This window comes from Anas acuta, chromosome 3, assembly GCF_963932015.1.
Source record: "Anas acuta chromosome 3, bAnaAcu1.1, whole genome shotgun sequence".
NCBI classification, from domain to species: domain Eukaryota; kingdom Metazoa; phylum Chordata; class Aves; order Anseriformes; family Anatidae; genus Anas; species Anas acuta.
In genome coordinates this window covers 32565504-32634450 of record NC_088981.1, presented here as the reverse complement: position 1 = coordinate 32634450, position 68947 = coordinate 32565504, and the positions used below count along the sequence as shown (strand labels likewise).

General features: G+C 44.6%; 4 protein-coding genes and 1 long non-coding RNA gene across 17 annotated transcripts in view; 3 read left to right on the top strand and 2 right to left on the bottom strand.

The window, feature by feature from the left end:
* The window catches only part of DLK2 (delta like non-canonical Notch ligand 2), a 6192-nt gene extending 5824 nt beyond the window's left edge, over positions 1–368 (top strand). For all 4 annotated transcript variants that reach the window (XM_068676500.1, XM_068676502.1, XM_068676499.1 and 1 more), the window contains one exon: positions 1–368. This exon is cut by the window's left edge and continues 1613 nt beyond it. The gene's annotated coding sequence lies outside the window, so the exon portion shown is untranslated.
* A 791-nt stretch (positions 369–1159) lies between these two features.
* ABCC10 (ATP binding cassette subfamily C member 10) lies at positions 1160–14877 on the bottom strand. 6 transcript variants are annotated; one of them, XM_068676480.1, is made up of 22 exons: positions 14499–14877; positions 13167–13343; positions 10850–12218; positions 9676–9903; positions 9313–9469; positions 8704–8843; positions 8419–8498; positions 8096–8267; positions 7289–7387; positions 6883–7072; positions 6435–6512; positions 5852–6043; positions 5311–5446; positions 4905–5100; positions 4411–4754; positions 4085–4254; positions 3655–3815; positions 3114–3367; positions 2660–2805; positions 2409–2506; positions 2165–2277; positions 1160–1581 (listed from the first exon to the last, which is right to left on the bottom strand). In XM_068676480.1, the coding sequence occupies exons 1-22, from the start codon at positions 14621–14623 to the stop codon at positions 1446–1448; spliced, it is 4761 nt and encodes a 1586-aa protein (XP_068532581.1). In that variant the 5' UTR covers positions 14624–14877; the 3' UTR covers positions 1160–1445. The 6 variants fall into 6 exon arrangements, 5 of the variants coding, with proteins under 5 accessions (XP_068532581.1, XP_068532580.1, XP_068532582.1 ...); XM_068676479.1 differs by lacking the exon at positions 14499–14877 and adding an exon at positions 13870–14432; XM_068676481.1 differs by lacking the exon at positions 14499–14877 and adding an exon at positions 13702–13858.
* Positions 14878–18951: 4074 nt separating this feature from the next.
* ZNF318 (zinc finger protein 318) lies at positions 18952–45015 on the top strand. 3 transcript variants are annotated; one of them, XR_011094691.1, is made up of 11 exons: positions 18952–19571; positions 24400–24545; positions 29281–29911; positions 31030–32448; positions 33946–34045; positions 34784–35070; positions 38077–38280; positions 38756–38855; positions 39978–40096; positions 40537–44651; positions 44772–45015. XR_011094691.1 is itself a non-coding variant. In XM_068676478.1 (10 exons), the coding sequence occupies exons 1-10, from the start codon at positions 19182–19184 to the stop codon at positions 43963–43965; spliced, it is 6825 nt and encodes a 2274-aa protein (XP_068532579.1). In that variant the 5' UTR covers positions 18952–19181; the 3' UTR covers positions 43966–45015. The 3 variants fall into 3 exon arrangements, 1 of the variants encoding a protein (XP_068532579.1); XR_011094690.1 differs by having other exon boundaries at positions 44769–45015; XM_068676478.1 differs by having other exon boundaries at positions 40537–45015.
* A 3518-nt stretch (positions 45016–48533) lies between these two features.
* On the bottom strand, positions 48534–51148 carry LOC137853754 (uncharacterized). The gene is made up of 2 exons (XR_011094695.1): positions 50930–51148; positions 48534–48773 (listed from the first exon to the last, which is right to left on the bottom strand). It is a non-coding gene; the product is annotated as an uncharacterized lncRNA (long non-coding RNA).
* A 1392-nt stretch (positions 51149–52540) lies between these two features.
* FAM98A (family with sequence similarity 98 member A) lies at positions 52541–68676 on the top strand. 3 transcript variants are annotated; one of them, XM_068676495.1, is made up of 9 exons: positions 52541–52847; positions 53041–53120; positions 55322–55470; positions 57013–57147; positions 59503–59687; positions 61040–61120; positions 62479–62595; positions 65201–65368; positions 66807–68676. In XM_068676495.1, exons 1-9 carry the CDS (start codon positions 52806–52808, stop codon positions 67551–67553), a joined length of 1704 nt encoding a protein of 567 aa, XP_068532596.1. In that variant the 5' UTR covers positions 52541–52805; the 3' UTR covers positions 67554–68676. The 3 variants fall into 3 exon arrangements, with proteins under 3 accessions (XP_068532596.1, XP_068532598.1, XP_068532597.1); XM_068676497.1 differs by lacking the exon at positions 55322–55470 and having other exon boundaries at positions 52744–52847; XM_068676496.1 differs by lacking the exons at positions 52541–52847; positions 55322–55470.
* The last annotated feature ends 271 nt before the right edge of the window (positions 68677–68947 follow it).

Below are 68947 nucleotides of genomic sequence, written 5' to 3'. Positions count from 1 at the left end.
CCGGGGCACTTCGTCCGTGTACCAGCCCTGCTCTGCCTTTTCTGGTTCGCTGCGCAGCAGCCAGCGCCTCCCTGCCAGGATTTGCTGTGCCTCCTCGTGGGAATGGGGCATTAAGCAGTGGATTTCTTGCAAACAAAGCAAAACAGAACAAAAAAAAACCCTACTACTGGGCCTGTAGGGCTGCAGAGCGGAGTTGAAGGTGATGCGCAGAGAGCAGAGAGAGGAGTGAGCGCTCAGCCAGGAGGGAGACCTGGGAGAAGGGACTGGGGCTGCATCAGAAAGATTATTTTTTTAATACATGGATGGATGATGTACCTTTATCAAATAAAACAAATACAAGCCCAGAAGCGGTGTACCGGAGAATCGTGAAGTAATTTAGGTTGAAGGAACCTCTGGGCATCATTTCCGATCAGATCAGGTTGCTTTTGAGTACCCCCATCCCTGCCTTCAGAAGCACGAACCCAGATCGTGGGGCAGGGCTTGTTCTGCCCCATGCTCTGGCCCAAGCCCCCACAACATTTTCGCTGCCTGCAAGCCCTTGGCTTTGCTGCCCTGGCTCTGTGCTCCTCCAGGGACCTTCCCAGGGTCTCTTTGACCTCAATGCCTCCAAAAATCGGAGGCTGCTTGGCTCGGGAAGCCAAGGTTATCAGGGGCACTGAGCAAAGAGGGGACCTGGGCCTCAGGAGGTGGGGATGGCTCCTGCGGGATGCCTGAGAGGAAGGAGAGGGATCCTGCCTCAGGACGGCACAGCAGAAGTGTGTACATGCTATGTGTTGCCTCAGAGCACTCTGGAGAAGGGGAAAATGCAAAAGTGAGTCCAAGAATGCTGATGGGAAGAGCAAATCGATCCTAAAACTGAAAGTAGCCATGTGTTTGTGCAGCTGGGAGCAGGGCAGGAGTCACAGGGAGTTCCCCTAGGAAAAATGGTTTGCAATAAGCTAGCCTTAGGGGCCTTTGGTGTAATCATGTTCTGGGGAAGGTTTTCTCCTCTGTAAGCTGGAGAAAGGGACGCAAGGCTCCTAGGTGCAGCCTTATGGGGTATTTGGAGCACTCAGGGAGCAGGCAGGGTTGTTTCTGGGGAAAGAGGGCACCACTCCTGTAGCTCACAAGGAACTCTGTGTCTGGGGCGCACAGGGGACAGGGACCCAAACACCAGAGCTTCACAAGGACGTTTCCACTTTATTTTAAACACGTGTGAGACTCAGTCTCAGCCTAGGAGTCACTGATTCTTCAGCGAACAGAAAAGCCCTCTGAAATCTCAAAGGGAAGCCCTGGAGGTGAACAGTGCCCCACCAGCCAGGCTTGCACGGCCCTCAGCACCCGTTCCTACTAAAGGCAGGACGGTGCCACGTCGCCGTGCCACGCTCCTGTCCCTGAGGACACACGATGGCTCTCACCTCAGCGGCTCCCGGCCCTGCAGGGAGCCGGAGGGGCCGCCGGGGAGGTCACAGCTGCCCGCTGCGCAGGAGGCGCTGGAACAAGGAGCCCTCCTGCTGCCTCAGGCTGCTGGGCGAGCCCAGCTCCGCCACTCTCCCGGCCTGCATCACCAGCACGCGGTCCGAGTCCAAGACGGTGTTGAGCCTGCGGAGAGGCCGGGCCACACGTTAGGGAAGCGGAGGAGAAACCCCCCCACGCTGCCTTCTGTGCCACAGGACACAAGTCCTGTGCCTGTCTGACTTTTATTTCCGTGCTAACCTTTGCGCTGGGAAGCAGTTCCCTTTCTAACACCCTACACACAATTGCACACCCCTCCGAATTCTTCCCCGCTTGGCATCTGTGAGAATACTCTGAGCAGAGACTGCCTAAAACTCACCCATCCCGTCTCAGTATCCACAGTGTTTGTGTTTTGTCCTGCCTGTACCCATCTTCTGCCCCTACTCCTACTTTAAATCTCTCCGTGGAGCAAGCACTGCTGCCCTCTCCTGCCTGGGCATCGCCTAGCCGGCCAGCATCGGCATCAGGGTTTTTGGCAGGCAGAATTAGGGCGTTCTGCCTCCTCTGGCTAGAAGCTGGCTGCAGCCCTTCGCCGCTGGCTGTCCTGCAGTGCCCTCTACTGAGCCACAGACACCTGCTCCAGCCGTGCTGCTCCTTCCTGCGGGACATTTCTCCCTGCTCCTCGCCCCGGCAGGCAGAACCACGCCACACCACGCCGGTCCCTCTCTACCTGTGAGCAATCGTCAGCACGGTTTTGTCAGCGAAGCGCTGGCGGATGGTTTGCTGCAGCAGCTGCTCCGTCTGCTGATCCACGCTGGCCGTGGCCTCGTCAATGCACAACACCTGCCCGGGACAGAGAGCGAAGGGGAGCTGCCACGCGCCCTCTGCAAGACCCCAAATCCCCACCCGGGGCCAGCCTGAGAGGGCAGCAGAGCCCACCCCATCCCCTCCACGCCCCGCCAGCAGGCACTCACCTTGGCCTGCGTGAGGAGAGCTCTTGCCAGGCACACCAGCTGCCTCTGTCCCACAGACAGGCTCTTTCCTCTCTCTCCCAGCTCGCTGTCCAATCCACCTGCAGGAGGCAAGCAGGATGGCCCCAAACAATTCCCTGCCGCACTCCCAGCCTCTTCTCCCTCTTCTCCTCAGCTCCCTGCCCAAGCTGAGGCCTCCTCCCCTCTCCCAGGAGCAGGGCTCAGCGACCTTGCCACGCCACGCTCAGACTCACCCATGCGGGTGACCGTGTCCCGCAAGTGGCACTGCTCCAGCACCTCGTGGAGCTCGGCATCCGTCCTCTTTCCCTGAGGGTCCAGGTTCTCCCGGATGGAGCCACTGAACAAAAACGGATCCTGGGGGATGATGGCCAGCCTAGACCTGCAAGCAGAGGAGAGCCGAGAGCTCGTGGGGTGGGTTCTGCACAAAATCAAAGTCCTATTTATTGTTTTTTTCCTGGGTTAGTCTCTCTGCATAGTTTAGAGAAAGATACAGGGCACGGATCACACACTCAGCCTGATTTCTTTAGCACAACTCTTCAGTAACAACAGAGCAGCTCATAAGAAGCTGCCAAGACAAGAGACAGAAAGCCCTTTCCTCCTCGTTCTTCCTTTTGGCATCTGACCACCGACAGCTCTTGGCTTCCTGCCCCCCCTGGGCTGCCCCCTGCTCTGCTCAGACCCCCATACCTCAGCTCCTCCAAGCCCACCAGCCGGCTGTCAACACCATCCAGGAGAATCCGGCCTGCTTTCAGCTCCAGCATACGGAAAAGTGCCAAGAAAAGAGTGGATTTTCCAGATCCTGTGCGCCCCACGACCCCCACCTTCTCTCCGGGGTACACGGTGAAGCTCACTCCATCCAGTGCATTGGGCAGGCCCGCCCGGTAGGCCAGGACCACGTGCTGGAACTCCACAAGCCCCCTGCTTGGCCAGTCAGCAGCAACCTAAGGGGGACAGAGTTCCCCCTTAGTCTCAGTTCTGTTTCCAGCCCCCTTCTATGCCTGTTTTTCTCTCACTGCTTAGCCCTACCACCCCTTTCTGCTCTTCCTGTCATTCTAGTCTTCCACACCTCCTGCCTGAGGTTCCCCTTGGGATGCACCGGTAAAAGACAAATGGTCAAAACAGATTCTGTAGGTGAGGGCCCTCCCTGCACACTGGAACCTTCTTATTTCCACCTGGAGGCAAGTGCAGGGCACAGGGCCAGGCCCTGAGGACATCTTTAAGCTTTTACCTGGACCACTTTATCCTGGGGCTCCACAGGGATGTCTGTAGTGTATTCCTCTGTCCGCTCCACACTCACCATCATGGTTTCTGTCATAGTGAAGCTGGAAATGAGGCCCGAGAGAAGGTTTGTGACTGACAGGGCATATGAAAGCGCCAGGCCCACAAGTCCTGAGAGGACAAAAACATGAACAAGAGGGTTAACGTCAGGGAAAGAGCTGGGATCTCGGTGGCAGGACAAAGAAACAGGGGAGAAGTCAGCACTCTGGGATCCAGCTCTAGGAGGGGGACATGCAAGAGGAGGAACAGGAGCTGAAGGCAACAGGCAGCATGACAGGGAGTGGGAGCTCAGGATCTCTGATAAAGGGAGAGGACTGGGAGAAGAGGAACCCCTGGGCCACAGCCCAAGGGTGAGGATGGAACAATTTCTGGCAGCCCACCTGGATTTCCCAGCTCCTTCTGGTGCTGGATGATGGCGATTCCTGCGATAGCAGTAATCACGGCGACCCCGATCATCTGCAAGCGGATGTCCAGCCACTGCACCGCCGTGTTGCTGGCAAAGAGGCAGCGCTGGTTCTGCTCCAGGTGCAGCTGATTCTCCAACTCAAACCTGGCAGGAGCACAACAGAGGCTCACACCAAACTGCACCCCACTCAACCCCACACCAGGGGCATTCCCACCACCCCGTAACCTGCCCCACGTCAGGACGGCGCTGGTTTAAAGAGCCCAGATTTTGGCTCTCCGGGTGCTGTTCCCTTCCACGCACCTCTCTGCTGCCCGCATGGCTCTGATGCTGCTCAGTCCCGAGAGGGTCTCTGAGAAGTGGGTGTAGATGGGGGACAGGGTGAGATTGTAAAGGCGCTTGAGCTCCCGCGAGGTGCGCCGGTAGTAGCGCTGGATGGAGAAGTAGAGGGCAGCCAGAGGGAGTAAGACCAGGCCGATCCAGGGGAGGCCGTAGGTGATGATGACCAGCATGCCCAGCAGCCCGTACATGTTGGCCAGGAAGATGTTGAGGATAAAAGGCAAGGTGTCATCCACGCAGTACAGGTCTGAGGAGAAGCGGTTCAGGATGCGGCCCGTTGGCGTGGTGTCAAAGAAGGTGACGGTGGCCTGGCGACAAGGGGACAAAAAAACAAGAGCTCATCAGCTCCTGCCAGCAGAAAGCCATCTCTCACACCTTCACTCCTGGACTATGAGAAGAACAGCAGGGCAGAAGGACTTGCAGGAACCCCAGCCTGCCCTGGACTTTCTGACCATTACCTTTACAACCCTCTGAAGCAGCCGGTTGTGGATGACAACGGCAGCACGGATGGTGCCATACGCAAAGAGGAAGGCCCGAAAAATGGTGAAGAGGGAGTTGGCTCCTGCAATGCTCCCGTAAACCATCAGGTAGAAATTCACATCCGCTGAAGCGTTGGAAGGGACTGGGGCTGTGTCCAGAGCTTGAATGGGGGAGCTAAAACAGGGAAGGAGGAAGATTATCAATCTGCCAAGGTCCCTGTGGCAGTAAACTCAGACAGGGCATCAGGAGCAGTTCATCTTCCTCTAAGCAGCCATGCGGATCCCCTGCAGTAGAGTGGTCTCCAGAAGGATATTCGAATGCACAAGGGTAAAATGGGAGTGGTGTTTTTTTTTTTTTGGCATTGCCCGCCCAGTCTTCACTTACACAAGTCCCACAGTGGAGAAGAGAAGCAGCTCCACAGATGGCAGGGACGCTGTGCAGACCGTCACAGAGGTATTTGGTGTCTGGGATATGCTGGAGATCCAATGTGAGAGCCACCAATCCGAGATGTTTCTGGATGCTATGGAGAGAGACAGACTATGAAGAGGGATTCAACCTTCAAGTCAGCAAATACAAAGCAGAAAAGCTGGAAGGCAAGTAGGTGGGCAGCTTTTGGTTTTGTCTCACTGCCCAGTCTTCCCTTGTGTTCACTCTGCACTGTTCCTAGCAGAGCAGGAGCAAGGGAACTGCCAGGAGCTCACTCACTGCTAAAGGAGCAGACATGCAACTGCAGCAGCAAATGAGAGGCAAGAGCCAGTTCCCACGTATTCCCCCCTCCTGTCCCCACCATGCTACTTTAGTTTGTCTTCCTGGTGCAGAGAGAGCAATGAAATCCCCAGTCTCTTTCCTTCCCTGGACTCCACACGGGCAGGAAACGAGGAGAGGAACATCTAAAGAGAGATGTGCTCCTGGCTCATTGCCTCACCTTGCATCAGGAGCAGTGAGAAGAGGATGGATAATGCCAAGCAGCTGCCCACTGCCAACCAATAAGCCTTGTAGACCTGGAAAGCCACTGCCCCTTCTTTCTTCTCCTCCTCCTTGCGGAGGAGATGATTGTCCTGGGATGATTCCTCTGCCTCTGTCTCTATGTCCTCTTCTTGGCTTTGCTCATCAGGGGCTGTGGGGATAGAAGCAAAAGCAAAGGTCAGTGTAATGTAAATACCTGCTGGAGCTGCTCCTTGCTGCACATGGAACAAATCTAGGCTATGAGGAAGATTTTTCCTCCCTCCTCTCTCCCCTTTCAAGGTAGGTGCACCAATTCTGGCAGACTCATCCAGATCTGGACCACAAACGAAAAAACAGATTCAAACACTGCTCCAGACCAACACCTGATCACACCTAGGCCTCCTCTCCCCCTGTGAACAGACGGCCCACAGATTAGCGCTGCCACAGCACAGCAGGGAGCTGGGAGCTCTGCTTCAGGCCAGCAGCCAGCAGGTAGAGGTTCTGCCGGGGTGCTCAGCTGAGCTCTGCTGTCCCAGCCCCCCCCAAGCTTGCCAGGTACAGACCTTTGTCTTTCTGCCTCTTGTCCACATCCTTGAATTTGGGGATAGTTTCCACAAGTGGCAGGATATCAGCTGGTGGGCCTGCAAAGAGAGACACGCAAATGCTTCAGAGACTGAGAGGAACAGGCTCCAGCTACAAAACGGCCCTTTGCTCTGGTTTTGCTCTGTCCTGACATCCCATATTTCCTCTCAAAGCACCTGCATCCTTGAAGGTTCTGCTCATTGTATCCTGCCACAGCCTTCTGCCTTATCAGCTCCCCGTGTCTCTACCTGTGCATCTGCACGCTCCATTCCACACTGCCTCCTTTGCTCACGTGCAGTGTCCTCAAGCTCTTTATCCCTCTTTGGGTTTCCCACTAGTTACTCCTATTCCTTCATGGCCATCTTTGCTCAAGCCATTCAAAACTAGCCCGCAGGCACAAACGGATGCCTGCAACGACAGCCACTGTACCTGTCTTGACGATCCTGCCATTGTCCATCAACACCAAGGCATCGGCCTTCTCCAAAAACTCAGTCCTGTGGGTGCAGAGGATCCTGGTTTTGTGTCGGAGAACTCCAAGAATGCATTTCCGCATGAGATGATTGGCTACATCTGCATCAACGGCAGCCAGGGGATCGTCCAGGAGGTAAAGCTCTTTCTCCTGAGAGAAGCAAAAGACAGGGATACAGCCCCTGGCCCTGCCTGAGCAGGCAGTGCTGCAGAGTGCAAGCGCCTCGGCACGGCACACTGCCAGCACCTCTAGGCCAGCCCCGTGTGGTTTAAGACGTGCTGCCAGAGCGCACGGCACAGCTGCGTGCTTCCAGCTTCTCTGCATCTGCCTTGGCAGGGGGCACGGCATAGCTGCTTTGCTCTTTACCTGGTAAACAGCTCTGGCAAGGGCTATCCGAGCCTTCTGTCCCCCACTGAGCGTCACGCCGTTTTCGCCCACCTCTGTCTGGTCACCCGCTGGTAAAATCTGAAACATTTGAGAAAATCCATTTAAAAGGGACACAAAGCTACTGGGGACTCGAGATCAGAACGCTGGGATCCCTCTCCTGACTCGGGCAGTAACTACTTAGGGTGGCTTCTTACCAGAAACGAAACAATACAACAGCACACACCCTGCTTCTGCAGACAACTGGCAACCTCTGTGTCAACACAGTCCCTTAGACTCCAGCAGGTGGCCACATCTGAACCACCCATTGAGCAACTTCTGGTCTAAGACAACTCTAAAACTATGCCTAGGATTTTTCTGGGAGAGCAGGAGCTGTGCCTTCAACAAAATAACTCCAGGGCCCATCCAAACAGTAAAAGCAGTTGAGTTTCAACAGTCAGAAACAAATTCCATGGGCAACGCCTACAAGTTCTCAATTAAATACTTTATATTACACAGTATTCACAACTTCTGCTGAAGTAAACAGGAACTTCTGGTGCTTGGCACTTCAGAAAACTGGGCTCCGGTTTATAAACCCAGAGGAAGAGGCAAGTTTCCTACCAGGTGTAACAGAAAGTTCAGTGGCTAACGCAGCCACAGGCTTCAAACCCAGAATACTCCTGGTGGGAGGACCACACGGTTGCAAGAACATCTTTCCCCAGGATGAAGAACTCAGCACAGAGTGAGGCTCTGGCTGGATGCAAAAGCCGGCCAAGGAGGCCCAGGAAGGTTCAGAGTTCAGGCACTCACGTTCAGGTCCTCAGAGAGGGCGCAGGCCTCCAGCACCTCCTCGTACAGCCTGGCATCGTAGTCCCGCCCGAACAGGATGTTCTCCCGCACCGTGGCAAACTGGATCCAAGGCTCCTGCGTGGCCAGACCGAATCCTTGCTCCAGGTCACACACATACACACGCCCGCCCTGTCTGCAAGCACACCGGAGGTGGGTGGATGGAAAGGCAACACAGGGGAGCTATCAGCAGATCAAAATGACCCGTAAATGTGGGCAGCTCGGGACGGTCCTTGCCTGCCGTGGCGTGGAGGGAGCAGGCAGGGAGAAGGCTTTGGGTTACTTACTTAACGAGCTCTCCGGTGATGGCTGCAAGCAGAGAGCTCTTGCCAGAGCCGACCTTGCCAACGACTCCCAGGAGCATCCCCTGTCAAAGGAAACGAAAAGGAGCAACCTGGTGAGCTGAGTGCTGGCTGGGCCAGGTTTCCTGAGCCTATAAGAAAGCTGACAGCTTTCTTTCTGAGAATTTTTTCCAAGAGATCTTGATATATGGCTCACAAGACCAAAAAAGCACACATCACCCCAGCTCCTCTAGTGCCATTTCCTCTGTTTCTTCCCGCATTCCTGCTCACCTTTCTCACCGAGAGGTTCTCAATGTGCAGCTGCAGAGTGCCTGTGGGAAAGGGCTGGCTGCTGCTTTCTTCTTTGACTGGTGCCCATGAAAAATCTGCCCCTCGCATCTCTATGGCAGAAGCTGTACCTGAAGGGCTACCTGCAAGGGAAAAGCAACACCACGGTGAGAAGGACAGAGAATGACAGGGACCTGATATAACAAACGCTATCCGTTTCGTTCCCAAATGGAAGAGGCAGGGAAAGGGCACAGCCAGGATGCTCTGGCCCAACCCCGGAATGAGACACTCTGAGGGAGGCACTGTAAGGGTAACCTGATTCTCTTATTGCTGAAGGTGAAAGGGAGCTGGTAAACGGCAAGGAAGGAGAGAAAGGGAGCAGCAATGGTTTAGGAAAGGGCGCGCACCCAAACCTTTCTGCCAGGCCAAGCTGAGGTTGTTGAAGGCTTCATTGGCAGACCTTTGGATGGGGGAGGGAGCAGCTTGTTCCAGAGGCACGCTATGGGGCTCTTTAGGGACAAGCAATGGCCTACGTTTGGTGAAGAGGAATGTTCTCTGCTCCAAACACCTCCTGCCCAGAGCCCCAAGCCCAGCAGCATCCTGCCCCATTACCTAGGGCATAATAAGCTTCCAGGTCCTGGTCCTCAAGTTCAAGGAAACGCTGGATTCGATCCAGGGAAACTTTGGCTTCCAAGGTCCCATTCAGCACCCACGGGAAGCTGTTGAGGGGAAGGATGAGCATCCCTACAAGGGCCAACGCCGTGAAGACCTGCACAAGCAAGGGAAGAAACATAAACTGGAGGCTGTACTTCCCTGGCATCTTGTGCTCTTCAAACAGCTTCACCAATGAGAGCCTGAAGAGCTGGAGGGAGATCCAGGATGTGTTCATTTCCCAGAGAAGATGTCTCAGGGCTCTGCCTAGTCTCCTAGTTAGAGCTCTGAGGTATCTGACTCGGGATCTCCTCCTTCACTCACCTTTGTGGCAGTGAGCTGGTGACCCAACAGGACGTACGTGATGAAGATGACGATGGAGACAACAACAGGCAGCGCTGCCCACAGGTACACGCACACGGCATCCAGGTACTTGATGGCTCGCAACTTCTGCAGCTCCTGAGCCCGGCAGGCATTTATCCTGCTGCTGAAGTGCTTCTCCCAGGCATAAAACTTGATCACACGAATGCCTCTGAGGAACTCGGTCATTAGCTGCAGGCACAGGGGAAAATCACATCCAGTCTGCCCAACACGCCAAACGCCAGTGAGGCATCTGGGCTGGGCCCAGGTTTGCAGCTGCCTCCTGCTAAGGGCCAGGCTAGAGCTACCAGGAGCCATTTATTATTGCTAATAGAGGCAGGAACTCAAGTGGCAGCTACTGAGAACTTTGCCCCTTCTTGTGCCAGCAGCTTGCTCAGCTCCCTGTGCTGTGTAAGGTTCAGGAAAAGGCACAACACTACCCAAATTCACAGCTAGCCTGTGTCCAGAGCCCAGCTGGCTCACATCCAGCAGCTCAGGTAGCCCTGTAGCATGTTCCCCTCTCGCTCCTGCTCTCAGGTCAGCGTGTGCAGAGCCAGCTGAGATGTGCCTGTGCCTGACATGAAAGAAAACCAGTAAGGAAGAGTTCGCTTAGCAAACCACTCTTGCAACAGCTGGAGAAGGCCCAGCACATCCTGTACAACAAGATGCACCTTCTGTTAGGAAGATAAATATTTCACAGGCTCCAAACAGCTGTGGAAGAGCTTACTGAGGGTGCCAAGCTGGAGTGAAATAAAACCACTACATCCATGATTGTTGCGTTTGTCCAGATTGCAAGATACCTCACCACTGACAGCATTACTCGAGTAACAGAACTGAAGCTTCTCTAAAGGAAGCAATCAGGCGACCCACGTTAACTATTACACGTGGAAAAAGAACCTGCAAGGGAACTTTAATTTGCCCAGGGGGTGAGACAAACATTAGAGGTTTGCTATCTTGCAGGTGGTGAACATGCCTCACCCCGAAATCCTTTTGAACCACTTACACATGCGCCCCCTCCAGCACTTTTCCCAACAGTTGCGACTCAATTCGCTCACTTGGGATTCACCACAAGGGGCCAAGAAGCCAATGCTCCAGAGAATACCGTGACAAATTCAGAGAGCCAGCAGCTGCCCCTCACCTTGACCCGCGCGTCCTTGTGCTGCAGCATCTCCTTGTTGCTCATCATGATGCGGTTGGCTATGACCTTGTTGATGGGCACAAGCAGCAGTGCCAAGGCCAGGCCTCCCAGAAAGGCCACCCCTACTTGCTGGTAGAGGAGGTAAAGGGTAATGGCAAACTGGAAGGGCAGGCTCCACACCTCGTGGAAGCTGAGGCAGAAGTTGACCAACCTACTGGCGTCTGTGCTCATGAAGTTGACGATTTCACCCACGGTGAAGCGGGAAAGCCTGGTGCCGCCCACACGCAGGGCCTTGCGGTAGATGGCAGAGATGACGGCAGCCCGCACCATCAGCGTCATCTTGTTTACCTCGTGGCTGAACTGGTTGCGCAGGAGAGCGCCCAGGAAGGAGCCAGCAAAGAGCCCCAGCGCGTAGAGCACCCCGTGGCTCAGGGGCTCCTGCCGCGACTCCATGAAGTTCACCAGCAGGTTCAGAAGCAGAGGGCCTGAGAAACTCAGCAGGCTGCCGGCCAGCTTGAGAAGTCCCAGCGAGTAGAAACGAAGCCCAAAGACTGCATGAAGCACTGAGAAGAGTCTCACAGGCTCCTGGGCACGGTGCAAGCTGTCCCGGACATCGCTACTCCCGTCACCCGGAGCAATGATTGGGCTGGTAAGAGACACCGTCTCCTCCTCTACTTGGTGCAGAGCTGCCTTCTTCTGCCAGCAGGCATAGAAGCGATCACAAACCCTGGCAGCCTGGAGCTGGCGAGGAAGTAGATAGACGTCCTGTGGCTGGTTCAGCTTCCACTGATAGCCACGTTCCATGAGAGGGTTCATCCAAGCGTAAAAGAAGCGCGAGAGCCAGCTCTCCCCATCTTCTGCCACTCGCTGCTGAACCAACACGGAGGTGCCTGGCTCTGAGATGAGCTGGTCTTGTGGCCAGGAGCTATTGATGGAGAGGAATTCGTGCCTCTCTGTGGTGGGTACGAGGTAGCTAATGACATACACCAGCAGAGACAACAGCTGCAGACAGAGAATGGTGAACCTGGAGGAGACAGCAGGGTGGGCAGGGGACCAAGCTGTCCCGCTTTGGCAGTACCAGACCAGTGTGATGATGAGAGAAGGGAGGGGTAAGAGGGTGAGGAGAGCCAGGGCTGCAGGGCCCCTGGTAGAGCCATGCATGGACCTGCAGAGCATGAGCAGAGCGACGCTGTGAGTGAGCCACGTCAGTGCGGCGATGCCATCAGCCAGCACTTCCAGGTACGCAGGGCCCAGCTCCTGCTGAGAAATGGTGGCTGGGATTATATCCGCGAGGAACAGGGCAGCGAGTATAAAAGAAGCAGCAATTCTGCATCTCCAGCCTGGCCGGCGAGGCACCCCAGAGCCAGATCTAGAGGTGGAAAGAGCAGAAAAAACTTCACAGTTGGTATTCCATCACATCTCATGACAAGGAGAGTCAACACTCTCCTTTCTTTCCCCCCTCTTCCCCTCCTTATCTGTTCATTCTTAATTTCTTTGTCTTCACTTCCCAGTTTGTAACCTTTGTATTCCCTGCCCTAGATTTGTAACCTTTTCAGGGTGTAGGTGTTGCTAAACTAGAGCAGGTCAATAAAGTCCAGTAAAAAATCGATACCAGAGATTCAGATCCCGTGAATAGCCTTTATCTACATAAATTTGTTTGCAGCTGTGATATTTTGTGGTCAAATCAGACTCCAGTTCTTGAAGATTAACAGAAAAGAAAATAAAAATTCTCTGTGTCACATTTCTAATCCTTGATTTTTCTCATCTTTGTGATATTTTCTGATATTTTCTGCAGAAAGATTTTTTTTCTCACTCCTGGTTTCAGTGATGTTGTTTAAGTCCATTATCTAATGCCCAACAAACGATTTCATTATCACTTGCTTCATTATCATTTGTGGCCTTTCAGTATCAGTGAACATTGTCATGTTTACAAATTTGAGAGAGTAAATAGGAAAACTTTTTTGTTTCTCTGAACCACTTATTACCTTACATACATCTTCCATGCCACCTTGGGTTTATATACTCTCCTGTGAGACCCCCAGTTTTCCCAGTCCCCATTCACTGAAATTCTTTTCACTTATTTTCTGTTATTTTTTTCTCCCTATCCTCTCTCTTCTCTCCGGATTCCTTTCTGCAGTGGAGTGACCAGAGCTGGACAGAGTACTCCGAATTAGGACAGATGCTGACAAACGTAATACCATTGCAATACCATGTTGTTCTCCACGGCCATACCCAGTACATTACAGAGAATTAATTTCCAGTTTTTCACCCCGCCTCCTGCCCGATAATGAAGAGCAAGACGAGTCGGTTGTCATACCTGGGAGTGCCAAGGAAGCAGGCGCTGACTGCCGCGAGGATGGCGTGAGGAACCGCGTTTAATGTCAGCTGATTAAAGCAGTGGCCGATGCTGCCATGGACCCACAGCGGGAGCGGGTCTTCGGGGCTGGTGCCGCACAAGCCTGTCAGGATGTTCTCCATCTCTTGCCGGGAGCTCCTAGGGGAGGAAAGGGAAAGGAACGTGAGGCACGGGCCGAGCTCAGCCCCAGCCGGGGCGGACTGCGATAAGAAGTGAACCTAGGACTGGAAACAGCTTCCTGGAGAGCGCAGTCCAGGCTGGGCTATGTTATCACCCCCTCTGCACACTGATCAAGCCCCAGCTCGAGTTATGCTGTCTCCTCAGGTCACCCCACACCTTGCAGCTCTGGCAATTTGGGGCTCCCAGCTCGCTTCCCGGCTGAGGATTTCCCTCAGGGCTCACCCTGGGAAGCACCCATCCGCCTGCACCCCTCAGCAAAACACAGCGAGCTGCCCCCAGAAGCCCCCATCGCCTTCATCCCTCCACAGGGACTCACACCGGGCCGGGTAGGGCCAGCAGCAGCACTGCCGGCCCTACAGCACCCCCTGCCCGCTCGCCCCAGCCCGGCCCAGCCGAGCCCCCCATGCCCGCGCCCCGCCGCCCCTGGGGCCGGGAGCCATGGCGAGGCCCCGGCCCCGCGGCCTGCCCCGGCCCCAAGCCCAACCTCTGCCCCACGCCGTGGCCATGCCCGGCCCAGGCCGCCCCGTGCCCCCCCTGGCGGCGGTAGCTGGGCTCATAAATGCGTGTGAAATCGGGTAAATGCTCGGCTTCCCGTCTGAGGCAATAGCATGAGAAGACAGCCAGCCCTAACCCCTCCAAATTGCTATACATTAAGTGTGTTCAGTGAAGTCAGCACGCAGCCTGGCAATTGGAGCTGCTGCTGGCGATTTTATGGCAGGTGCTCCAAGGAATTCATTTTCCCAAACCTTCCCTCAGCCATCTCTCTTGCCAGGGAAAATGAGTTCATCCCCACGAGTAATTCATCACAGGTAGCACCATTTTACTTTCAGCACACAGCTCTTCAGAGGGACAATAACTCATTCGCAGAGCTTGCGAGTGTTATCAGCAGGGTGCCAAAAAAGCAAAATGTCAGTGGCATTCCTGTCTAGGAAGACAAAGCAATCCGGTCAGAGGAGAGACAGAAGAGATAAGAGCAAATGCTTATAGGCCACAGTACCCTCTAATCATAGTTTCCTTAAAAGAACCAGGAGAGAAAGGCACAGCAGTAAGCAGCTGGCACCACCACAAGGCTTTTGCTGTGAGCTTATAGAGCAGGACAAAGTATGGGAAGACCTGTGAAGGGCGTCTGCCATCCCTACAGGAATCCCACACGAGTTCAGAAACTCCTTGCACATCAGGCTGGTCTTCTCTGATCTTGTTCTTGCCACGTGAGAAAAGGGTCTTTTTCTTTTGGTCATGCTTCGTCAGATTTCCATCTTCTCCACAGATTTTCGGGACCAGGCCCCCACCATTATATCAGAAAATCAGCTTCCAGGTGGAGACTGAAGACACACTACTCCTGTTCTCAGTGTCCTTCACAGAGACCTAATTGGTGTGAAGACTGTACTACAAAGAGGAACAAGAAGGAAACATTCACTTTGATATTCGTTACTGAGAGCCCTTATTGCCTTACAATACATGTACCTGAAGAGGGGCCAGAATTTCTACTCAGGTGCAGGTCAACCTTCTAGCATAGTGCTGTTTTCCTAAAGATATATATATAGAAGAAGAAGTCTCCCTTCAAAAAACGAAAGGAGCAAGTTCTTGAAAGAGCTCAGATATGAGGATGGAGCATGAGCTGCACACACATGAAGCTTTCAGATATCATTGTTCCAGTATTTTATTTAATTCCAAATGGGGGAAAAAACCCTCCCCCTGACTTTGTAAGATGCCCAAGAAGTTCTCAGGTATCATCCCCTGATAAATCCCCTCTCCCTTGAATTACTCCCTCTCAAGAGTTTTTCACTTCAACCACATTGCATTCTGGCGTTCTCATTTTTTGTGCTTCTTCTGCTCACTCATCTCTCCTAACCTCTCTTTTAATGTTCAAAACCATGAACTTCCCCACATGGACTGAAAGATGGACAGCTTTTATGTGCCACTGAGAATATTAATCCAACCTAACTGATCTGAAATCACAGGTGCTCATTCTGCCTAAATATATTTAAATACGAGCAAGGCCAGCACCTAAAACATTCCTCATTTTCATGCTTCCTGTTGGCTATTTCCCCTCTTCCCAAATATTGCTGCCTGTGACATTTACTGCTATGTATTTGACTGATTTAAGATGTGCCATGTGAAATACAGGCTTGTGGGTGTATCAGTTACAAAGTACCTTGCATACTATAAATAATCATGCACCTGATATTTATCAAAGAATCAGAGCATTCAAATGGAAAAAAAAACACACCAGGTTTGATTTAATCCACCCCCACAGTCCAACTCTGGCTAATAGACAATGAATAAAACCCGACTTGAGTTTTTCAGTCTAGATTGAAATACCTACAATGAGGAAAAGCAATCTGGCAAAGGGAGACTGTCCCCCAATTCTCTTATGAATTTATTTTGTAACAGATTATCTAATAGCCCTCCCTGGGCTGGGGAGTCAGAGAAGGAGTGTAGGCTCCATGCCCGTCCCACTTCCCAGCTAAAAGTAAATATTGAACTGAACCAGAAGCCAGTCTAGACAAGCCTGAAATTCAGAAATATCAACCTTGTAATCAGAGATATAAAATCTCTGAAAGCAATTGTCTATTTGGATGCATTTTCTGTGCTTGCAGCCAGGGTTCTCCTATCAGTGGAACCATCCTCAAACTCCATGACATCATGACCAAGAATGGCTTGATTACTTGGCTCAGCCCAAAATTTTTCATGAATGGGTTGCTTGGCCTGGACCTGAAGACACAACATACATTTTTCACACTGCATTATTATTTTTTTTTCCCTGGAAAGCAAAGTTCAAAATAGAGAGGAGTATCTTCCACTGCACTTTCTCACAAGAATACTCATTTTATCAAAAAATACAGAAATTGCCTGTCTTCTTACTAGTAACCCAGCATTTTAACATTAGAGGTAGTGCTGCATGGCTGCCTCACACCCCTTGATCTGTTCTTGACTTAGATGTACAAAGGTAAAAAAAAAAAAAAAAAAAAAGTAATTGACACGTTTTTCTCTATACTATTTTTTTAACCTCAAATTAACCTGACTTAACATTAGATCTGATTACTGTTTACTTGCTCATATAGAGCTCCTGCTAACTTTTCTTATTCTGTTCTTCTATTTCTCAATGCCTTTTGCTCCTGTGACTTTCTTCCTTGAGGCCAAACAAGAACTCAGAGGCACCTTATTACCCCAACTTTGCCCTCAGCATCCAATTAGCTAAGCAGCTCCAAGCAGCAGCTAATTGCAAGTTCCTCTGACCGAGATGAGCTTTGGAATTCCAAAGAGCAGCCTTGGAGATGAACTGGTAGCAGAGCAGACTGGCTGGCACCTCCTCTGTCCGATGAGAGTCTGGACCATCAGTTGCATGAGTATTATAAACCTCTACAAAGCAGGTGAGGACCTTGACTCATTTTTGCAAATCCTGGAGCAGACTGTAGCACTTTTTCTTGCAAAGAGATGAGAACCCTCAACTTCCTCTGTGCCATTGGGCCCAAATTTTAGTACTAATCTTAGTATTAATTTAACTGAATTCTAACCGTGAGTCCCTTAAGAACCTGATTCAGTAAGGCATGACGGAAAAAGGACACTAAAGCAGGTACAGAATGAGTCTAGTCGTTATAAAATGATGTTCAGTAAGATAACAGAGTGCTACAAAATGTCAAGGAGCACTAGTCCGTCAAGTATGTTTCGCCAACAAATGGAATTTTTCTCTGACCTTTTATTAAAAAACAAACAAAAAAAACACTATAGCACATACACTCTTTGCTTCTTTCTTCCATTCCTCCCTCCCCCAGTTTACTTGCTGGCACATAGTGAAGTTTTAGTGAATTTTCTGATGTCAGTGGCGTCTGGATTCCTTCACCTTCCAAACGCCACTTAAATCTATCACCATAAGCCACCAGGACACCTCCTTTAGACCTCCTTTGGATACAAGGCCGAAAGAAAGTTAACAAGTATTTAAATGTTCTAAAATTTTGGAGAGATTTTAGATATTATATGCCTACCTTTATAGAGAATCCAACATGAAAAAGAAAAGAGAACGTAGTGGGTTTCCTGGTTTTACGGCTTTTTACCTTTGACTGTTTTGAAATCAAATTGGTTTAATGTTTTTTCATAGAATCATAAAGGTTGGAAAAGACCTCCAAGATCACCTGGCCCAACCGTCCCTCAACCACCAATATTACCCACTAATGGATTAAGGAAAGCAACAGTGGAAAAGACATCCAACACCAAATGAATCAATTTCCCACCTTTTTAAGGCTGTTTTTACTTATTTTAATCATTGAAACTGAGTACTTGTCACAGACACTGAGGCACAAAAGTTACGCCATTTCTTTTAATGAAAAATCAGAATACATGTGCTAATATATATTCCTTATGGTAAGAAACTGTTTGGACGCCATTTATGGTATAAAACTAGAGGAGAAATCCCCAGAGACACATCAGTTTTGTAGTTCTCATAAAACACAACCCTGTGCCTATCCAACTGTTACCATCTCTGCTGCTTGGGGTACTTCGCTGGAAAAGGTCCAGTATTAATTGTCTCCACTATCGTTACATTTTCCACACACCAGAAACAGATCTGCAAAATGCTAGGCACTTCAGAGGCAAAATTTATGTCCCAGGATACCTGTAATTCAATTAAGGTCACAGATGAACATTAACAACCATGGGAGAGAAGGGGGAAGAGTAGACAATGGTAACGGAAAATAATAGTCTTTATATATCTCCTACCTATTTTGACGACTGGCATAGCTGAGCTTATTTCCTGAGCCTGTGTAGTGGTGCACTCACTCAGAAAATGTCAAGGTGGGGCAGTTACTTTTTGCGTGCAGTTGTACCTAACCGCTTCCAGCAGAAATACCTTGTAGTATTACCAGACAGACCCCCACCCATAAGCCTGATGTTCTTTTTTTACTACTGCTTTAAGTAGCATGCATCAAGTAGTGTGTTATGTTCTAACAAATACATTCTCAAAAAAAAAAAACACAAGGATAACATTCCATCCCTCCCCCCAAAGTCCACCAAAAGCGAGTAGGTCTTCAAATACAGGGGATTGGGACACCCAAGAATGGCTTGGGTTGGAAAGGACCTCAAAGATCATCTAGTTTCAAACTCTCTGCCATAGGCAAGGATGCGACCCACTAGATCAGGCTGCTCAGGGCTTCATCTAACCTGGCCTTGAACACCTCAAAGGATGGGGCACCCACAGCTTCTCAGGCAACCTTCTCCACTGCCTCACCACCAGCACAGAAAGTAAGCGATATCGACATACAAAGACAAAAATAGGTTTAACAGATAAACCTATTCTAATTCCTAACCAAGATATGAAGGGTAGTGAATTTCAAAAGTGGATTTTTGTATGGAACCTTCACTTTTTGACGCTCACACGCCTGCACCGAGCACACCAAGCGCCCAGCTGAGGCGGCAGCCCCCCGAGCTCTCCCCCTCAGCCGCCATGCCGCGCCCCGCCCACCCCACGTGACCCCCGCCCGGCGCCCGCCATTTTGTGCGGCCGTCCCCGCCTCCCCCCCCGCCCCTCCCGGGGCTCCCCCCCCCGCCCCCGCCGCTCGGGGCCGCCGGGCTCGGGAGCGCGCCCGGGACAGGCGGCGGCGCGCACGCGCGTGCGCGCGCCGGGGGGGGGGCGGGCGCCCCCGCCGCTGGGCGGGCGGGCGGGCGGGCGGGCAGGAGGGGAGGGGGGAGATCGGCGGCGGCGGAGAGCGGAGAGAGGAGAGAGGAGGAGGAGGGGGGGGGACGGGTCAGGGGAGCCGGGGCGCCCGCGCAGGCCGCTGGGACCCCCGTGTCGCCGCCATCATGTACCGCTCGGGCAGCGGCCGCTCCGGGCCGTCGTCGTCCTCGTCGTCGTCGTCGTCGTCTTCCTCGCACCGGCTGAAGGAGAGCGGCTCGGCGGGGCCCCGCGCCTCCCGCTCCGGCACCTCGGGGCCGGGGCCGGGCCGCGGCCGGCCTCCCCCTCCTCCCCCTCCTCCCCCTCCTCCTCCTCCTCATCCTCCTCCTCCTCCTTCTCCCTCCGCCGCTTCTCCGCCGCCGCCGCCTCGCCGCCACCGCTCGCCCTCGGGCCACCGCGGCGCCTCCCGCCGCTCCCCATCGCCGCACCGCAGCCGCCGCTTGCCGTCGCCGCCCGGAGGAGCGGGGGGCGGCCGGGGGGGCCGCCGGGGCAGCGAGCACGGAGACGGCAGCGGCCGGGTGAGTAGCGCCGGGCACCCCCCCGACCCCCCCTATCCACCGGCTGTCAGGCCGCGGGGAGGCCGCACGGCACCGGGGCCTCGCCCTGCCTGTGTGGGACCCCCCCCCCCGGTTCTCCCAGAGCCCGGTTGCTGCTTTCCGTTATGTTTTGATTTCTCCCCGGCAGCCAGAGCCATTTTAGATAAGGCGGGGAGGTGAGGCTGGCGGCTGCCCAGGAGGAGGATGCAGCCGGCCTCCCGCCCGGCACCGCCGTGTGTGGGGGGGATCTGCGGGAAGGGTCGCTCCGCAGCCAGGTGTTGAAGCTCTTCCTGCTCCTCTCAGCCTACAGAGGAGGCTCTGGCACGGATCCTTAGCTCGAGAGTTATTCTTTGATCGGTGCTGCTCTGTAGGTGCAACTGCGCAAGGTGTTCAGGTCGTCCTACTCAGCCTGACAAAAATCTGACCTGGGCATGTGAAGCTGGGGGGTTGCATCTCAAGTGATGCCATGTCACCTTTTTACTAAACAAAAGTGCGTAGCCGTACTTTTTTATTTTATTTTATTTTTTTTTTGAGCGAACGGCATAGAGTTACTTAGGCTTCTTGTTGTTGCTCTTTGGTGCAGCGATCGTCTTTCCGATCACTGTTACCTGTGGTAAGTAGTGGTTTCACTGCGTGTTTCTATTGCACTGAAAGAAGAGATTTTCGTACTGCGATATTTTAGGCAATGGCTCCACGGTCACTTAATCCAGCTTGTGTACGAGTAGAAGGAACGGTACACTCAGTTTTCTCTCTCTGCTGTATATTCTGCCCATTCCCTTGCACTCACACTTGCATTTCTGAACTTGCAAGGTGAGCTGGTTCGAAGATCTGATTTGGCTGAAAGTTAATTCAACAAAAACACATAGCCTGCTACAATTCGTTGCTTGGTAGGACCCCAAAAGAAAATGGGGTTGCCCTTTTCTGGTGGTGGTACAGGTTCTTGGAGCTGTAGCCATAGAAGAGATCCCAGGTGAGTGTAGTGGAGTTAAGATTCAGTGAGTGGTGGGTGCTGTTTGGTACTTGAAGGTAATCTGTCCGGATGGAACAGGGAGATAATGTTCTATTTGACAGTTAAGCCGGGCTGAGAAGCTTGCCTCTGGCCTTTTGTTTTTAGGCTGTTGTTTGCTATTATCTCAATCCTATAAATTGTCAAGGGGAGGGGAGAGGAGTACCCCTGCAAATTGCATTGCTAAGAAGATCCAGGTTGAAAATTAATTTTTAAATAGAATGGATTTTTAATATGGTTCATGTCAGTTTACATTGTAGCTTGATGAACAGTGGCATGGCCACAGTTGAAGGGGTGACAGACTGGGATACAACAGCAGAACTTTCTCAAATCGGTTTCAGCAGCAGCCAGTCAGTCATTTCACTATATCCGTCGTAGGCTGTGGACCTGTGCGGGCTGTAACAAAACTTTTAGTGCCAAATGTGTTGGTGGTTTAGACTTGGAAAAATTTGAACCAGGGTTTTTTGATCTGCAGCCTCCCACTCTTTCTTTAGAAAACAAGCAAACAAATGAGCAAAACCCAACTTTATGCAAACATTATTCCTGACAAACGCTATTCTTCCAGTGTTATTTTGCACCCATCTGGCTTAAGTTGCAGTAGTCTTCACAGCAAATTGTTAGAAATTCTTGATGTTTTTCTTACTAATTCTAATTTCAGGGAAAGAAGGATAGATAAATTACTCATCTTTGAAATTATGCTCTGGTAAGTTAGCTAGCGCTGAGCTGCTGAGCCAAATAGATTTTTTGATTGCTTACAAGAATGTTACTGTATTAAGGGAAAACCCTTCTCTCTGAAGCAGCTCACACAAGATGAGTTAATGTGAGATGATTTAATATAGCTCTTTAGCGTGAATTTTACATTCTCTGGCATATGCTGAAGCCCAATGTAGGCAATTCTCAGACCGTATATTGTGTATATTTTTTTGATGGCAGGTTTGGTCTACCAAAAGGTGCTCAACCATCACTACGACTTATTTTTAAATGATGTTATAAAACATAAGATACATGTACAAGATGATTTTATTTTTTAGAACTACTCTTTACAAAATTAACGTTAATTAGAGAAAGATAAAAGCTGGGATTATGCAGATGTTTTCCAAAAAGTGGAACTCGGTGTGATCAAACCAAAGTAAACAACAGATATGTGGGATCAACGTGATCTAGTAAAGTTTTAATGAAGTTTTCAGACCTATCCCACTTAAAACGCTCTCTCCAGAAGTTTGAGGATATAAATTGAGGGAGAGTGGAAAGTTACACAAACATTTTAATAGGTGACATCTTAGATCTGTCATTGAGAGGGGATGCATTCAGACAGAAAACAGAGAGAGAAGGATTTAAGCTGCGGTAAGGAAGGAGGACTTGGAAGAGGGGAGTGTATGCATGACAGCAGAAGATGTAGGACATGGAATGCAGACACTGATGGGATAAGGGGTTAGGGTTGAAAAGTGGAAACATTTTGAGTACAAGCTCTGAGCTACTGTCCCTGCATATGAATTGGAATATGGAAGGAGTAGCCTTTGAGATCCTTACTCCCTTTTCTTGATTCTGGGCATTGCATTGTTGAGATGGAGTGTGTGCCTTTCCCTGGGTATCTGGGGAGTCCCCTGGTATTGTTGTCCTTATGTGTAACTGGGATGTTGACTGTATATTGCACATCAGGAATATGGATGGTAAAAGTTTCTTAGTAGCTGGGGAAACTTTATGGCATTTAGAAGAGCATGGGGTGTCAGAAAAAGTTTGGTGCAAGTATTTCAAAATGTAACGGTGAAAAGAATGGTCAGAGCTGCGTGGTGAGGGAATTTGGCAATTGCAAGGCTGATCAGCGTTCATGCTGCTTGTATCTGTCCCTGCTGGTCTGTGTGCTTGTTCTTTTTATAGTTCTGGTCTGTTCCTTTACCTTCTTGTAAGAAAGTTAGCTGAAATTGGAGGACTGGGATGTTTCGGGTTGGCAGGGGAAGGAGAAATGAAGAGCTGGTATGCAACCTGTGCGTTTATATGGTAATGGTAACTGCTGTTTGGGAGCCAGAGTAGGAAAGGAAGAAAACAGTACAGGGCATGGGTAGGATTGACTAGGAGTGGCACTCCAAATGCAAATGCTGTTAAAACTTGAATTTCTCAAACTCAGGCAAAAAAATGCAACGTTCAAATATGTATCACCTTACCTGCTGTCTCTGGGTGATCTGTATGATGGTCATACATATCCTGGACTAGCTAAATGTAAACAATTTTATTCTCTTGCCCAGAATTTTCCTAAAAGATTTAATCACGACTTTTCCATCTCCAGTTCCTGGAGGTGGTTGTAATGTACGTGCCCAGCTTGCTGACAGTCTGGATGGCAAGCAGTTGCCTTTCAAGGCAATCGCTTCTCCAGGCAGCCCTCCAAATTCTGCGTTAAACTGGGCACATTCGAGCCTTCAACTCACACCTTCAGCGTTCAACTTCAGCCTTCAGCATTTGTATGAGATGTGTGCACCTTGTGTATGTTGTATCCCAGCCCGACTGTTCCAGGATAATACTATGCGATACAAAATGATTGCTTTTAAAAAGTCGTTAGAGTGTGTTCTGATAAATGACGGGATTCAGATTAACAGAGAGATACAGAAATCAGTTTGACGTCACCTTAGAACAGGGATACGCACACGATGGATTCTAGTGCAGATTTGTACCAAGTCGATTGTGTTAGGCAAATTTGTGAGGGAATTCAGCTTCCTTGTTGGAGGGTATGTGCTGTTTGTTCGGTCTCTTGGAGCATTGAACTGAATCTGCTGCCTCTTCCCAGGGTGGCCAGGCTGGGTGCAGGCAACGTAGTGCACCTGCAGCTTGCTGCTGCTGTGAAAGCAATATGCAGCGCATGGCTGGTTTGGCAGAACTGAGGCTGGTTCATTGTTTCCTGTTAAGCAGAATATAAATCACGTTGGTTTAAAAAATAATAATAGTCAAGCCTCTCTGTCTTCAGCCAATCTCACCTTCTTCTTCTGGAACTCCGCTTAATTTGATCATTCCTGGAATTCAGTGACAAATTCTAAAAGGAGGCGAAGCATACCTAATTAAGCATAACAGTAATGACATTTTCTGCATTGGGTATGTCTCCAAATGAAGATCTGCGCAGAGGCAGTTAGCTCAGGCGTTCTCTGCTGTGTTTTTTTCCAGGGCAACTTAACTCTGGTTTAGCTCTACCAACAGTGATGAAAATGGGAATTCTGTTGTAGAAGCTGCTTCTACCGCCACTGACATTTTTAGGATTAGGTTGTGCTTATCAGCTGAAAGCAGCATGAGACGAGAAAAGCTGTTCAAAAATCACTGCTAGGAAAATCTTTGTTTACACTTGTTTTATACCTTGCTTCATGTTGCTATTAGAGCTGGAAAGGGCCAGAAATCCAGACGCTTTTATTAAGAAATTCCTGGCACTGTTTTTGTGCAATGTTTGTTTAGCTGCTTCTGCTCTAACAAAGAATGGAGCACAGCAGCAAATCTGGGACTTCTTGAACTTCTGTTTTTCTACCTTCCAAAACAGTAGCTAATTAAAGGTATTTTTGAGTTGAAATTTTCCCTTTTAGATAATTTAAATGTAAAGCTTGTTGTTGGCAGTTGGAATGAGAAATTAAATGCACCCAGTACCCTCCCCTTGCTTTAGTAACTGTAGGCAATTGAGATATTTGGAAAAAATATTCTCCTATTTTTTTTTTTTGGTTGATCCACGCACTCCAAGTCCCATGTGTTAAGCAAAGCAGAGTCACTTGCCTTACTGTAGCCGAAATTACGATTCCCTGATTGATGGGCTTGCACTCTTTCTTCAATTTACAGAGACGCTCACCGAGTCTCCGCTCTGAGTCTTCACTGGAACAGAGTTTGCGGATTACTGTTGGTAATGACCGGTATTGCATGGGCACACCGGAGCGAAGGAGGCTGCCTGATAGACTGGGCTCACCAATTGATAACCTGAGCGACAGGTATGGTCCTCCGCAGGTGGGGATTGAAGTGTATGAAACAGTGAGAGCGTGGGGACGGCTGTGCTGGGTGAGACCAAGTGCCTAATTAGCCCAGGATATGGTAGGGACTGACGGTGGATGCGCGGGGAACATGGGTAATAGGGTAAACATGTAATGAAGCTTCCTTGCAGTACTTCCCAAGCCTCCAGCAAGTTGTGGTACAGGGAATTCCCAAACAGAAGTCACTGCCTGCATTCCTAGTAACTCCAGACGGATATTCCTGCTCTGATTTTTGTCAGCTGCTTCTTGAAGCTGTATAAACTAAAAGTGCTCGGAGTATCTTCCAGGAAGGAACTGCTTCATTTGACATTTCACAGCTTCAGCTGCCTCCTTTTTCTTACGAGCCTACCTAGTTTGGCTTAAAGGAAGGTTGTTTACAGATAGCACAAAGCTTCAACTTCCTCATTTATTTTGGGGGGAATAAGGTACTTTCCTGATTTTTGAGAATAATCCAAAAGAGAGCCCTAGTGTAGCTTGAAGAAATGTATTATTTTGGCTTCAAAAACCCTGCAGAAGGGAAATGAATGAAGTCAGGCAATGTCAGAAGTAGTAAAATAAGTTAGAATTTTTAGGGTCCCTTGATTTGCCTTCAGTGGAAGAGCAGGTATAATCTGGCTGCAGAAGTAAAATGAGAAGGCTTTGTGCAAATAAAATTTTCTTTATCTTGAATTGCAAAGTTAAAGACGGGGGTAGTCTGTGTTCTGGAGCAGCCAAATTGTAATTTCCAGTCGGGTATAAACATCCAGAACAAAAGAGGCTCTAACGTCCATTGTTGATGCAAATATCCCCAACTGTTCAAAAAATAAAAACTAAAGAAAAAGAGGGAAGTGAGCAAAATAAGTGAATTTCCTGTCTTTCTGATATGTAAGGTTTCTGATATGTAAAGTTTCAGCAGGTGTGGAAAACCAAAAGAGAGTTTAGTTTTCAGTACTGTCACTTTTACGCCTTTACCTCAATTCTTCTGAGGTCAGCGTTCAACTTGTAAGTCCCCTGTGCAGCCTGCAGTCTTCTGAGCAAGCTGATTGTGTGTGCCTGGGGAGAGTACAGTGGTTGGAACGAGCAGGAAAAGGTACGTAGGAGAACTGTCACTACGGCACTGGCAGATTAAGAACACGGTGGTGGTAGTGGGGTTGTCCCGTTGCTTCCTTTTCTCCAGTGAGGTTTTGTATATAGCCTGTTTTGTGGTTATGCTTCATCGCTAGAAGTAACAACACGTACAGCAGAGTTTATTTTAACATTAGAGTGACGATGACTGCTGCAAGAATCTTTACCTCTTTGATAGGTGAAGAACTTTCACTTTATTGCTGTGACTGGACAAAAATGGTAACAGGTAAAAAAGGGCAAAAAAAAAGTTGGAACAGATCCCAGAGAAGATTGAATGACAAATCAATCGGGATGAGAATAAGGGATAGTGAGGCAATGTAGACCTCAGTTTTTAAGTGGCTTTCCATATACCTGCAAGTATGCAAAAACTCCATGTGGTTAAGTGTTTGTTTCTTTTTGATTTTTTTTTATCCAATCTGTTTGTGCTACCTGCACTAGTCTGAGCGGTACCAGAAGCTTAAAGTGTCATCCCTTAGCTTTTCCTAAAATCTGTAGGTACTGCTTCTGACTTGCAAATTTCTTCACTGTTTACCATTTTGATTGTTTTAAAAGACAGTTTGTAGTTAGTTTAGTTGTTAAGGATATTGTTTATCATGTATTTTTTCCTTCTGAGAGGCTGCCCTGTTGCTGGGACACTTATTTTATATCTATCACTGCGCTTTAATCGTCATTCAGTTTAATACTGAGCATGTCAAGTTCTTACTGGACAGATGGTACATTCTCATTTTTAAAAGGGTGTTTTTTGAAGAATCTTAGGATTTTGAAGTAATTGGAACAAATAAATCTGAATTAGTTATTCTCAGCTGTTTTTGGTAACTACTGAGAGACTTGAAGCAATCACTTTTACAAATTATTCTCTGTAATTTGCAGGATGTTGGGATGGCAGAAAGATTCATTAGCATAGAAAGGAAATAAAATTCCAAAGGTTAGACATCAGGGTCGATTTCCCAAGGCGTGTGTCCGTGTGCATGTCCATCCTGAAACATCTGTAAGAATTTGCCCCAGTTTTTTAAGGCAGCTGGCCTCCTGCACATGTCTTAAGTAAGCTTGCTGAATGAAGCTGGTCTGTGACTTCATGGTCACTTGAGCAGTTTCTGTCTTGTACTTCAGCAGATTAACCTTTTATTTTGTCTCCAAGAATCTCATTTTATCAAAGTGAAGAATGTATCTTATCTCCCCTTGTCTTCCATCTCTCTCTCTGTCAGGGTTTTTAAGATATTCTACTGCTATCTGAGCTGGCATAAGCTATACAGAGCATCCCACCGATTCTTTCATCTGGGGTTAATGCTAAAGCTTAAACCTTATCACTGCCGAGACTTAGTCTGCGTTAAGCTGTGCTCTGAAATAGCAGATTTTGGCTTAATATCAAGAGTGACAGCTGGCTTGAGTGTGAACAGCTCGTCTGACTTCCTATTCAAAGACTTTTAAGGTGGAGTCCTGTTGGCTGCTGACAGCAGAATACCATTGTTTATTTCTCTTTCTGTGTATACAATTAAATACATAAATATGCCAGAAAGCAAGCTTACCTTACACCGATTTTGCTTCTTTAAGGCATCATCTCTACATAGTCTGTGGTCTGTTTTCCTTCCCTGATTCTACAAATTCCAGTAATTCATAGATTTATGTGGTGGGGAAGGAATTGGGATGGTCAGAGTGGTACCACCTTGTATTTCTCCTGCAGTTGCAATATACTTAGTGGACAATGCTAACTAAAAAGCACCCAAGCCAGATAAGAGGGACATCTTTCTCTTAGACTGTATTTACTGAAAATATATTTCAAAGAGGCACAGTTTCTGTAAGGCAAGTAATCCTTTCTCTCATCTTTAGGTTTTAAATCTGTCTTTACTATTCAGACCGTGTTTGGAACATCCTTCTAATTAGAAGTGCAGTAGGTTTGCTGTTCCTTTCTTTCAAAGTAGGATTTAGTATTCTTTCTTTGTTGTTTCAGGCAGAGTGTTTGGCAAGCATGCATGCAAACTATTTTCACAAAAATGAGCTGAAGGTGTATGGTGAAATACATCTGTAACCTGACCAGCTGTGTTCATGCAGCTTGTATAGGTATAGCAGACTTTCACATGAAGTGATGGTGACACTGAAGACAGACATTTGCTGTTAGAACCGGAGAAATGTTTTTTTTTAGGCTGTGAACAGCAACCTTTCTGAATAAAGCTCAATTACAGTTCCCTTGTAAATGTTTTGGTGCTTTTGGAAAGGGTGGAGGTGTGTAGTTTGTTGGACATGAAAGAGGTTCCATCGAATACCACAGATACTGGTGTATGCCATGTTTGCTAAGGTGTGTGTTAGACCAGTAAAGCAGCTAACAACATGTGAAATACTTTGCGGTGATGTAGGTAAGAGATGAAGTGAAGTTCTGTGTTAATTTTGTTCTTAAATATGCATATGTAAACTATGACAATTCCAAAGAAAAAGACCTTATCTGGTCATGTCAGTTGTTTCTTAGTCTGGTGACTTTAAAAATTGGTGCAATAATTTATCTGCAGATTTATTTATTTATTTTTTCTTAAAGATGTCATCTGGCATGATTTTATTGGTCTCTTCTCAGATCTATCAAGGGACTTTTCTTAGGAGGAGGAGATGATTTTTGAGGATTCAGGCAATCATACATAGTTTATCTCAAGTTGGTATCTTACTCACACAGACATTTTTCTAGGGTTTTTGTCTCACTGATTTCACTTAACAAGCACATTTGCCACCCATTGTTGGAGGATTTTGATAGATTTTTGAAGTATCTGGGAATAAAACCAGCGGTTGTTAACAAGTGGGTTTTGCTTCTTCCTGATCTAAATGGCAGCACTAGCGAAGTTTTTAGGGGCTGAGGGAAAAGGGCTTGATTAAAACAGTACTCCTGATTAGAAATCTCTGTAGGAAATGGTCCAAAAGAAAAAACACCAAGAGATACAGCTATTTATTCCAGTGTTGTGCTATTTGCAAATCTACTGTGTATGGGCTGGAACATAGGAATGATACTAGTACATTTCCTATCCCTGATTCATAGATATAAAAAACTGTGCTTGTTTTGGGGTGAAGCAGTCCATGTGATTGTGGCAGTCCTGCCTACAGATCTGTTGCAACAGAAAATGTTGCCAGAATTTGTGGTCCTTTTCCACAGCTGAAGATAAAAAGAGGATCTGGTTGCATGTGCCAGTGTGAAACTGAATTACACCTTGAATAATTCATGTGAAATGTGACCGTGGCATCTTGCTGGGAGAGGTGAGGAAAGGGATTGTGGTCTGAAATATGATAGCAGTGTGTTTTGTTTTTTTTAATGTGTAGTATTTCTCCTTCAGAGAAATAAATCCATCCTATCAGTTTTTCAGGGCTCTCTGCAGTGTGAGTTGAATTGTTCGTGTCACTGTATTTCCAGGTGAATTCGTAGGAAGGAAGTGTATTACTATTAAAAACATCAACCTTCCCTCATCCCTGCCCGTTAAGTACATAAAATGCTGCTTCTGCTTAGTGATGGAGATGCTATTCTGAAGCTGATTTGGAAATTTCTTGCTCTTGAATAAGAATAAGACATAGTTGATTCTGACTCAAGCCATTACGTTTATTCCATGCTTGTCTTACACAGGGATGACATGGCTGATGGCCCTATATTCACTAGGGGTCTGTCGTGCTCTCGAGGCCTTGAGAGATACCCATCGCATGAAGACCAACCTTCAAGTCCCTTCATCATGAGACACGATGAAGACTACCGCAACCGCGATGTTTTCCTCCATCGTTCAGATTACAGTCCGCATTACAGTCGTCGAGAAGAGCTACCTCGTGGGTCTGACAGAGATGGTGACAAGCTCAGGAAATCCTCCTATCCGTCAAGGCCAGAAGAGAGGGGACGAGAAATAAAGCGTCCACGGTACGAAAAAGATGAGAAGATGCATGTGAGTGGAGAGCATCAGGGTTTCTCCTCGGGAACACGAAACTATCGCAGACGGAGCCGCAGCCGCAGTAGAAGCCCAAGCCCGTCATACCTGAATGAAGAATTCCGAGAGCTTGACCGTGCCAGGAGGAAAAGAGAAGAAGAAGAACGTAGCAGAAACTTGAATCATGATGTTTCAGGCAGTGGTTATGTGATCCCAGGCTTGACTAACGCACTACAGACTTCTGAGCCTCGGTATACATACAGGCCTGAGGAAATACCATCCATGCCCAAAAAATCCATCTTGAAGAAACGAGTGGAGATGGAAGTAGAGTCTCCTATTCAGGTTTGATCATTGTTTGTCTGTCTCTGCACTTCTACTTTCCAAAACAGTCACTTCCTGATAACAGAATATTAGTTTTATTTCCAAAATAGAAAGGTCAATCTTTATGTTTTCCTGTCTTTGAGAGGACAGGCATCTTTTTGCAGGCCTGTATGGTTTAGAATTGCATTGGAAACCTTAAATGGTGAAGGCAGTTAATCTGGGATCATAGAGCTATAAAATCTAAGGCAGAATGAAATGTCCTTGTTGAAATGCAGCCCAGCATGCCAAAATCTGGGCCAGCTTTATAGAAAAGCTGAGTTGTTTTGTACACAGACAGTCGGGACATTGATCGAAGCTCTCTGCCTGTCACAGTGCCTCTTTCTGTTTCTTTATAAACCCAGAGAACTGCCTGACGAATCCTCAGTATCTCTGGCTGAAAACACCTTTGAGTTCCCTTATTTTTTCTCTTTAGACTGTAGGCTGATATTAACCCTATTTAATTTGTACCTGAGCTATGCCTGTTGAGTCTCAAAATTAGAGCAAGGGAAAGGCATGCAGTTGGGACCACTGTGATAAATTACCCATTTTCTTTTCTCATGTTTTAGCATATTGCTTTTGATCTGCTTGTTATACTGATCAGGTTTGGTTTGACGGTGACATATTTAAATCAGGAAGTCCTCCAATACTGAGGATCCCATTCTATACCCATTAATGGGAATCCTAGTTCATTTGGTATTAATTACACATATCTGAAGACGTGGTTAGGAACCCCAGTACAATTACTCTTACCTGTCTGAAGGTGTAACATACTATTTGTGACGGAACTCAAAGCCCAGATGAATTTATGTCACGGCATTTCAACTTAAAAGTTTTAGTTCTGAAGCTTGCCAAAAAGTGAATAAAATGTAGCTGTGATTTTGTGTGTTCCCTGAGATAAGCTTTCATTGCTGGACATGACGTTCCAGAACCACTAGACAATTTTTTTTGTGATCTCTATTCTCTTTCAACCGTGTATTGTCTTTTCCAACCCTTCTCTTCAACAGTGAACTTGGGGAGAAATTGTCACATTCCTTTGTTCTGCAAGGTGAATAGTCCCCTCAGAGGGTGCTGTAGTAAATAATAACTTCTCTGTCTTTCAGCCTGAGGGCTTTTCTAGCAGCCCTGCTCCCAGCAAGGATCTTCCTCTTCTTTCTAGTCATTCGTCTTTGCCCCAGAGCAACAGCACAGCTCCTTTTGCCTCTGAAGTGGAGAACTTTCTCAAACGGTTTAACAAAGACTCTATTGTGGAGTCTGCAAACAAGGAATTGCGGGACGGTTTGTATGAGTGGGGCCCACTTTCTGGAGCTCCCAAAGACGCTTTCACCTTCGAAGAGAAGTTTGGAAGCTTCTTAAGTCACAAGGAGAAGATAGAAGTCAAATCCGAACCTGCCGATCGCCACACGGACTTCTTGCTGCCTCATGAGAGGGCCAGTCAGGATGGCAGCGGTTTCTCCCGAATTTTGGGCATGATGGCTGATTCTGTCAGTGCTCAGGAGAAGAGGAGGCGAAGTTTTCCTGACATTGAAGATGAAGAGAAATTTCTTTATGGCGATGAGGATGAAGACACCAAAACTGAATCCCTCCCTGTTCAGAAGCCCCTGGTGAGTTGTGGCAATGAGATAATAAGCCAGAAAGCGAGCCCACCTCCTACTCCTGCTCCAGCTGTCAAGCTGGATCCCTTAGAAGAGCCTAATGCCGAGTACGCAAAGATCCACGACTTGCTCAAAACCATCGGGCTCGATATTGGCGTGGCTGAAATCGGAAAGCTGGCCGTCCGCACTCAGGAACGCCTTCACGGCAAGAAGCTGCCGTCTCGTTCTCCCGATCGCCGCTCTGCGGACCTTCGCAGGCTGGAGCACTGGGACTTGCGTCGCAGCCGAAGCGACACTCGCTCTCCAGAGTCAGGCCAGCAGCGCTCGGCGTCACCCGCCGTCTCCTTCCAGCCGTCTAACGACTCTCTTCAGAAAGCAGAATATGCTAAGAACAAGCCGGTGGGACAGGACATCCCTCCGTGTGCACCAGAACAGCCTCTTCCTCCTGTGTCTCTCATCCCCTCGGTTCCACCAGCTCCCGCCAGTTTGCCACCTACACCTACCTCTGTTTCCCAGTACCAAATTCCCAACTATTCCCAGTTCACTGCCACTCAGATGCCCCAAAACTATCCACCTCCTGCAATGGCTCCTCCGGGGTATGATGCATACGGGCATTATATGACTTACGCAGCCCCAGGCTGGCCCATGTACCCCCCGACCCAGCAGCCTAATCCTACGCTGCCAGAGGCTCACGGCCTTCTTACTATGGCCATGTCAGCAAACCCCACGCGTCCCAACCTCCGGGTGATTGAGACAGTCTCGATGGGAAAGAATGTCCCTGATTTGAAAAGGGACGGTTCTGTGCTTGTTCACGTCCCTACCACTCCTGCTCATTCCAAAGGGCCCCTTCGTCTGTCTTCGCACCCTCTGAAAAGTACTACAGAGAAGATGTCAGATGAAAAAAATCGGGCAGCTCAGAAGCAGAAGGTATGGTATCCTATTAAAATATGTCCGGCTGCTTGCTTACTGGGGTAAAAGTTTCTCCTCTTTAGATGCACTTTTTTTATTCCTCCTGAGTCCTTCCAGTTTAAAAGCAGTTAAACCAAATTGGCTTTTGTTAAAGATTTCCAGGCATTTGTCTGTTTACTCTGTAACAATTTTAAACATAAATACGCAATCCCCATAGCAGCACACCTGTAGGTTACATCTCGGATACGCACTGGTAGCTCACCTGTGTGTCCTGGCACAACTTCTAGGGCTCTGTCTGCAGTAGCAGAGTTCTTTGGCTTGGGCTTAGTCCAGTTTTTTGCTGGGGCGGTTTGGAGTATAAAAACTTGCATGCTCCTGTACTGGCAGAAGACCCCAAATGACAGAATGATGGTTTGCTGATTAAAAATAATTGTTGTCATCATCTTGTGGCATTCAAGAAGTGGCCTAAGTGTGTTGGTAAAACATCTTCCCCTGGTATATACAGTGGTTACTGCAGGCACGATCTAAGGATCCTGCCAACGTTTACGTTGCTATCATAGTAGTGATCCTCTAGTGAAGACAAGGCGTTGGATCGTTTTTGGCTTGTTCATGGGAGGAGTCAGTTGTAAGCTTTGGGAGCATTGTGAAGGTACAAAAAATGGGGATTTGTCTCTTGAAAAATGATGTTGGGAAAGAAACTGGAGGAACTTTTCGGGTTTTATTTTAGCATATTGCCTGGTTTCCTTTGGTAAGAATGAATGCAAACTGGTGAAAATCGGATGTGTGAGCTCCTCCTCCTAGTCCTTACCTAACTGAGCAAGAACCGAACTTCATCCAGGTGTTGAATTTCAGACAGTTATGCCTGCAAAATACATTTGGTGATACAGTTAAGATGAAGTTGAGGCAGAAGCCTGAGCGATAGCTACAATTGAACAGTCGAAGCAGAAAGCAAGGTGAAGGGCTGTGAAGTCTTTTGTCAGTGATGGAATATACGAGCTGTAGAGATGCTGCATGGGTTTTGGACAGTGGTTTAACACTGGTCTTGCTGAGCCCTGTAAGAAGGCAATCAGCTGAGTCTGAGTGCCCTTAGAAATGGTCTGAAAGACAAAAGTTGGAGAAATACACTGGTCAAATTACCACGTTTAGAAAAGAGGCGGCATAGCCTGCTAATACATGAGAATGAGAAATGTTTTCTGTCGTATCAGTGGCTGAGTTACAAAACTCAGAACTACAATTTCTATGGTGGTTCTTGCAAGTGGCAGGAACAGTGATATTAAGTTGGTCTGTCTGAATCAGGGCAAAAAAAATACCTTCATATACGGTTGAAGCATAGATGAAGTTACCTACAGATGCAAATCAAGAGAACTATTTGTTGTATTAAAAACACGGGAACAGTTTGAGAACCGTGAGCAGTGTTCTGTGACTGGCACGCTGAGGTCTTGCGGTCACTTTTGCAAGACTGATTAACTTGTGTTGGGAAGAGAAGAAAATCCAGTCCTCTTGCGATCTGTTTAGGTGATAGAAGAGAGAGAAAAACTGAAGAATGAACGAGAAGCACGGCAAAAGAAGCTCTATTATCTCAAAACTGAATTGGACAGGCTTCGTAAACAGCAAGGTATGGCATGTCTATCCCCCTTTTTTTCCTACCAGCAGTACCTGCTAGGAGAAGTGAAGATCATACTAATACAGGCTATAATTTGTAACTAATATTTTCATACTCTTGGCAGTGCAGAATTCTTGAGAAAGCAATGGCCTAATTAGTATATTAAAATTAATGATGTCAAAATTTGACTGTTACACTGAAGCATGCAGTTGCTCCTGCATCTTCTTCAGCAGCTTGATAGGTTAAAAGACTTGCAGTTTGTGCGTTTTAGCGCTTTTTTAGAAGAAGTGAGAAGTAGCAACTGAAGACATGTCAGCATGTCTTTCAGTTTTTTATGAATCTTATTTGGAGAAGGAAAAGTCCTCTCTGTACAGAGCGAACTTACATTATTTTAAAACATTTGATTCAAGTAAATAATAATTTTCACCTCTGGAAAATGATCTCTTCAGGTTATAATGTACGATTAACTTAGAAAACATGTTTGCTTTTTTGGTCAAGCAGGGAAATAGTAATTACACTGATCCTCTCTCTTGAGGATTATGGTGCCTCTGTTAGGGGTGTATATAAAGAGAGATGGATTTTGTTTATTTAGTGGTGCTGTACCTAAGAGTCAGTTCCACCTTCACAAAAGTCAAAATTTAACTGTAGTATTTTGTGTTGGGATTTTACTTGTTACTGGAATGGTCATACAGATCTTGAGACAATTTTCTTGTTACATTGCCAACTATTCTACTTCCTTGATCGGTTCAGGAGAGATGTTGAGGAAGAAACGTCGTGAGAAAGATGGACACAAAGACCCCTTGTTGGTTGAGGTGAACAGACTGCAAGAGAATATTATGAAGGAGATTTCAGAGCTCCATAAGGAATCCGATGCAGCTGAGAAGAAGCAGTCTGAGCTTGACAAAGTAGCACAGATCCTGGGGATTAACATATTTGAAAAACCCCGGAAACCATCTGTGGAAAGTAAAGATTCCTCAGAAAAGAACAGCAAGTCAGAAAATGCAAAAGGTGTGGAGAAGGCATCTTCCTCCAACAAGGTAAAATCTTCTGACTTGTATGCTAATGATTTTCCCACTAAGGGCAGTGGTGAAACAGCTGCTCCCAAACATTTAACAGAAGGTTTATTTGATGTCATTTGTTACCACATCTCATATTCTGATTTTGATTGTGTATGCAGGTGAGAGTAAATGTATCCCTGTTTATAATTTCTCTCGAGAGTCTGTGCGATTTGATACCACGTACTGTTTTTGCTCTTGGTTTTGCTGAGGTGTTGGTTGGATTGAACAGTAGCGTAAGTGTTCGCAGCTGTTAGGTCTCAACTCCATACTAGGAGGACAGATTTGTTCTCCACAACATTTCTGGCACGGCCTGCCATGAAGGAATATTTATCCGAGCGCTCTGCAAGTTTGGAGCGTGTCAGTCTTTTCACCAGGTGAAGATATTAACAAATCAGGGCAAGACTTGCATATGATTGTTGTCTTAACATGATTATTACATATGTGCTATAAGTTTTTCTTAAGAAATGTCAGTAAGTATCATGGTCTCTCTGACATGGTCTCTGAGAGGTTAATAGGCAAGAAAAAATGTAACATGTTCCAGAAAGTTTTTCCTCTGGAAGCAGGGTATGATGTTAGTAGCATCTGAAAGGTTATGTGTGCGTTCAGGAGGTTAATGATGACGCTTTTCTATATATACTTAATTATGTAACTGGTATGGATGATGGGAGATGACAGATGCTTTTTGTGTAGACCTGACCTTACTGTGTATTTTTTGTTGGGGTGAAAGTGTTAGTAGGGTAAAAGATGACTTCTCCAAGGTAACTCAGATCTGGGAACCTGGAAACTTTTCCTTATGCTTCATTGTGGTCTGGTTCAGGGAACTCATTAGATGCCTTTTATTTTAAGGCTTCTTTTATTTTTTATTTTTTGTTTGTTTTTGAAACATCAGCAGTGTTCAGTATCCACTTATCTTTACAAATCATTTGCATCAGACACCACATGGTAAAACTAAAGTAGACAAGAATGTCTGTTAAATCCTACGTTGCATTAAGTTATGTTGTTTTCTTTTCTTGAAATATGGCATGTGTGAATGTATCTTCCATTATTTTAACTTCCATTGTTTGTGTTGTCTGAACCCATAATGACTTGATCCTCTTTCGTAGTTCCTTATTTTAACATGGAAAATTCTCAGTTCTGATCAAGAACACATAATATTTTCAGGTATCTGCAGGCACATAGGACACTGCCCTTAGTCTCTGAGATTCACCTTGTCATGCTGATTGTTAACTTTTAGTGAAAAGAAAGAAGGTGTGAGCCTCTAGACATTGTGGTCAGTTTACCTGGCCAACCTAAGGGCAAAAACATTTGTGCCTTTCTGCATCTTTGCAAGCTACCTTTTGGTCCCTTGCTGCCCAGCTTGTGTTTGTCTATTGTAGTTACAAAGTGCAAAGGTAAAGCTAGCGTAGTTGTACCAAACTACATCTCCGAGCTTTATCTCAAGTTTCTGTTGATGTGGAGGTGAGATCCTGTGATCTGGAAGCTGTTCATTTTTTTGCTGAATGTGGAAGCACAAATGGGTTAGAGTTGGCTGTCACTCATCGATCAAAAACTCATTGTTTTTAAAGTTGTGATTGAGATAGTATTTTATAGGGTATGCTGGGTGGGTGGATGTACGTAAATAACACAAAACACTTCTCAGACATCATGAACATCCTTCCATGCATTTCCTGCAGATCATAAGTTGATCTTCTCATTGTTGAAGAAAATGTAAGCTTTGCTATGTCCCTGCAGACAGAATAATTGCAAATATTCACCGGGTCACTTCCTACTCCGCTACCAACAGCTAGATTGTGCTGGGACGTGGATATCTCTGGGGCACATAGTGGCATGGATGTGTCTTCATTGTTTGATTTACACGATGTGTTGCATGAAATATTATTAAAAGGAGAGAATCTAGTAAGGCAGATGTTATTTAATTATTATGAATCTGCTGAAGTAAATTCGTTTGACACCGATACTGAATAACCTGGAAATTATACAACTAATTTGGGCCTGCTAAGTGCTGGAAAAACACTGTTCTTTCCAGACTGCTATGCAGATTAGAAATAATAACACAATGAGCTTTCAGCCATTGAGAATGTCAATCAAAACTCAAAATACACCCATTACTTTACAGAGGTATTGTAATATAAATTAGCAGGGTTCATTCATTACCTATTTCAGGGATTGTTTTGCTACTCAGCAGTGTTATTGTACGGGGATTATTTGTTTTGCTACTCTGCAACGTTACTGTACAGGGATTATTTGTCTTGCTATTCTGCAATGTTAGCGTACGTCAAGATTCTGAGCAAAATGTATTGATTTTGGCTAGAGTCCTGAAACGTCTGTGTATCGCTGTATGGCGTCTTTCTGTAGAAATCAATGCAAGCGTAAGTATCACACGCTTAAATCACAAGATGCTTCACCATACATGCTTAGGTGATTAACAAAACACCATTTTTTAATTATTGTTAAGCAATGGGTTTTCTGGAGAGTTCAGGCACTTGCAAATAGTCTGATCAAGCTGATGGCGTTAAATACTTCCAGTCAACTAACTCTTCCTTCCCTTTTCATTCTGCTTTCATCCAAGCTACTTTTACCGTAACTTCTGAACATTTATAGGGGAGTTTCTAAGTGCCTTTAGGTGTTCTGGGCACTGTTTGGCTAGTATGGTATATTGAAACTCTTGAAATTTGTATGTGAAAGGCATGAAGTGGGATGGGTGCATGCCATAGGGGATTTGTTCATTTGGTTCCTCGATTGCCTACAACCATCCAGCCATTACATCTGGGAGCCTTACTGGAAGCTCTTCACTGTGGCCTCGCAGCGTCTTAGTCGGCAATACCAGCTCTCTGAAACAATGGAATTAGCCTGGGCGCTGAAAAGCAGGTGATATATACTTTTTTTTTTGTGCGTGTGGCTTCTGCTGGAGGCAGGTTCTGAGTTCCAGAGCATTCTGTCTCTCCTGCCTTGTCTTAGAGAAGTGTTTCCTTTTGTTCAATTTAGGAATCAAAACCAACTAATGAAAAGTCCAGAGGTAGAAGCCCGAAGCCAGCAGAATCCTCTTCACAGTCCTCCAAACATCCTTTCCAGTTGGCCAATATTTATGAATATTATGATGCAGGGAACCACTGGTGCAAAGACTGCAATACCATCTGCGGAACCATGTTTGACTTTTTCACACACATGCATAATAAGAAACACAGACAGGTATGTGGCAGGCTTCCTTCACTAAGTGCATTTCATATTGCTGTAAATATTAACACTAAAACATACATCACAGAACTACGTTTTACAAGAGAATCTGAATTAACGAACCCAAGAAGCTGCTTATTAAATTCTTTTACCCTAATGTTGGACTTGAGCAGTTTGTACAGTTACCGGTGTGTTCCGACTAATGTAAACGGGGCTTATGTTCAGTTCACATGGGACCCAGTGGTTGATACTTGTGTTTTGTGTTTGCCTGTCCTTTGATATCATTTACATTTTACCCTTTTCACAGGTTATTTTCTCATAATAAATTGCAGAATGGGAGGGGAAAGAGGCAAACATAGTTCCTATAAATAATTGCACGTTGATATTAATGTTCGGTGTTCTGAAAGGATGTTAAAAAGGAAAAAGACAAGTGTAGTTGCCGTGCTAGTGTAATATATGAGCCTGTATACCTCTGTCACTGTGCAAATAGACCCTGGATCCTTACAACAGACCTTGGGCTTCGAAGACCCAGAGTGAGACCAAACAAGACTCCATAAAACGCATCGATAAGATAACTGTTCCTGCCAAAGGTATGTTATTTTTAAAAAAAAAACCTTGGGTTTCCTCTCCCTTAGCCCTCCAGCAGGTTCCAGTGACTCAGAGAAAGGAATTTCAATATGTTATTTCAAAACTTTACGTAGTTACAGGAGCACATATAGACACTGTACTGTTAGGTCAGTGGCAGATCATTTGATTTTCTTGTGAAAAAAGTCATGGAGCAAGAGTATAGGAAAACATAGAAGAGGTTCCTTCTTTTCTCTTTAGGATTTAGTTTGTACTTTGAATACTGCGTGATTTTTTTCCAGTGTAGTTCTGAAGAGATTTTTGCAAACATTAGAATTTGGTTCAGAATATGACCAAAAAGGTTTGCTGTGTTTGGGCAGATCTTGTGGAATACTCCACACAGTCTTGTAACAGACCCTTCGATTCAGTACATTTTGTGTAAAGGTGTCTCTGAAGAATCACTGATGAGCGTTTGGTGCAGTCTGAGTGCAGAGAATGTGGAAAAACAATAAGGAAGGGGCTGTAAGTAATTTTTAAATTCGTATAGGATTTAAAAACTGACTGGATGCAAATCACTGATGTGCATTCAGTCAGTGCAATGATTAAATAGGCCTGCCGGTGATTGATCTCAGTTTGTTTACGTTACCTAGCTTTAGTAGCGTCTGCCCTAGAGAGGATCTGCAGTGTGTTAGATAACGGCAGCAGGTTCTGTAGGCTCAGGGGTGCAGTCTTGCTGAACTTCCGTGGAAATGCTTTTGTTCTTTTTATAAGCCAGGTGTTTAGAGTTTGAGCAGACTACACCACAAAGATGGTAAATAGATGAATACTATAGGAAGTGTTAACCGCTTGAATAGAGGATAGCTTTGAAGAGCTATGAAGAGCTATAGCTATAGAGGATAGTTATATGAAGAGCACTAAAATAATTTTTTGAATCATACTAATGAAGCTTCTTCACTTTACGTGATTGTTCCTTGTAGTGGTGTTTACAGTACTGTAAAGCGTAAGGAGAGCACCATTAGCTGCTTCAAAAGTGTGAACAGGAACATTGCTGGAGGCTTTGCTGTTATTTGATATGTTTATTTGGCTCTGTTAAGAACTTGGCATCTTTGAAATTTTGTTTCTCTGATTGTTTTCTTCGGCCTTTCCAGGCTCTGAGTTTCTGATCCCCATCACTGGATATTATTGCCAGCTCTGTCATGAATTTTTTGGAGATCAAATCTCAGCAGAGCAGCATGTGAAAAGTCATCCCCACAATGAGAAATACAAGGTTCGTAACTGGCATACCAGGAGTGAGTCATTCCTTTTGTTAGCTTCTGCTTGCTCTGTCTTCTTTTCCTGAAGAATTACGTTTGACTTGATGTGTATGTATTTGGTTACCTTCACTGTATTGTACCGAACAAACTGAGCGGAACTTCCCACTACATAGAGACTAATCTTTCATCCACATGAGGTTAAATTGTGTTCAAGTCCCAGTGTTGATTTTCACTCTTTAAGTAGAGTGACAGCTCTGCTGCAAGCCACCACTCAGTTCACATTGAGCTACAGAATGTGGAGTTTGTAGCATCTCGTTTTTTTGGTAGGAAGAAATTCTCTGCTCTGTCAGTGCTGAGATGGCACTTATGTAACAAGGCAAAAACTGTAACAGAGCTGAACTGATTTGTTCTTTCCCGGAAGCAGTTGCTAAAATTGTGCCATTTATTTCCACAGAAATACATAGATGAAAACCCACTCTATGAAGAGAGGAGAAATCTAGACCGTCAGGCTGGATTGGCTGTAGTTCTGGAAACAGAGCGCAGGCGGCAGAGTGAGCTGAAGCGGAAACTAGTCGAGAAACAGAAAGAAGAGAAGGATGAGAAGAAACAAAAAATAATAAAGAAAGAGGAAACAAAGAACATCCCGGAGCTTGGAGAGGGGGCAAATGAAACTCAAGGCAAAATAGATTCTTCTGGGCGAAAAATGGGTATCAAGCTTAAGCTGAAGAAGGAAGAGAAGGAGGAGAAAAAAGAAGAAAAGAAAGAGGAACCTAAAAAGGAATCAACAAGTCAGATGTCCTTCGGGAAATTCAGCTGGAAAAAGACTGACAGAGAGGATAAAGGCCTAGGAGGAGCTATTCTGAAGGAGGAGGGTGTGGAAGGAACCAAAGAGGAGAATAAATGTCCATCTGGGAAACTCCATGCCAAGCCCATAGAAATCAAGCTGTCTGGGAAAACTGTTATCCCCCACACTAGCCCATGGACACCAGTTGTTTCCACACCAACCCAAGCAAAAGTTCTACCCAATCTCCCAGTCCCCACCATGATTTTCAGGAAATCTACTACTGCAACAGTTAGTAAACCACCACCTTTGAATACCTTTTTATCCATAAAATCCTCTGGAGCTACCACCAAGCCACTACCTGTGGTAAAAGAAACCAATACAGATCTGCTGCTGCCTCCTGATATCATCTCCAAAGCTTTTGGAGGAGAGGAGGTAATTTTAAAGGGGTCAGAGGAGGATTTGAAAGCAGCAGAGAAAAATGAGTCTTCTCAGACCTCTGATACAGCACCTCACCATCCTCTTCTACCTGCAGTCCAGCAGGCAGCTGTCATCCCTGCAGATGAAGTAGCTCCAGGTGTGTCTGAAAGCGAGCAGACGATGCTGGCAATGCTCGTGAGGCCCCCTCCGCCACCACCACCTTCAACTGCTTTTAGTGAGCAGGCTAAAAAGGTAGAGAAACGGAACTCTTGCCTGGCCACAGCCAATGCGAAAGATCTCTATGATATTTTCTACAGCAGTGGTGGAAAGGGTTCAGCCGACAGCAAGCTCGCAAGTTCTGCGCTTCCAAATGGAGAAAACTCTAACCTTGCAAAACCAGCAGATTTACCTGCAAACCCTAGGACAAGTAATAGCTCATCCTCCTTGAAAGAGGATCAGAACGTGGCTACTGAAGTTAGCCAGGTCCTCTCAGCTAAGAGAGGCTCGGAAATGGAGAAAACGGTTACTCAGCAAACTTCAATACCTCATTCTGAAATGAGCACTGACATTGAAAACGGCCTTCAGAAGGACCGAGGGCAAAAATTACAGACTCTTTCAGCTGACATTCAGACTAAATCGAAAGAGGAGGATTCTTCGCAGTGTAATACTCAAGGGGCGGGCAGTTTTGTTCTTGGTGAGAAGCCGGCTGACGTGAACAAGAAGACACTTCAGCCTCAGCGGTCAGAAAGGTCAGTCACAGAACTGCCAGAAGCAAAAACTGCTTCTGGTGTCCAGATGCCTGCAGAAATGGGACTTGTGGATGTAGCAGGCAGAGAGCAAGCAGGCAGGAAGGAATTCTGTGATCTGCAGAAAACAGAAGTCCAAGGAAAAGTTGGACAGGATGACGCAAATAAAACTGCAGTTACTAAGACAAATGTTCCTGGCACTCTAGAGAAAGATGAAGAGATGAAGGAAGTAAATGCAGTAAAGCCTGAGCTTAGCTTAGAGCACTCAAAGACTTTATTACCTGAAACACGGCATGAAATTCAAAATTTGGGAAATTCCCATTTGGCAGAGGAAAAACTAAGTGATAGCAGTAGAAATGCTTCAAAAACTGATAGTCCGCAGCTGCTCTGTGGTTCTCAAGACACTTCAAAAGAAAATGTTTTAGTAGCAGTCATGACAGAGCAGAATTCTACTGATACCCCTTTAAAAGATGCAAAACTAAACAGTGTAGCTTTGGAAGTATCTCAGCCAGGAGTCCGTGGTGAAACTCCTCAGATTTCAGAAACCCAAAAGAAGATTTCAGAATTGACAAGAAGTCCTGGTGAATGTGACACTTCCAGAACCAGTAACGGAGCAGAACAGGTCATGACAACCAGTTCTTGTTCTGAAAGTGGTTGGGAACTATCCAATACTCCAAATACAGAAATGAAAAGTGGTTCTAATAAAATTTGTGCTTCAGAATTCACAGAGATACAGCCAGAGCCAGGTCTCACCACCACAGAAACTAGAAATAGCACATCAGAAGCACAAGAAAAGATAAGAGCTGAACCTTCAGGCTGTGCAGTACTACATAACCAAACCCAAAGGCAGGGGGTTGCATGGTTAGTCAACGCCTGCTCGGCAAACATTGTTGAACTGAGATCCAGTGTAGAATTAGTAGTTGAAGTTGAAAAAAAGTCATTAGGACACGCTGGATCTGATGTAATATTAGATGATATTTTTGCTAAGAGAGATGCAAAAGAAGTAGGGACTGCAGGATTTTCTAGGACTTGCTCTGATCTTGTCCAAGAGTCAGCAGTTGCTTTATCAGCAGATGTGCGTGTGGGGCATCTTTCAGAAGAAGCTGTCCACTCCCTAGAAAAAAAGTGTGAGGCTGTAAGAACCTCGGCAGCCAACAGCGACTTCCATCTGAACGCTGCTCATTCAGGATTTAAAACTGAGCAATCTGAAAGTCTCCCTCCAAATGTTAGCGTGGATCACAAGAAAGATTCCTTGCAATTAGAAAATGTGAAACACAGCGAGACTCCGTGTGAGAAGGCAGAGTTTGAGGTCAAAAGCACTGAGAGCAACTTGGTAAATACTAAGGGAAAATACGAACACCTCGGTATCCTTTCAGCAGGACTTTTAAATAAAAATATAGAAGAAGTCTCAAAACTAGAAGCTATTGCATCCATTAGGCTGGAGTCCAGCAAAATTAGCAAGGCGGACATTGGAAAACCAGTGGCTGAAACAGAGATTACTGATGTTGCTGCGTTGACTTCAGGTACTCGGGAAGATAAACTTTGCACCCAAGTTTCTCAAACAGCTGTGTCGCAGCGCGGATTGCAGTCCTCAAACAGCGACAGGACGGAAGCAGGCATGCCAGTTCTAGAAATGCAGGGCGTTTCTCCCGCCTCTGAGATCCTTCTGCAAGTGGAGGAGAGCAAAGGTGGTGCTGCTGAAATGCCATCACTGAGCTGCGATGGAGGCAGCACAGAAAGGCGGGCAGCTGGGGGTGTGGAAACTTTCCTTCCTGGGCTCGAAGAAACACCCGAAAAGAACGGTGGCTCGGGAGGCAAAGGAATCTGCACTATCCAGAGCAAGAAGACTGAGCAAACAGAAACTGCTGACAGTAGTTTGGAAGCTACAACAAATTCAGGAATTGCTGAAAGCGTAGCAGAAAGCCCAGTGGGTTGAAGTGAACCCAGCCAGCCCCAATATTTGTGGAGCCCGAGCTGGGATTATGTATATGGTTCTTTTTTTGTTTGTTTTGTTCCAGTTGAGGGTTCTGGGTGCATTTGGCATCCTATGGTAGGACTTGACTAAAGTGAAACTTCAGTCACCAGAAACCAGACACATACTTTATTCTGTACATAATTAATTGTGTAAAATGTTTTTCATGTGAATTTTTTGCCAATTTCTTTTCTACACTCTGCTATTAAAATGGAATATCTCGTTTATAATGCGTGCGTCTTTGTTGTTTATTTTGGGGGCTTTTGTTCTTTGATCATTCTTGGATGATTTCCAGCTCACCCTTTTTCTGTCAGTAGCATTGCGAGTAGCCCAACCTCTGGGACAAGCTCAAGAAGAGCAATTTAGAACTTGAGGAAACGGAGACTTGCAGAAGAGCTAAAACTGAACATTTCTTTAAACTGTAATGCATGGTTTTGTTTACTTTTTCTTTTGGTTGAAATGCAAGAAATGTGATTCGAGTTGATTTCTTTGTTCGTTTGTTTACCTGTCCTTGTGATTTGTAATTACTGTTACATTACACCTGTACTTAAGCTGTTTCATTGTATTGTATAAGCACGTGTTTGGATGCCACATCAGTAAGCAAGGGGAGAAAATCTGTCCAACTGGCTTGTGGAGAAGAAGACTAATCGGTAAGGCTCTGTGGCCTGACACCTAGACCAGACAGATTGAGGTCACTTAACATGATTTGAAATGGGCTTTCTTTCATTGTACTGTGATCCAGTAACTATTTGTGTTAAATCATTTAGCAGCAGCTGACCAGATCTGAAGAAGCAGAAGATCAGACCCCTGGTGTCAGGAATTGGACTCGCTTCATGTGATAGAGACACATGCATGCCTACCCTGAATGGTCCTAGTGCTATCAAAAGCTCTAGAGTGATGGTTCTCATTTGTATAGCTTGTTAAAGACTAAAGTATTACATGTGTTTGCTTGGATAAATATAACATTTTTATTTGTAAATTGTTTAAAAAATAAACATATGGTGGTCAACAAGACTTTCTTCTTGATTTTCTTCCTTTTTTTTTTTTTTTTTTTTAACTCTAGGGAAGAGTTTTATTTCAAGTAGTTTCTACCTCCTGTAGTAGCTGGTAAAATCGAGAAACTGTAGACAATGAAGACATTCAGCACGTAGCCTGCTCAGTAAAAGGCTGGTTTATTCCCAGCTGAAGTCAATGGAAGAACTTCTGTCAACAGCATCAGTGGAAGTTTGTCTGAAGTCCTGAGCCTTGTGTAAAGTTGGGGGGAGGAGGGCAAACAAGCAGAGTTCATGTTTCTGTAATCACTACCAGCCTGCGGACCTCCAGAGGGGGACAAACGAGCTTTTCTGTTGCTGTGACTGTGTGTAAAGATGGTACTAAACGCTTTTCAGAGTCATTATGGTGCTTTGCTGAATTTGTAAATCTAGTGCAAGTGGTCAAGTCACCAAAAAAAAGGTAATTAAGAAGGGAAGAAGGTTTTGAGAGAGGCTCTTTGACCTCTTTTTGTGATTTTAAGCAGTTACTGCATATAAAAATAAACGGAATGTAAGAAGTATTTGTTAGTATCATTGCCCTACTTTCTTCAAATAACCATTTGCTGTCAAACCCAAAGAAAACAAGGTTTGACATGCTTTTGATGCTTTCTAAAATGGAAGTTGGGTAATGAGTAGGTTGTTTAAATCGTGTTTTTATTTTTATTTTTAAATGAACTCCTTTGTAGTTGTTTCTTGGTTTTCTTCTATAAATGTCTTTCTTATTATATATCTAAGCTTATTTGTTCACAGTTGACAGCTAATTTTTTTATTTTTATTTTTTACCCTTGTGTCCTTTCTAATTTTTTCAGTGAAGTGCTTGGTGCCTTGTAAATCTAAAGTGGAAGAGGGAGCCTGTGTTTCTTGCCTGCCTTGTATTGAAGGATAGCTGTGCAGGGAAGGGAGATGCTGAGCGAAGGCTGCCTTTTTTCCACAGTTCTGCATTTAGATGGTGCTGATTTGGGATGCAGACCACCTGGATAGTTTCATTGCTCAGATTCATTTTCACGAAGGTCTCGGTGTATGCAACGGTAGACAGAAACCCATTCGGACAATCACCTTCTTCAGACATCCTTACTGCATGCTGCATTACCTCTGTGGGATGTACTCTTGAATAACTTTATCTGGGTGGAAAGGACACCGACATCCATCCAATATCCTTTTGATCTGCTCTCCTACAGTTGCTTCTACAACTAGCAGTGGTGGTCAGCGCAGAACCCAGCTGGCCATGAATGAAGAGCAAGCTAGCACCAAAGGAAAGCAAGAGCTTTGCGAACGACAAACTGAGAGTTGTTACCCTGTATTTGTCTTCAGCTTTCCAGAAGCTGAACCTCCGTGTGATACGAGTTAAATAGCATTTTTTTTTCACGCCCTTTTGTCAATTGTTCTTCTGTACCCGAGCAGAGCAGGGTGCTCTGTTCCACCCAGGAAAAAAGATTCTTGTGGTCTCTTGAGGTAGGAGTAAAAGGTGCTCCTGGAGCTGCTGGAATGGGCAGAAACAAAATGGATGGTGTAGACTCTGACATGATGTGCAGGCAGATTGGTGGACAGAGGTTGTTGTGCAATTTTGTGAAATGGCATGTATATTTTTATTTATGTATTCTTTTTTTTCCCCTTTTTTTTTTTTTTTTTTTTTTTTTTTTTTGCTATGGTTTCCAGAGGCATGCAGTAAATGATTTACCTACTGTACTGATCCCCTGTGCTGGCAGAGCTGTAGCATAGTGCACTGACTGGGAAGCCTTAAGTTCTAGGCTGGCCTTGGATTCTTGACTCCAGATCCTCAGGAGGAGGGGTGAGTTAATGGAGGGGGATTTTCCTGGGTGTTTGAATGGTGCAATACGGCGTTACCTCTCCTTCCTGCCCTAGTTCTCTAAAAGCTGCCTTTCTCCTGCTTCTTAGCAAGCTGTTGATAGGGAGTAAATAAGCCTATTTGAATATTTCTTTCTTTACACTACAAACCAAGCAGAAATACCTAGTAAAATTCCAAGGATGATGAATTAACTCCAGGCATTCGTTTCACATTGCAACCTTCAGTTTGCCATGTTGGAGGCTGGCAGGAAGGCCTTTCTCCTGGGTGAAGTCTTATTGCAGAGCAGAGCTTTATTAGCAGGAAGTGGAAGAAGAGCCATGGAAAAGCTGCTGGCATTTTGTCAGTATTTATTGTAAATCCTGGTGTTTTAAAATATTCCTTCATGTTTCCAGCATTGTTACGTTGTTTTGTTTTTTTTGTTTGTTTTTCCAAATGTATGTGTTTTACTGGTAGAAATTACAAGTAGCAGATTAAGATACAAGGTCTCTGCCACTCCTTAAATCTTGCCAAGAGTGGAAATAAATGCCTAACTCTTAGCTAAGGGAAGCTGTGTGAAGATCTTAAGTTTTGCCCTTAGAAAGATATAATTTGTCTTTGTCCGCTTTCTTCCTATTTTTTAGGCTGGTAAACCCCAAATGTCTTTTTCAGAAGTAGCAAGCGTAGTAAGTAATGACAGCAGGTCTCTTTTAAAAAAGAACTACAAAACCAAACTGCAACTGTCCCCCAAACCAGTGTGTTCCAAAGCATGCTGAGATTATATTTCTTCAGTGCAGTGACAGGTTTAGAGTTGATAACTCATTTCCCCAGAGGCTGGAACTACAGCAGCAAGAATGCCTGCTTAATGTGTTGCAGAACAGAGACTTCTTTTTTACTGAGGAAGGGCAGGAGATACCATGTGAGACAGGTCTTCCTGTGGCACTTAATATAATATTGTAATATAATATTGTGTTGGTTTATTACTCTCTCACAATGTTACAGAAGGGGAAGGGGAGCAAAATCATCCTCTGGAATAGAATTTAGCCCTTTTGCCCCCCTGCATGGAGTAAATTCAAGCAGCCTACATGCCATCGCTGTGGGAGTACAGAGCAGCTGAGGGTTTTACTCAATCTCTCTGCCTGTATCCAGCATGAGAAGAAAGAGATGCAGGTCATGGTTCCTAGGCCACCTCTTCTGTTAACTGTTTTCAGCTAGTGTGGTTGTATTCTTGGCTGTGATCGACTTGGGCCAAATAAAGCAGCTCTAGCCTGTTACTTTCTGTCATAGAGCAGAAAATTGAGGCTCCATGTTTAGTGTTAATGTCTTGGTTTTGTTTTGTGATCCATCTGCACCTCTTCTTGAGCTGTCCTGTTGCTTTCAGTGAGAAGACTGAGTGCCGTAAGTTGTCAGTTCTAGGCTCTGGTAAAGCTAGGCAAGCTGCTGTCATTATTCCCAGAAGGCTGCTACAGCAGCTGGAGATGCAGAGAGCAGAGCCATCAAAATTGCAAGGGAAGGTGGTGGCGAATGCTTGAGTAGCTGCAGCAAACAAGCTGCTTCGTGAGATGCAGCGTTCCCTTTTACCAATAGGCTGACTGGAGAACCTTCAGTTTACAGAGAGCAAAGCACATATGTAAGGTAATGTTATAAACACTATAAATAAAAACTTTTTATTTATAAAATTTATATTTATAAGTAAAACACTTTTTTTTTTTTTAAAAAAAAAAAAAGAAGCTTCTTTGTGGGAGTGCTTTAGACAGAATCTAAGTTGAAATAGTACCAATTAGTTGCGATATAACCCTGTTCAGTTTGGCTGATGAATGTAGAACTAAACATGATCGTTGAAGCAAAATAACACTTCAGGATTAGAGGTAGCTGTGAAGACTATGAAAAACCAATCCGATAAAGAAATGGTAGGGATGATCCTCACGTCAGTACTTGCATTAGGCCATGCTCATCTCCTGTCAGATATGAGAAAACAGAAAGAAAAGGAAAATGACAGATAATTAGATGAGAGAAGGACTCAGGAGCTCTGTACCTGAAAGATAGTATCTAGAAATGCTATGTTAGCAGAACAAGAGAACAAAGTCCATTAGCAAAGGCGTATCAGTCACTGCTTTTTCTCACAAGAACTGAAGGCTTAATGCAATTAAACCCATTTAGTATGGCAATTTTCAGGTACTTTTTACAGTTCATGTCCTCTGGCAGTTGGTTTCACAGATTATATTACTTTACCAAGGGTACGAGAGAGGTTCAAAACCAGTACATCTTAATTGTGTCTTTAGCCATGTTGTGTCTTTAGCCAGGATTGCAAAAACAACTTGTACTTGTATTTCATACATTCAGCAGAATGGATTCAATTTGACTGGTGGAAAAAAAAAAATAATTTCATACATAATTGGCTGCAGTACTTCATAATTAACATTTGATCTTATCTGGCATTTGGCAGAAGACACAGGTGTGGGCAGCCTGCTTCAAGCTGGCTACAGGTTCCACAGAGAGAGATCAGCTGAGATGCTGACTTGTATTATTCCTCTGAGGCTTAAATTTGTGTTTCAGAACCCAAGAAAAATGTAGGACTGTAAGATGAAACTGTCTGCTTTATAAGGTTAGCATTCTATACCAAAGCATTAAATATCTAACTTATAGTTATCCTAGTTCTTAAAATCTTCATGTACTCTCTGCATTCGCTGTTATGTCCAATTACAGCTATTTTCGTGCTGTTTTAAGCTTTCTAGGCTTCTTTCAGTCTCTCAAGTGCTTTTGATATTGAAAACTTTTAATGCAGAGGGGAAGGAATCAAAAGGTCCTGAGATTTGGGATTATAATAGTCAAACTCAACAGATGGTCAGCAGGCGGGATTTGAGGATGAGCATTGAGTTTGCTGTAACAAGCCCATTCCCTTTCCTGGCTTTTGGTTAATTTCCACAGGAGCTATGAACGTGTTACCTGGAGCTGCTGGACTTCTGGAATCCTCTTCTGAAAAGGTGGGTGCACATTTGCATGCCTGGAATGGTATCTCTTTCCCTTCGCTTTGGTAATTCTTTTCATTATTACTAAAATGGTTATTCAGTGAGGATTTTCTATATTCTTAATGGTTAAACATGTTTTTCATGGGTGTATTTGTAATGTGAATTCTTTTGCTGGCATCCAAGAAGACTCTGTATGTATGGATGCTTCCTTTCTCTTGATTAAACAGTATTATATTAAAAACAAACATTAAACATTTATGAAATAATTCTGGACCCTGAGTGCTGTTTGTTTGAAAACTATTCTCTAAAGAGGATTAAAAAGTGCAAGCTACTCCAAGATCTAATAGCAAGAGAGGGAGCTAGTTTCTGAAGCTTCTTGATTCATAGGGCCTTCGTGGCCCTACAGTAACAGCTTCTTTATGTCTTGGAAGTGCTGCTCAAAGTGCTTTTTAAAACTCCTGCCTCAGGATTAGCCTGGATTCTTGCTGTTATTTTGCAACTCGGCCACCACGTTAAACTATTATTGCAAACTTTCTTCTCATGTGATTGCAAGAAGTCTCTTCTTAACTCTGCACAATTACTTCACCTAAGGGAAAATACCGCCCTGTTTCACCACCAAAAATGCCCTGACAGCAGCTATGAAGCTGAAAAGAATAAAGAAAACGGACAGTCTGCCTTTTTGCATAGGTTTATCATAGCAGTTGACTATTCTAGAAAATAATGTGTGATAAAATGTTTTCCAGTATGCAGATGGGCTCGTCCTGCTTTATATATGTGATAAGAAAACACAAACTAGTTTGCTGCTGCTGCTCAGGGAAAGAAAGCACTTCAGAAATACTTCTATTCCCCACAGGAGCTCCATGCAATGTTAATGTGATTCCTAGCAACAGTGTCCTTCCTTAAATTGCTGCTGCAGAAGCTCTTTAGTAAACTAATTACCATAGCACTGAAATCCTCCCTCTAATAGAGGAGTCATTTGAGGATGGATTCAAACACCCTGTCTAGAGGAGCCTGACAATACTTTTATCTATTTTTTTTTTTAGTAACCAAAGCTGCAGAGTAGAAGAGATCCAGCTGCTCTAGAAAATAGGCATATATTTTTGCTCATAAGGTAATCAGGATCATACTGAAGTGAAGAAATTAACCTGGTTCTTTAGCAGTAGGGGAGAAGCGTTGGATGGAGTTGCTCAGTCTGGTAGCCTGGCAGAGGTGAAGCTGCCTGCTGCTCCATCTCGCTGGGTCCTGCCAGTAACAAAGATGAGAAAACAGTGCTCGTGCAAATGGAAACACCACCGTCATCCTCTTCTCTCTGGCTGATGGGGATGAAAGTCATGGTATGGATCCCTCCAGTAACACGCCTTAGATTGATCAATTTATCCAGGATCTGGCCCCACATCAAGCTGCGCAAGGAGGCTGAGCACAACCATCGCACCAAGAAAGTGTTACAAGCCAACGTTTGGAAGGACAAAAAAATCCCCCAAGCCCCCAGCTCAGACCACTCATCTAGCCCAGGCTCCAAGACAGCATCAGAGATGCTTTGAGTAAATACAAGATGAATGCATTCATCTTGTGGACTGAAGTAAAAGCAGGAAATTCTTACAAGTTTAGCCCGGCGATGATAAAGCAGCTTGCTATGAACCCTAATCTGTGTGAGGGGGGGATTGTTTAAGTTGAAATAGCCTATTGCTCTTCTTTACCAACAACTGTCCAACTAGAAGCAAACAGACGAACAGGGATACCCATATTTCTCCGTTCACATTATTATTATTTTTTTTTGGAGGTATTTTTTCCCTTAAATAGTAGATCAACCTGCCTTGAGCTGCAAAAGCAGCAACTGATCCACCTATTAGTGAAAAATTACCTCTTTTCTAGCCCTTTGCGATACCACCTGTTTTCCTACACAGTCCTCCCATGTTCGCAGCTTTCCTTTACACACAAGAAGGGCAATTTCACCAAGCGCAAGCACCCAGGGCTCCTCAGCTGGAGCATCAGCTCCCTGCTGCTGAGGGGCTGGGATTATTTTTGGCAGCAGAGCTTTTGGCTTGCCCTGCCGCAGCCCGGCCTTTCCACCGCAGGCTTCCTTTTTAGTCCCGGCGTGCTTTCTGCGGGGCTGAAACCCTTGCGTGCACCAGCCCTTCCCACTCCCCGACCCCCAAATTAAAACCAGGTGACCTTGGGGCAGCGGGCAGACCCCCAGGGCCGGCCCCGCTGCAGCACCCCAAAAATGCCCCTTACCAGCCCCCAGCTCCACCCCCGGTCCCACAGACCCACCCAGAGGGAAACGACACCCACAGGAGCAGCAATTTATATATTTTGTTTTTATTTTCTTTTTTTTTATTACTTGATTTTTAACGTTTAACATTTTATTTTTAAGGTTTTATTTTTCAACACTTTATTTTTAACGTTTTTAATACTGCATTTTTTAATATTTTATTTTTAATATTTTATTTTTTATTTTTATTTTATTTCATTTTATTTATTTCGTCTTGTTTCATTTATTTCGTTTTATTTGATTTATTTCTTGACGCCCCGGCTGCTGCGGGGCCCCCTCAGGGCCCGCTTCCCCCCCCGCCTGTCAGGCCGCCTCCCTCCCTCAGCCAGCAGCCGGAAGCGGCCTGGCCCAGCCGCGAGGGGGATGCTGGGAGTTGTAGTCCCCGCGGCACGCCCCTGCGGGGGTCCTCGCGTTCGGAGGTGTTTTGTCCACTGTGCGCTGCCGTCCCCCCACCCCGCGCTGCGCGGCTCGCCCCGGCGCATTCCAGCACGGGTTCCGCTGCGGGGAGGGGGCCTTCTATGGGGCTGCCCTACGCAGAGCCTGAATAGAATCACCCCATTCTCCTTTTGTTCCGCGCTCCCACCCTACGGAACCGCCAGCCTCTCGCTACCACCCTTCCTCTCCCTTCACCAGCACAGCGTGTCTCGGCGCTCAGTTAAAAAAACCCTCAGCAAACACTGAGGGCCGATCAGGCGCTGCGGCGGGCAGCCGGGAGCGCTGCTCCTTCCCTCTCCCCCCCTCCCCCTGCCATGCCAACCCGGCAGTCGGCGGCGCAGCAGCAGCAGCAGCGCGTGAGCGGCGGGCGCGTGCCCGGGGGGGGGGGGGTGGGCGCGTGCCGGGGGCGCCTCACGCGGCGCGGCCGTTGGGGCCCTGAGGGGACGGGGCGGGAACGGGCGGGTAACGGCTGTAACGGCCGTAACGGCCGCGGGTGACGGGTAGCAACGGGGGAGGGAGGCGCTGAGCGAGTCCCGCCGTGTCCCGCAGGTCCCCGCCTCCGCTCCCCGCCGCAGGATGGAGTTCGAGCTGCTGGAGAGCGACGTGCTCGAGTCGCTGGAGGACCTGGGGTGAGCGCCCGGCCGGGGGGGGGGGGGGGTTCGAGGGGGCTGGGGGCGGCCGTGCAGAGGTTTTTGTCCCCTGGGGGAGCTGCTGGGGGTCGCTCCCAAGCGGGACACGCAGCGCCTGGTTTGTCAGGCGTTGCTGGGGCTCGGAGGGGAAAAGGGCCCCGTACCGCATTCAGCCACTTTTTCTTTCTGCCACGTGTTTAAAAGGATGTTAAGGGCTTGAAGGAGTTGGCGTTTCTGCACCTCTTCGGTGTCATCTGGCTCTCGTAAAGCGGGCAGTGAAAACGGGTTAAAAAAAAATCGGTGACGTCAGGCAGGATTGGCAACTCGGACTGTAATGGACAAATTAGAGGGCTGAAGTCATGGGGCTTCATGTAAGAAATTGAAGTAGCGTCAAACTAAAAAACTGCGTGCAGCGGAATGGCTTCCGTCAGTTCCCTTGCCTCTGTAACAACTGCAGTGTTGAAGGCCTCAGGCTGTGGTGGTAACTCTGTTATCCTTCACAGCTCAACCTATTCACTGTAACCAAACTTTGAAGACGTTTGTAACATATCACTTTTAAAAAAATTATTTTTAATAGCATTGCACATCAAAGAGTTCTTTGCTTTTTTCCTGACTTGCGCTTGAGGTGCTTAAATGGCAGCCTTTTCCGTTTAAGTCAGTTCGCACTAGTGCAAAAGCAAACGGACTTGGCAACGTAACGCTCCCAATGGAGGAGCGTAGCTGTAGAGCACAGGCAGCCAGGGGTGGGGGCATGAATGGAAGGAAAATGCTGCTTGCAGTCATGAGTCTGCAAATTGGATTGCAGGCCAAAGAGCTGTGTGCCTGAAGTCGTAGTTACTAGAGATAATTCAGTTATGATGTCTTAACCTATCAAAGAAGAATCCTAGAAATGTGACAAATGACTTAAATGTAGATCCTACTACAGTGAAAGGCCTGTTGCTGCTGCAGTTCTACTTAGATCTATAACTTGATGCTGCTGTTGATTCATATACATTCCCATACACATGTGAGGCAGGACTTAAACTCGTTCCAATTAGCATTTTGGAGTTGTCTGCCCCTCTGTGGTAAGGTGCTAGAGGTGTAATATCGGATCACAACTTCCTCTCAACTGCTAGTAAATGCACTCTGTGTTATTAATCCTGCTGATCTGTGGGGTGAAAGTTATTTTTGAGTGTGGCTTCTTCATTTTGTTTGGCTGAGGTAACAAGCTGTTACACGGAAGAGAAACCCTTTGTGTGTGATGATCAGTACAAGAACAAAGTGTGAAAATGTACGCTTTAATGTACTCTTTGAGAGATGGTTTACTTCTGAGATTTGCCAAGAGTCAACTGAACTTACTGGGTTTCTGTGCCTTTACTGGTGACTTTACCCTAAAAGTTCAAGAGTGATTTCTGTTGATTATTCTGACTCCTGGATGTCTTCCTGTTTTGGGTGCAGTACATCAAAAATATTGTGCATTTTCTACATACACCATGGTAAGTTCTGGATTTGTGCTTCTGCCTGGCTACCTTCTCCCTACTCTCCTCTCTCCCCCCAGCAGGGCGTCACTCACAGGTGCCCTGAAAACTGCATCTTCTGAAACCAGCTCTGCAGAACCACACTTTCTTACTCTAGGCCTGGTTCTGCTTATTTTCCTTACGCAAAGAACTAGCTGCTACTTATTTTTCTTGTACCCATTTAAGATAGCAACTTTTCCAAAGAGGATATTGTTTAGCATCACTTTGACAATGTTTGTATGTGTTTTGCGTGGCAACTCTTTAACATTTGATAGGAAATGACACAAAGAGATGCACCATTCTAGCAGTAATTATTCAACGTGCTGTAAAACTATGTTAAGAAACGATACTTTGGAACTGTAGTTGCCTTGTATAGCAAGGCAATATATCGTATGTTGTAACATCTTCGAGAGCTAAAGGCAAAGAAATTGCAGCTGTATGTGGTAACTTTCTCCAGGATGAAACATTTGATGATGATATTTTGTGACACAGTCTCTGTGGCATTAAGCTAATGTGCATGGATATGCTTGGCTTATTCAGACGTTTACAGTTCAGTACAGGAATTTATCTTATCAGTTTGGATGTTCAGCATCTCGTATGCAGTGAGGGCGTAGCTCTCGATATGCATACAGCATAAAATAAATGTGCAGCAGGACATCAGTCACAGCAACCTTTAATGAACTGTGCTTTTGTTTTACTTGTCAGTTACAAAGGTCCATTGTTAGATGACGGAGCGCTGGCTCAGGCAGTCTCTCGTGGAGCCAGTTCCCCTGAGTTCACCAAACTCTGTGCTTGGTTGGTATCTGAGTTACGGCTGTTCTGTAAACTAGAGGAAAATGTGCAGGCAACTAACAGTAAGTAGCCATAACTCTAGCACAAACGTGCACTTCATGTGTGTTCTTGCATGCCATAAAGATTTGGGCTGATAATTGCTAAATCCATTGTACCAGTGAGTACTGTCTGCACGCTGTCAGATTGCTGATTATTTTCCACCTCAGTCTTCAAACTTACCTAATGAACAGCCAGTAGTGGTTGAAATAACAGTGAGCATCGGTCTTCTGATGCTAGTGTTTTGTTAAATTGTTCAACCACGGATGTTTCTTAAAGTTCATGGATGGATTTGAGGAAACGTTAGGTTTTTTAGTAGATCCTGAGAAGACTTCTATTTCAAGCCTTTTGTTTGTAATTTTGACATAAGAAATACTGACTGTTCAAGGAAACATCCTCACAACTACTGTGACCATATTTTCTTTTTTATTGTTGGCTACCATAACTCTGTCCTAACCATGTATTTTTCCCTCTATGAAATACTCTGCAGAAAAGAGCTTGGAGATGTTAGTCTGTGTTTTGGTGGAGAAAACAAATGCTAATTTTCCAAATAATTGCGATATTCTTCAGATTAAGTTGTTAAATTAGCGTGATAACCTGTACTTCCAAATATTTAGCATATCAACTCCAAACATGAGTTTAATTTTCAATCTACTCAGTGCCCAAAGATTGCTGCCTTATACCTCAACACACCTTGTTTTCCTTTTTCTTGCCGTTTTTGACATGTGCATCCTTTCTTCTGTGAGTGTATTTGGCTCTCTAACAACATAGCTTCTTGCCTCCTGTAGTAGTATGAGTCCTACTATACATTTTGTTTCTAAAAAATAATACAATGTGGCAGTATTTAAAATATTTCAAATTCTCTAAACACATGGTAAAGACGTTTTTATCTATAGCATCATCAAGTCCTTCCTTTATTTTGTGTGACTTGAGTTTATAAAAAACAGTTTTGGGTTACAGTCCCTTTTCAGAAGAAGACTGTTACTTTATAGCTATTTTTGCATAACTTGACTTAATGTTAGATTATCTTCAGTAGTAGCACTTAGTTTCTGACACAAATATCAATCTAAGCTCTGGATTAAATGACTTAATTATTTTTAATGAAATTAAACCAGATCAATTGACAAACAAGAATCAACGTGGACAGGAAGTAAAAAATATAAATACTCATAAACTGTGTTGTTCATGATCTTAGCAGGATTATCTAATGTGTTCGTGGCAGGAACAGTTACTTAATACTTAAGATATCCTTGTAAAATTTGTGATGCGTTTAATGCCACTCTTCACTATAGAATTTGTCAGTGGCTGTCTGTTGTAGCTGTGAACAGCTTTCAGTGAAAAGTAATTTAACAATAACGAGGGACATTGTGCATACAAATAAGATATGCTGTGTCTTTGAGAAACCCAAAGAATGCATTTGGCTTCCATTAAAAGCAGGATTTTCATGTTAAATAGCAACTGGAGGGAAACATTATTCATTTTTTATAAGAGTAAATTTGCTTTAATCATATCATCATAGTCAGTGGGAGAGTTACTAGCTGTAAACAAATCATTCTTTTTCTTCTAAGGTCCAAACGAAGCAGAAGAATTTCAACTCGAAGTGAGTGGATTGCTGGCTGAAATGAACTGTCCATATGCATCATTAACATCAGGAGATGTGACAAAGCGCCTTCTTAATCAAAAGAACTGTCTCTTGCTGCTTAGTAAGTAAAAAGGGTGCTGGTAAGCAATTTTGGTTTTGTGTTAAGAATTGTATTCTTATGCTTAGTGAGATACTGTTGGGAGCTATTTCCCCACAGTGTATAAAAACAGCTACCTAAAATCACAAATTAATTTTCCCTGTAATATATGGTGTCAAAAAATTACACTTCTGGGTCTCATAAATTTACCAGTCACTCTACAGCCAGTGGATGATGGAAAATATTCTGAACATTAACCTTGCTCACATTTAGTAACAAAAAGCCTGTCCTACTAATTTTCAAAAGGAAATCTTGAGAGGGAATCATTTGAAGATTTCTACCAGGTTTTAGTCACTGAACTTTGTCATTTATAAAAATGACCGCTAACATCAAACGCATCAGCATTTAGGAGCCCCCACCAGGATTACTTGCAAGGCACAGTAAGACTAGAATTTTCCTACACTCCAAAAGTAATTGAAACTTCTGTGAAAAAGAGTGTTTTATTCCAGCTCCAGTGCTTTTGATTGTCTCCCTTAGTAAATAGCTTCAATGTTGCTTTCTGCTGCTTCAGAAGTAATAAACAGTAGCAACGGTGATGTCTTCCATTTACTTTTCTGTCCAGCAGGTTTATTCCTGCTCGGGAAGCATAGGTGCAAAGGAAGTAGTACTTAAATTTGGAAAAAGTGTGTGGTGTTGATTCACATTTAAAATAATTCTGACTTGCAATTTTTATTATTATTAAGAATTTTAGTGCTAATTTTAATCTGATCTTAAATTCAACATATTTTTTGTTGCTTCCTCAGTTGCTGATGATTCTTTAACTTTTCAAAACAGAAGTATTCTGCCTTCAGTTGAGATGTAAGAAATGAATTACAGAGTAGGTTCCAATACTGGACAAAAATTAGTAGTAAGGCTTGATCTGAACTTGATTTGAAAGTATATATTAAAAAATATCAGATGAAGTGAGGTAATTATAGTATAATTATAGTTCAAGCACATATGCTATTCAGCCTATTCCCTGTGGGCCAAGCCCACAATAATTGTGTCTGTGACATGGTTTATCCCAGAGGTCTGTGGTGATGCATGTTTTGGTAATATAAGGCTGTGTTCAGGAGCTGGACTCTGGTGTTCCATCTGGCAGCAGTATTTTGTTTATTGTCAAATATGGACTTGAAATTCTGTGTGTAATGTGATAGTAATGCCTAAAAATTCTGCATAGCTTTTATTACCTATATCAAGCTACCTTATTAGGTATCTTTTTGTATGTGAGCCATAAACCATTTTTTTTTTTTTTTAAAGAAAAAAGTTACCCTCTTTAAGCAAATATCAAATGGAAGATTTAGCAATACTCTTACCAAAAGCAACAAATAAACATAAGTAGGTAGGGTTGTATTGGTGAGCAACGTTGCTAGAATACGATACGAACTGCTGGCATCTGCAAAGAGAAATTCCAATTTTATAGGTAATAAGTTGCTATTGTATAATTATAGTTTACATGCTCATGAGTCTTTTTTTATCGCTATAGTTTCTTATTTTTCAATTTTTAGTCTAAGAACTAATTATGTAAATTGCTGTTAAGGTCACCCGGTATGATTCAAGATAAAAATAAACACATTTAACAATACGTTTTAATTCAAACCTTCAAGTCGTGCAAACTGCAACTAAAGGCTGTGGGCTAAATTTGTATCATCATAACCTACATCATAATGCTGTAATTGTAGATGCAGATCATGTTCAGAAATTCTGTGACTTTCATTTTTTTTATTTGTCTGATAAAGGAGCCTTGCAGGTGTTTTAGCTTCAGTTTCATCAATTACTACCTATCAATTACAATAACTGCCTTCCTGTAAACCTGAATACTCAATAGTACTTTAAAAAGTGAGGTTGTTTTTCCCTTCTGCATCTTGACTGCAGAAGTAAAGGAGATTCATCTAACATTTCATTTGTATTTAGTCATGTCCTTGCTTCATTTCCCAGAACCTCAAGGAGTACTTGCTTGTCTAGCTTAAAGTGCATGTCCCAGTCCCTCATCCTGCTTATTTTCATGTTCCTAGTCTCCTGTCTTTGCTGGGCAAAGCCTGAAGGAAAAGAGCTGTGCTCTGCTGAACTCTGTGATAATACCTGTCAGAATTGCAAAGGTTTTTTTTCCAGGCTTTAATTAGTTGCACTAAACCTTTTCCCTGTTTGCTGTGTTTGTAGCATTGGGCTCATTGATTGCTCAAAATATGAGTGTTCTGCAGATACCAAAATTACAGCCCTAACTCTTTCTAAACCGCTTTATTTGCACATTTGTTGTTCGTAAGCGCTTGAATTCTCATTGGTTCTAAAACATTGAACTCAACTATATTTGATGCTGAAATCTAATTTTTCTCACCCCAGCATACCTCATCTCAGAACTGGAAGCTGCCCGAATGCTGTGTGTGAACGCCCCTCCTAAAAAAGCACAGGAAGGAGGTGGCAGTGAAGTCTTTCAGGAGCTAAAAGGCATATGTATTGCTTTAGGCATGTCCAAGCCTCCAGCCAACATAACGATGTTCCAGTTCTTCAGTGGAATTGAAAAAAAAGTAAGATCCAAAGGAACAAAACCAGAATGCTTAAGATGTTACTATTTTAATGGAATGTACTTCTGCTACCAGGAAGAGATTTGCCTCTTGTGAAAATTCCAGTGTTTGAATTGTGATGGTTTACTGGGTATGCCCAAAGTCAGAATTTTGAAAATGAATTTAAAGGCTTTTTCCATGCCAAGGCATGAGGTCAGGACTGCTGCTATCATTTCCTTAAAGAGTGAGGTATTCCTTACTCTACTGCAGGTGTTAATGTCATCACTTGTTGCAGACATGGAAAATGCTGAGCATAGGCCTCAGAAAGAACACTGGGAAGGAAAGTATTTCAAGATATGAAACTAAGAACAAACTTCTACAGGAACCCATTGTTTTAAAAATGTTTAGATGAAAAGGTATTATAACTAAAGTCAAGTTTACACCTTTTCCCTAAGGCTTTATCAGTTTTTGTGGTTCCGTTTATTTTTGTTTTTTTACATGTATGTGTTCTCCAGGTTGCCATTTTTTAAAAAAAAGTTTTCCTTTCACTTGAGTGACTTTAGTAAAGCAAACATCAAAGTGGAATAGGCTATCCAGTACACAAAGCAAAGGTGGGAAGCAGAGGTTTTTAAGCTACATTATGTATAGGTTTTCTTTGCAGGGGAGAGCAGAACAGCACCAAAGAACCTTTGTGAATTTTAAAGAACAGATATGTTTATGTAGCTCCTGAAAATAATCTTAGACAAGTTTTTTTGATTAACCTTTTAGTTGTTATATTTAACCAAATCTAAGCAACTAAAACCAGTGCATCATTTCTTTGCAAAAAAAAAATAATCGGTTTGGTTTGACCTGTTAAAGAAGGGGATGATAGTTTTCCAGCAGAATTCCAAGATGTGGAATGGAAGCAGTTTGTTTTAACTTATAAAATCCAAATGAAATTTAAAGTTCTGATGTGGAAGACTTTCTCCTTTTGATTGTAAAGAGGGATCCTTCTTTAGGTCGTGTTGTTTCACATAGTCTTAATGCAACCTTTTTGACATAAGTTTTTTTTTTTTCTCTGAATTAAAAAGGTGATGTATAGAATACTCTATATTCAAGGGGAGCTTTAGCTCATGGAAACTTCCTGTTTTAGTTGTAGATCTCTCCATAGACACTTCTCTTAATTTTCAGATAATTATAGCCATACCTACCAGAAGTACTAAAGTATAGTTGCTTTCCAAAAGAAGTGTGGTCAATTCTCTATCCCAAACAAAACAACTTGATGTCGGAAGCTGCTGTGTCATGCCTGTGACCATTCAAGAGTCCTCTCCTGCAAGTTGAGTCTTGAAAAGCTAATCGCTTAGGGAATACTTATATTTTTGTGTGTCTCCTAACAGCTGAAAGAAACCCTAGCAAAGGTTCCACCTAATCATGTTGGAAAACCTCTGTTGAAGAAACAGCTGGGACCAGCTCACTGGGTAAGTAGTTGCAGGTGTTAGGGCCTGTTTCCCTTGTCCAGGTGCATAAAGTGTGAATCTTGATTCTGTGTGATGTTGCAAAATGTTTTTCTCGTCCCTTTCCAAAGATGAGATAACAACTTCTTGCAGTGTTTTAAAACTTATGTTAATACAGGAAATATTCGGCAATTGCTGAAGGTCTTTCTTGGGTTCATGAATCTGTATGACCAGATGCACACAAAAGTTTCTCAACATAAAGGAGAAAACTATTATTTACAGTGGTGGGGCTCTGCTGACCTGTGTGCTTGTGCAGTAGCTTAAGCCTTCTTCTCCTGCCCCTTTGCAGTGCTGAGTGATGCAGCTTTGTTGAGATGTCTAGCATCCTTTCCCATAGCTTTTTTCCAGTAAACTTGTGGGTGTTCCCATCATTTTTTTCCTCTCTCTGTGCTGCTAGAGTAGTCATCTTCCTTCATTGCCTCTTCTCCAAGAAGCAGGGTGTGCAGGTAGAAACTGAGAGGGGCTGTACACCCAGGTGGCAGAACCATGATCATCTCCAGCTGGGACTTGGCTTTGTCACCTGCTGTTATAGAAGGGTGTTGCCTTGGTTAGATACTGCTGCTGAACCAGCACAAAGCTGTTTGCTGCTGCAAAACTCTGAGAGTCTCTTGAGCCTCTTGCTTAATGTTGAAGATTTTCTGTTCCCAACAGTCTGTTTCCTTGAGTACTTGTGCTGTCTGGGCTGAAATTTGGTCCCCACCACCCCCCTCCAGCCAGGCTTCAGTCAGTACATAAATATTTTCCTTAATGGTGCATATCTTATCTGTTGCCCTGACTAGTCCACTGTGTGCTTCTAGTGATGGCTTTTACCCGTAGGGCACTCTGTTGTCTTGTCTGCATGCAGGCTGTGCTTTAATCAAGATCCTCTTATAATTCTTTACTTACTTTTAGTGCTCTATCTTTGTACTTAAGCTTGCTTCTTTTTAAGAAGGCAAGGACACCCTGGTCCCTAGGATTTAAGTTATATGCTGGTATCTCCTTCAACCTGTTGCATTTAGTGTTTTGTCGCTTTTTGCTTCAGTGTCCTGGTGGGTGTGAAGAAATGTCTTAACAGTGCGTGCAGCTTCTAAATCCCTTCTAACAGACAGCTGTGTCTGTTAGAGAAGGGATAAGGCTGAAAGTGGAGATAACAGAGCCTTTGGGGAAAATAGTGTTAGCAGACATAGCTTGCTGTAGGCTCATTTGTCAAAGTAGGTGACTGCAGGCTTAAGCCCTGGTTAGCTTCCACACATCTGATTCTCTTCCATACACATAGTTAATTGTCTTAAATTGAAATATTCTATCTATAATGCATAAGCTATATTTGCAATTTTTCATTTCAGGAAAAAATTGAAGCAATTAATCAAGCCATAGTCAACGAATATGAAGTCCGAAGAAAACTGTTAGTCAAACGTTTGGATGTCACTGTGCAGTCCTTTGGCTGGTCAGATAGAGCTAAGGTACAAATAACTTGCTGTGAAGTCCTGGTTTATGGTAATCCTTTATAATAACTATCTCTGGAAAACTGCTTCATTGTTTTGCCCTTCTTGAGTAAGAAATAACCAAAGAAGTTGTCTGCTTTTGTTTTGAGTTTCTGAAGAAGTTTATCACAACATAAGATGACTACAACATTTTCTTTAAAGCTGATTTGTTGTAAAAAGCACCATGTGAAACGAGAAGATATACAATGTATAATATACACCAAAGCCAGAACAGATAATTAATAGGCTACTAGAAAAAAAGAGTAGGAGATTACTGATCCAACCATTTGCACTGAGAGTACCTCAATGTGAATCTCTAAGTGCTGCATCTGTGTGGTAGAAAGGCAGCTTCCTGTTGACCACCCCTTAATTTTGTGCTGTCCATAGTGATCAGATTTCCTCAGCTCAAAGTGTGTCTGCAAGAACAACTTGACAGATGCACGTCAAGAAATTCTGCTTTTAGAAATGTTTAAAAAAAAAATATTAAAAAAATGTTTTCCTCATTTCCCATGTTTTATAGTGAAAAAGGAATGAGTGTTTATGACAACAAATCTGAATTACTGCATACAGCAAGTATGACAGTATTTAAAAAATTGTATGCAAAGTTTTTCTAGGGCTTAAACCAAATCGGCAAACGTGAAGTTAATTAGGATGCTGCTAACAGCATTTGAGACTGAGGAGTAGTTAGTCATAAATTGTGGCTCATGAAGTGCCACATGCTTTCCATTCAAAAAGCAACTGTGTTTTAATCATATGTGACCTCTCCCCTTTTATTCATCACCTAAACAGGGCTTCTGCTGATGTTTTTCTCTTAAACTTAGCATTCTTTGGTGGTGGTCTTATTTTTTTTTTTTCTTAGTAGATCAGGGAGTTATCCAGTTGTTTGAATCTTTTAATAGTGACTGAGGCAAAAATATGGACCAGGTTAAAAAACAGGTTCATTTTGGTTGTTAAAGCTTTAGTATCCAAATCCATTATTTTGTTTTTTCTTCCCCTAGGAGAATTCTAAGATGTCTTTGAGCTTGACTAGCTATATGAAAGCCTTTCAGAGAAACCACAAAGTGCATATGTGTTTATATTCATTGAAATTCAAATCTAAATTTGTTAAAACCACAACACTATGAAATTGGGCAATGTGGCTGTAGTGTTCCAGACGTGCAGTACAGTTTGTTTTAATAGTAATTTCTAACAATGCTTTAATATGTGGTGATCATTTTAAATATTTTAAAATTAATAAAATATCAGAATATGACATTATTAACTAAATAGTTATTTTTCCAGATGGTGGAAAACTTCAGTAAAATTTTTATAGTCTGTTATTAAGGTTTTTTATTTAGGCAAAATTTGAAATTTTGAATTAATAATATCATAAGAGCTCAATAAAATTTGCTACACATAAGCATCCACAAAAACATACTACTGGTTGATACTGTTTCTTCTGACTTGAGCCAATGCCAGGTAATGAAGTGCATGTTTTCCTTTGTTTTAATAAACATTTTTCAGCTTGTAATGTAGAAGTACAAGCTCTTGGTTCTAAAAACTTAATCCTGGAGTCACTTAGAAATACACACTCTCACCTCTTCTCAGTTCTAGTTTTCTGTCTTTAGATGGAAAAAAAGATTTTAGGATTTTAAAACTTGCTCTTAAATTCTTGCCCTACCAAGAGATTTGTTGGAAAACCAATCTTGCCCATTCCCACTGCTGTCATCTGAGGTCCAGCTGTCCCTGCAGCCATTTTGTCTGTGTGCAGATTGCAATCTGTTTTATCTTAACTGCATCCTGCATTGTATTCTAAATGAGGGCAGATGTAGCTTGTGTATTAACTCATGCACTATTTTGTTACATCTGTCAATTGGATAATTGCTATCATGCTTTTAAGGTGTTTGAAACAGCAAGTACAGTACAGAAACAGCAAGTACATGCCAAAAAGTATTAGAGGAAGAAAGATTGCTTACAAGGCAAAATTGAACCCTAAGACGTGATTTCTAGCTTGGGGTCCACAGTACACAAGACAAAGGACTGGTTTGGAACAAGTTCCTGAGAGCTTTAGTTCTTCCAGTGCTTCTTGATGGAACCTGACTGGACTGAAGACTGAAAGAGTTAATGTAGCCTTCTCCTGCTGGTGCAGGGTTGGTGAATTGGTGATGCAATTGTAACTGGAATGGATGCGGGGCAGGGATTAGTTCAGGCACATGAGGAGGGCTTGAGACAGGTTCCGAATGTGTTTCACTTTTGGTACCACATTAGCAGTAGTTGATATAACTGTATGGCACACTCTTGTTCTGTGTTTGCCTGAAAAATAAGTCTGCACATATTTTCTTAATGTTAAAATAGAAAATCGATGTCTTGTCAATTCAGTCAGAATATTGTTTCATGTATAACTTCAGAAATTAACTTGACAAATGTGGGATTTGTTGTGGTGATTTTTAGTTAAGTGATTTCTTCCTATTTTCATATTATTTTTTTCCTATTTGCAGTGGCATCTCGTTCTTCAGTGTTGATTCTTTTGGTGAAGTGTCCCATTCCTTTCCTATTTTCCCTATTACTTTAGCTGACAGTGTTTTGTTTTTCTTTTCATCAACAGAGTCAGACAGAAAAACTGGCTAAAGTCTATCAGCCAAAACGTGCCCTCTTATCTACTAAGTGCACTATTTCCGTTGCAAATCTCTTGGCAGCTCGACAGGATCTGTCAAAGATTATGAGAACAAGCAGTGGGTCCATCCGAGAGAAGACTGCATGTGCCATTAATAAGGTACTGTTGGTGATGAGTGGCTAACATCACTTCTATTAATGAATATTCAAGTCATCTGAATGTAGTAATAAATCTTACTTATTTTAGGATTGTAAGTGGAAGATGAATATAAGGGATAAGAAACGTGGTGTTTATGTACTCCATAATGTACTGATACACAACCTAGGGAACTTCAGTTTTACCTGTTCAGGTTCACAGTGCCCCTTTCTTAGGGGTAGTAAAAAAAAAATAAAAAAAAATCATCTTGAACAGTGGAAGTTGGCCTGCTCTATCTTATTAGAATTACTGATGATATTGCACTGCTGCTACTTAATTCTGTCATGATATTTAAAATTCATGATATTTAAACTAACATGTCTATAGTAACTTTGTCCTATGTAAATAGAATCTGTTAAGATCTTAGATTTCTTTGTATGCAAATAAGAGATTCTAGTCAAGTGTGTAGTTCTAATAATGACACAAGGATTATAATTTAGACTAAACAATTTCCCTTGTTTCAAGAATTAAGTTTTCACAGGAGTAAGGGGCTCACAAGAGCACATGCACTGAACTTGAAGCTCAGTAACTGTACTGAAGCATACCTGGTAATTCAAAATTTGTAGTTGTACATACACACTTTTCTCAATTTTAGGGTACAATTGTAGTTCAGATAATGTTCAAATTCCACTAGGATGGAATAGTGCTGTGCTGATTTGACCTCCCAAATACTTTTTGCACCTTTTTAGTGTACTTTGAGTGAAGAATGTAAAAGAAAGTGAGTGGGCATGAAGACAGGTGTGACATATACAGTATCATCAGACTGTATATACATTTTATTAGAAATGCAGTGCTAGTACTGCCCAGCTGCTGATTCATACGCTGTTAACTGCTCAGCATTATCAGTGTTTAATGTCTTCCAAGACAGTAACAGAAATTAACAAAATAGCCTTCTTCATTTTTTTTTCTGTTGTATTGTTTCACATTTTAAAATGATACAAATGTCCTGTCCCATTTGTAGTCTTGCTGTATTCTTAATGTCACAGCATCATTGGACAGCTGAAGACTTACAGTCTTGCTTACCTCTGGTGCTGTCTGAAACTTGTTGGTTGGTGTGTGAAGTTCAGAAAGTTTTTCTGTGTCCTTACTGAGAAATAAAAATCTTTGCATGTGGTTTACCAAAGATATTATCATAGCTGATGGCTTCTACAGCAAATCAGAGCACCAGCGAAGAGAAAGCTGTATGGTGCCACTCAGTCTGAGATCAACAATCTGCAGTAGTAAATGGTTGAGTGAAGGACTGTATGGATGCTGCCTTTATTTGTGAGCCTGCTGTTTGAACAAGGGACCCAGGTCTCCAAGCTTGTCTTGTTAGCAGTTATCTAGCTTGGAGTGCTAGCTAATTCCTGTGACTCTTCTATGAGGTGTAACAACTCCTAAAGTTCTCTCTTACCCTTTGCAGGTGCTAATGGGCAGAGTACCTGACAGAGGAGGAAGGCCCAATGAAATTGAACCGCCACCTCCTGAGATGCCACCCTGGCAGAAAAGACCAGAGGCTGGTCCACAGCAAAGTGGAGGCAGAGGAGGAAGAGGTGGCTACGAATCCTCATATGGAGGGCGAGGAGGCTATGACCACGGGGGTCACGACCGAGGAGGAAGAGGAGGCTATGACTCATCGTATGGAGGACGAGGAGGTCATGAACAAGGAAGTCATGATCGAGGTGGGCGAGGAGGACGTGGTGGTTACGATCATGGCGGCAGAGGAGGTGGAAGAGGAAACAAGCTCCAAGGAGGCTGGACAGATGGTGGAAGTGGTGGCTACCAGGATGGTGGCTACAGGGAGAACAACTACAGAGATGCAGGTTTTCAAACAGGTGGCTACCATGGTGGTGGTGGTGGCTACCAAGGAGGAGGCTATGGTGGCTACCAGTCATCTTCATACACGGGAAGTGGCTACCAAGGGGGTGGTGGTTACCAGCAAGACAACAGATACCAGGATGGTGGGTCCCACAGTGACCGAGGGGGTGGGCGTGGAGGAGGGAGGGGTGGCCGCGGAGGGCGTGGTGGTCGTGGAGGTCAAGGAGGAGGCTGGGGAGGCAGAGGAGGACAGAATTTTAATCAAGGCGGGCAATTTGAGCAGCACTTCCAGCACGGAGGCTATCAATATAACCAATCTGGTTTTGGACAAGGAAGACACTTTACGAGTTGAGGCTGCTAAAAACTTTCGCTTCAGCAGAGCTCAAATAATAGAAACCTGGTTTAGTGGCCTGGCTTAATTTCTTCTATAATTAGTACAGGTTTGTACACGTCAGGCAGAATCTCCTTGGGTGGGATGTTTTGTACCGAGCAAAGTACAGTTTTCTGTAGACTTCCCACCCCACCCCAACCTGTCTGAATTAAATGCACCATAACTACTCACTGCACTTCACCTAAATATGAATTAATAGCTGTGCTTTTTAGATGTTGGACTGATGTCTTCTGCTCAAAACACATCTGTCTTGAGCAGCTGCCTGCTATGTTTGCCTTCCACTTTGGCTAGAGAAATATCAAGACTTGTCTGGTCAAAATTGTCTATTGCAATACTCAATAGGTCTGCATCCCCCCATCCCATAATCATTGTTCAGTTATATGATCTAAAACCAGACTACTGCTTTTGGCTTGCTGGCCTGTTGTGTGTGTAACTTTGACTACAATATGGGAGCCCACACAGCAGATTCTACCTAACAACCAGGTTTGTTGTCTATTCTATGAGCTCTGCTGTAGATGCCATATTTAGTAGCCTTATCTCTTCCACTAAGCAAAGTTTTTTCCCACCTGCTCAACTCCGAAGACTGACTGCCGCCAAAATCTGCAAAGATCATTTAAAACTAAGCTAAATTGTGAACTGATAGTGTGTGTAGGCCTGTAGTTAGGTGTAGCAATTCAAACTGACCTGCATCCATCCAAAACAAGTTGCTCCTCCTCCAAACCTAATTTTTACTTGAAATCAGCTAGAAAAAATTACAAACTGAAATTTATTATTTTTTTTTTTGCAAGTTATTACCACTGGCTCAGCAAATCTAGGGCAATTTGTTTTGGGGGTTGTCTTTTTAAAGAAATGCACTACGGCCTGGGAAGATTAGTTCCTGCCTGGAGGAAGCCCTTTTATTATTGCTGCAGAAAACAAAGCCTGGCTGAGTTTGATGTTCTAACATTTTTTTTTCTTTACTGAAAGCCACATAATGCTTCTTGCTGGGTTTTTTTGTGTACATAAACATTGTCAAGCTGTGAAAGAAAATGGCTGAAGGTGTGCTGTTGTATAAAAGGTGAGCAATAAAAGTATCTGTATGTTCCCTTTTGCTTTAGTTTCTTTTCCTTCTTGGTGATGAATAAAGCAGTTGCAGTAGCTGGGAACTCTAGGGTTTTCTGGCTGCTTCATCTATTTTGTTTTTATCTCTTTTATATATTCTAAGTGCCCCAGAAATACTGTGCATTCTGCCTCCTTAAAAGCTGTCAGAACTGGAGCAGATGGGAGGAATGGGTTTTGTTGCTTTTGGTGTGTTCTGTTCCACCCCTCTGATTTGGTGTAGCAGCACAGTCCCTCTCTGGGGTCTTTATATGAAG

Excerpts from the sequence above, each read along its gene's own strand:
- ABCC10 (XM_068676479.1), bottom strand. The coding sequence starts at position 14,036 with ATGTATAGCAATTTGGAGGGGTTAGGGCTGGCTGTCTTCTCATGCTAT. Across the intron at positions 13,344-13,869 it reads GGCCACGGCGTGGGGCAGAG|GAGCTCCCGGCAAGAGATGG; the intron begins GTTGGGCTTGGG and ends TTCCTCCCCTAG. Across the intron at positions 7,388-8,095 it reads CCCTCTCTGAGGACCTGAAC|ATTTTACCAGCGGGTGACCA; the intron begins GTGAGTGCCTGA and ends CAAATGTTTCAG.
- ZNF318 (XM_068676478.1), top strand. The coding sequence starts at position 19,182 with ATGTACCGCTCGGGCAGCGGCCGCTCCGGGCCGTCGTCGTCCTCGTCG. Across the intron at positions 35,071-38,076 it reads AGGCATCTTCCTCCAACAAG|GAATCAAAACCAACTAATGA; the intron begins GTAAAATCTTCT and ends TGTTCAATTTAG. Across the intron at positions 40,097-40,536 it reads CCCACAATGAGAAATACAAG|AAATACATAGATGAAAACCC; the intron begins GTTCGTAACTGG and ends TTATTTCCACAG.
- FAM98A (XM_068676495.1), top strand. The coding sequence starts at position 52,806 with ATGCCAACCCGGCAGTCGGCGGCGCAGCAGCAGCAGCAGCGC. Across the intron at positions 59,688-61,039 it reads TCAGTGGAATTGAAAAAAAA|CTGAAAGAAACCCTAGCAAA; the intron begins GTAAGATCCAAA and ends GTCTCCTAACAG. Across the intron at positions 61,121-62,478 it reads AGCTGGGACCAGCTCACTGG|GAAAAAATTGAAGCAATTAA; the intron begins GTAAGTAGTTGC and ends TTTTCATTTCAG.